At 45.0% G+C, this 72,089-nt stretch overlaps 1 protein-coding gene across 1 annotated transcript; it reads left to right on the top strand.

Moving 5' to 3' along the window:
* Positions 1–30,381: 30,381 nt before the first annotated feature.
* Positions 30,382–71,391, top strand: LOC141049571 (uncharacterized). Its single transcript, XM_073546135.1, has 5 exons — positions 30,382–30,605; positions 60,874–60,979; positions 61,121–61,227; positions 63,503–63,675; positions 70,748–71,391. The coding sequence occupies exons 1-5, from the start codon at positions 30,500–30,502 to the stop codon at positions 71,021–71,023; spliced, it is 768 nt and encodes a 255-aa protein (XP_073402236.1). The 5' UTR covers positions 30,382–30,499; the 3' UTR covers positions 71,024–71,391.
* The last annotated feature ends 698 nt before the right edge of the window (positions 71,392–72,089 follow it).

The raw sequence follows: 72,089 nt of genomic DNA, 5'->3' as shown, positions 1-72,089 counted from the left end.
TTGGATTAGTGTCCGATTGAATCATTCACAGGCTCCGCTTCCCTGCGGGTGGTATGGTGTAGTCCGAGACTTATCGATACCTATGATGTAGTTCTTCCATGACTCTTCCTTGGAAGCATGCTCCTTGGTCCGAATGTATTCATTGCGGCCGCCGTACACTTGGATAAAGTTTTTACAAATCGCATAGGCGGCCGACTCCGCTGTTTGGTCTCGGGTGGGGGTGACCACGGCGAACTTGGTGGAATGGTCCACCATAACAAGACAATATTCCTGATAGGCCAGACCTATGGTCTGATAGTCCACCGTGAGGAGCTCCAGGGGAGCTGTTGTTACAATTGTCTGCATCGGGGCTCGTTGCGCGGGAGGTTTAGCGAGCTCGCACAGGCGACAGGTTCAGGCAAACTTATTCCACAGCAGCATGCAAGCGTGGTTGTACACTATCTGTTGCAGCCATTGCAAAGTCTTTTGAGCACCAAAGTGAGCCCCCTTCTCATGGGCTTCCCGAGCCAGTTGGCTGAGATGGGTTCCGGGCACAATTACCTGCCATATTGTAGCCAACGTTGTTCGAGACACGGCTTTTCGATATAAAAGTCCCTTTTTGATGACTAGCTTTTCCCACTGGCGCAGCATCAGCAACATATCCTGGGTCAAAGTCTGTCCCTGTGAGCCAGTGGGCAACTTGCCTGTGGCCACCCATCAGCGCAGGAGTCCAATTTCTCTATCTTCCTGTTGCTGCTGAATCCATTTGTCGTGTGGCTGTTCCAGTATTCCTCCTGAGAGCTCCGGATGAGGCGCTTCTTGCGCGTTGACTGTAAGCGCAGCGGTGGTGAGGGCAAACGGCGTCTCCTCCCCCTCTAATTCGTCGTCTCGATTCCTCCCTGGGGTGGTATGTCGGATTCTGGAGAGTGCATTGGCGTGCATGTTTTCAGCTCCCCATTTGTAGATGATCTTGTAGTTGAACTTGGCCTTCCGAGCCACCCACCGCTGCTCTAGGGCCCCCTGTCTGGTCTCGGGTGGGGGTGACCACGGCAAACTTGGTGAAATGGTCCACCCTAATGAGACAATGTTCATACCCCTGATAGGCCGGACCTATGGTCAGATAGTCCACGGTGAGGAGCTCCAGGGGAGCTGATGTTACAATTGTCTGCACCGGGGCTCGTTGCGCGGGAGGTTTAGCGAGCTCGCACGGGCGACAGGTTCGGCAAACTTCTTCCACAGCAGTGTGCAAGTGTGGATGGTACACTATCTGCTGCAGCCATTGCAAAGTCTTTTGAGCACCAAAGTGAGCCCCCTTCTCATGGGCTTCCCGAGCCAGTTGGCTGAGATGGGTTCCGGGCATGATTACCTGCCATATTGTAGCCGACGTTGTTCGTGACACGGCTTTTCAATATAAAAGTCCATTTTTGATGACTAGCTTTTCCCACTGGTGCAGCATCAGCAACATATCCTGGGTCAAAGTCTCTGTGAGCCAGTGGGCAACTTGCCTGTGGCCACCCATCGGCGCAGGAGTCCAATTTCTCTATCTTCCGGTTGCTGCTGAATCCATTTGTCGCGTGGCTGTTCCAGTATTCCTCCTGAGAGCTCCAGATGAGGCGCTTCTTGCGCGTTGACTGTAAGCGCGGCGGTGGTGAGGGCAAACGGCATTTCCTCCCCCTCTAATTCGTCATCTCGATTCCTCCCTGGGGTGGTGTGTCGGATTCTGGAGAGTGCATCGGCGTGCATGTTTTCAGCTCCCCATTTGTAGATGATCTTGTAGTTGAACTTGGCCATCCGAGCCACCCACCGCTGCACTAGGGCCCCCAGTTTGGCATTCTCCAAATAGGCTAACGGGTTGTTATCTGTCCACACCATGACTTCGGAGCCCACCAGGTACTCTGCGCACCGCTCCGTCATTGCCCACACCACCGCGAGGAGCTCGAACTTAAAGGAGCTGTAATTGCCCGGGTTGCATTCGGAGTCGTGCAGCGACCGGCTACCATAGGCGATCACTTTCTCCCGGCCGTCCTGCACCTGTGACAACACAGCTCCTAGTCCCTGGAGGCTCCCGTCGGTATGCAGGATGAACGGTTGCGAGAAATCCGCATATGCCAATACCGGGGCGTCCGACAGTGCAGCTTTGAGATCTTGAAACGCATCCTCTTGCGATTGCTGCCACTGGATCTTCCGTCCATTCACCCTGGCTGGAGCCCCCTTCAGCAGGTCCTGCAGGGCTCGGGCTCGGCGTGCAAGATTCTTCACGAACCGACGATAGTAGCCGGCCAACCCCTGGAAGGCCCGCACGTATTTCACTGTCTCGGGCGTAGGCCACCCCTGGATGGCAGCAACCTTTTCCAGGGATGGTCTGACACCCTCCTCCGAGACGGTATGCCCCAGATATTCGATCTGGGTGCGGAACAGGTGGCATTTCTGGGGCTTCACCTTTAACCCGTACTTCTGCAGCCAGCCGAGCACCTGCCCCAACCGCTGCGTGGTCCTCGAAGGTGGCGGAATAGATGATAATATCGTCCAGGTATATCAACGTGGCTTCAAAGTTGAGGTCTCCTAGACACCGCTCCATCAACCGCTGGAAGGTTCGTGGGGAGTTGGCCAGCCCGAATGGCATCCGATTAAACTCGAACAGTCCCATGGGAAGGATAAATGCCATCTTGGCTCTGTCTTCCTCTGACATTGGCACCTGCCAGTACCCACTGGCCAGGTCTAGAGTTGAAAAGTACGTCGCGCTCCCCAAGGCGGACAGAGATTCTTCTATGCGGGGCAGCGGATACGAATCCTTGATGGTGCAGGCGTTCACCTTTCGATAGTCCACGCAAAAACGCAGAGTGCCATCTTTTTTACGAACCAGGACAATGGGGCTGCCCAAGGGCTCTGGCTTTCTCGTAGGACCCCCTTCCGAAGCATTTGGGCTAAGAGGGTTTTCACTTCCTGGTATAGCTGCGGTGGTATTTGCCGATATCGCTCCCAGATGGGGGCCGCTCCTGCCATTGGGATCCCATGCGTGATGGCCGTGGTACATCCGAAGTAATCCTCATGAATGGCGAAGACACTGTAATATTGTCCAAGAAGTGTCTCTACCTGAAGGAGTTGGGCTGGCGCTAGGCCGGAAAGTTCAGCCCGCATTCTCTCCAGGATGGCTCGACCTTTCTCCTGGGTTGAGGATACGGCAGTCTGTTGGGTTCGTACCGCTGCTGCCCAAGGATCTTCGGGCTGCACATTCAACTGGACCGCGGGGTCGGGCAGCATCTCTTCCAAAGGCCTCACTAGTTTGGCCATTTTGGCCCGGGGCTTCAGGGCGATATCTTGGTCTTCCAGGTTGACACAATGCACCAGGACGGTCCCCTCCTGCACTGTGGCCAGGGAGCGGGCTACCACTATGCCAGGGTGCAGGCGCTCCGAGTAACATGGTTCCACCTGCACCTCCACACCTTCCAGTGGCATTGGGGCACGGATCGGCAGGGCTACCACCGCCTGCCCTGGAGGAAGCATGAGTGGGGGGGCGCCGGCGCGATGACCTTGCCCAGCGCCTCACCCTCCTAGCACTCCTGGAGCATTCGCGCCTCCCGCACCAACCGCTGAAAGACCTGCCCTTGGGCCGTGCGAGAACCCCAGTGGCTCAGAGTCTCTTGTGTGGGCTCATTGAGGAGGAGGTTGCCGAACTCTCGTAGTATGTTCATACCCAGAGTAACCGGATGTTTGCTGTTTGTGTCTCCCTGGGTCAGGACCACTCCCCGGTGGCCGAGTGATTTGCCGCTTATCGAAATCTGCATCCAGGCTACTCTGACGACAGGAACTGGTAGCTCGTTGGTGGCTACCAACTTTATCACAGTCCCCCAATGAGGTCTCACTGCTTCGGGAAAATGCTGACGAAAATAAGTCTCTGGCATGGTCGTTACTTGCGATCCCGTATCTACTAGGCATCGAACGGCACAGCCTTCGATCTCTGCCCATACCACTGGGCACCGCGCGACCAGGTCTTCGTGCCTTCCTCCACCCTGTGTGATGGGATCCAGCTCCGGGCGGCGTCTCCACGGCTCAGGGTCCCCTGCTCTTCTTGGCCAGCGGGGCGGGTTTCCCCTGGAACGTGGGCACTCTCGGGCGGAATGTCCCAATTCTCCACAATCGTAACAGGCGAATGGTCGTGGGGACCGACTTGGGTGAGGGCCGCGATGGTTCATGCCTCCTTTACCCGGTCCCAGCCGACTCATTGTGGCCGCTTTCTTGGCTTCGGCACCTTTAATACTCTGAATCTCTTGCATCACCTCTTGTACCCAGTGGGGTTCGCTCAGGGCGCTTACGGATGCTTCGATACTCTGAGCCATCCCCACGGGGACCGTCACCTCTTGCTCCTGTTCTCGAACCCGTGCCTCCTTCCCTATTTCTGAAAAGGTCAGATGTGGGTCCACTCGCACCCGCTCCCGCAAAGCCTGTCTTGTCAGGGTGTCTCGTAACCCGTTCACTAACAGGTCACGTAATGTTACATCCACGGTTCCCACACCGACTCCATCCTTCCTTTCAATGGCTAGAAACAGTTCCTGCAAAACATTCATATACTGGGTCACTGTTTCCCCCTATTTCTGCATGCGTCTAAACATCTGGGTTCTCAGTTCCCCCACATCGGTCGGGTCCCCATAGGTCTCTTCTAAGATCTGTAACACCCTGACAAGGTGTTTTGCTGCCCCCGGGGCCTCAACATTACGGTATCCCGGGCTTCCCCGTCCAACGCCATCAGGGCCACCTCTGCCTCTAGGTCAGGGGTAAGCGGATGCATCCTAAATAACCCACGCATTCGCTCCGTCCAGTTCCACTGCATAGTATTGCTGCTGGAGAACCTGGGTAGATTGCTTAGCATAGTCCCCAAATAAATGCTGGTTGGGGGGCCCTCGTTGTCCACGCTCGGAGACTGCATCCTGCCGACTACGCCAAATGTGGTACTTGCAGGTACGCAAGATGCAGTGATGAGTCGCGAGACGGTTTGGTGCTTTTTATAATAACGTTTATAGGCCTAGAGGTAACTATCCTCAGTTACAGCCTGACCAACAAAAAGTAACAAGGGTTGCCCTCGCAGGGGCTCTATACAAGCAAACACAAATGGGGTATAACACTGGTGATTCTGTCACACTAAGGTGCGACCCGTCTTAATTGTCTGTGGCCGAATTGTACACTCACTGGCCACTTTATTAGGTACACCATGCTAGTAACGGGTTGGACCCCCTTTTGCCTTCAGAACTGCCTCAATTCTTCGTGGCAGAGATTCAACAAGGTGCTGGAAGCATTCCTCAGAGATTTTGGACCATATTGACATGATGGCATCACACAGTTGGCGCAGATTTGTCGGCTGCACATCCCTGATGCAAATCTCCCGTTCCACCACATCCCAAAGATGCTCTATTGGATTGAGATCTGGTGACTGAGGAGGCCATTTGAGTACAGTGAACTCATTGTCATGTTCAAGAAACCAATCTGAGATGATTCGAGCTTTATGACATGGCGCATTATCCTGCTGAAAGTAGCCATCAGATGCCTGTTCTTAGCTGAGAGGAGTGGTACCCAGTGTGGTCTTCTGCTGCTGTAGCCCATCTGCCTCAAAGTTCGACGCACTGTGCGTTCAGAGATGCTCTTCTGCCTACCTTGGTTGTAACGGGTGGCAATTTGAGTCACTGTTGCCTTTCTATCAGCTCGAACCAGTATGCCCATTCTCCTCTGACCTCTGGCATCAACAAGGCATTTCCGGCCACAGAACTGCCGCTCACTGGATTTTTTTTCTTTTTCGGACCATTCTCTGTAAACCCTAGAGATGGTTGTGCGTGAAAATCCCAGTAGATCAGCAGTTTCTGAAATACTCAGACCAGCCCTTCTGGCACCAACAATCTTGCCACGTTCAAAGGCACTCAAATCACCTTTCTTCCCCATACTGATGCTCGGTTTGAACTGCAGGAGATTGTCTTGACCATGTCTACATGCCTAAATGCACTGAGTTGCCGCCATGTGATTGGCTGATTAGAAATTAAGTCTTAACACACAGTTGGACAGGTGTACCTAATAAAGTGGCCAGTGAGTGTAGCTTTGGCACAAGGTATACGTATACCCGAGAAAAGAATACACAAGACAAGAGGGTATCGTGTCAGTATGATTCTTCTCCGTCTTTAATCAAACGTGTACAGCTTTTATAACAGAATTTGAGCTACATCATCAGTTACATCAAGGACATGTTTCCAGTTACTATTTGCTTTTCCCAGGTCGCTACACAATCATTATGTACATTTCTGGGTTACCGTTTACTGCTCCCATATTGCTAAACAATACTTATATACACAAGTATTGTTTTCTAGCTTGGCTTACCCTGGTCCACCCAGTTTATTCAATATTTGATGAAGCTTAGGTGAGTGATACCATACAGAGACAACTCTAAGAAAATATAAGAAAATCAGAAGTATCTTAAAGCAACATGATCCCAATATCCAGCAAAGCGTCCATATAGTGATACAGTTTTGATTCTTGTATATATTCATGTGCCATATATTCTTCCCTTAACAGTCCCTCCTTTGGAGATATGTAAAATCAAAATCCTAATCTCGTCGAACCTATCGATCTGTCCTCCCGGCCTACCTATCTCAACAATGCTGGAACCTAACTAACTAATCTTCACCGTATATACGAGACGACCCATCTCTAGTAGATGGACCCCCTCCTAACGGACTTTGCACAGGAGGAAGTCAGATCCTGGACTTTCCCTCATTGGCTTGCTTCAGACAGGCATATTCTGGAGGTGGTGATTGCATGTTTTCATACAGGGAATCTTCAAAATCGGCATGCATGGTCATCACTGTGGTTTCCATAGTTTTCATCATCATTTTCTTAAGACATGGAGCTAAGCAGCATAGAATTAAGGCTACAATAATTAGAACACATAATATGGTTATTCCAAACTTTGTAAGTGCTTTTTGCCAGCCATTCCACCACCCAAACCAGGTATCCCATTTGTCATCGGTTCCAGAGTTTCGAGCTAACTCTTCTGATAGGTCAGTAAGGCCTTTAAGTGCTCTGGATATACTTCCAGAGGGGGCGGTATTGTTCGGTATATAGGTGCAGCAACTGGAACCTATCATTTTGCAGACTCCGCCTTTTTCTGCTAGGATCATGTCTAAGGCCATCCTGTTCTGGAAGGCCATGATGGATGTGGGGCCTAATTGCTCACTGAGTCCCCGTATAGCATCTCTAGTAAAATTAACAAACCTCTGCTGATTATAGTATAAGTAATTTATCCATTTTACATTCTTATTTACCCCAATCATGGGAATAATTGACTCAAAACCAGCTGCTATCTCATTTCTGGCTTTAAACTCATTAGGTACCCCTTGTGGAAGCCCAATAGAATCTATGTAAATATGGGGGTCAAAAGAACCTTGAAGTTCCTTCTTTCCTTGGAGTTCCCTCTTTACCCTTTTTGGCAAACGCTTTTCTTGGAGTACTTGATCCCAGCCGGGTAAATCAAATATATGGAAAGGCATAAGGGCTTTTACTATGGCACACTGTCCTTTCCATGGAACAGTGAGTCTTGGCCTGATCTTCATGTCTCCACATAACCAATATACATCAGGCAATTGGTAAATTTGGCCTATTAACAAGGAGTCGTTATATAGGTTACCTTCCTGTACCTGAATGACTTGATTATTACAGTAACCAGATGGTAGGTTGTTCACTTGTCTACCAGGGGCATCTCGTTGGAAGCAGGTGTAATTACCTGGGTAGGGGGTGATCCCATGACCAGTTGGTTCGGTATTTTGATGAGGTGGGTATAGATGGGCTATGGATTGGCATTTTTGTGAATCACCTGGTTGATTATCCATGTATAGAGATAGGGTACACAGGAATCCCTTCTCATCTACCCAGGGGTTAATTGGGAAAGGTACAGTGCCTAAATGGGGTCTGGCGGTGGTGCAAGCTATGCATGAGGAGCGGTTTGCACTAGTGGCAGTATATCTCACCCATTCGAGCCAGATGTTGGAGTCAGAAAACCCTGTTTCTATGGCAAGTTCTTCCTCATATGTCAAATCACATTCTTCAACCCACATTTGTCTCTTAATTTCCCTTGAGGTTCTGTGCCATGCTTCCGCATCCCTCAATACATTCCTGTCACGTAACAAACCTTTCTTGGTAATTAACATACTTTTCCATTCTGTCTCATCAAGTCTCCCCCCTCGGGTTGTAGACCCTATAAGTTTTAGGAGGAGTTTCGCATTTTTAACATACTGTTTGCCTTCTCTTTGTGCCACTACCTCTTGAGCAGAAAAATAATTAGCCTTAGACTCACTATGACCCATGTTTATAACTTAATTTTCAACCACTGTATCTTAGCAGAATCTCATAAACTTTTATATTGCCGTAGTTGTAAATATGCCAAAAAAGGTTACTGTGTATGTGTGTATTATGAAACAACTTATTACACTCTATATAATATGATGTTATATCTTCCGGACTGATTACAGGTAATTCAGCGTGATTGTAAAACACTTTGAGCTCAGGAAATGCAGCTGAAGTAGCGGTCTAACTAGTTTTACCAGTTTTTCTCAGTATAAGAGCTGCGGACAGGCGTGTCTCATCAATATGTCAGTTCTACAAAAATTATTGCAATACAACAATCAATGTTTCTTTGTTACCAAGGCAACTAGGGCTAGGCTTTTTGTCACTTTAGGTGTAGTAAATAGTGGTAATCACTTATAAATAGGTGGTTGATATTTCAGCAGAGGGGGAAAAATTAGTAATCACCTCTTTCTTTAAAAATGTATATACCGTGTCATTCACGTCACCGGGCCCAGTTTATACCGTGGGCGTATGGCCGGACGTGAGCACCTATGTGTATATCTCCTCCTCGACCGTCTAAGGTCGGAACCAGGGTGATAACTCAGTGTGGACCCCTCCCCTTAACTCTGCTCTGTATGTTTCTAATAGCCCTAGTGCAGCATGAAATAGTTTTTAACAGATATTAGACATGCCTTTAGAATTGGTTAGATCGATCAATACACACAGACAATTAAGGAATTATATATCTGACCGGGTCCGTAGGCTCAGGACTTGCAAACGTGGTCAGTTTAGGAGGTCAGAGAAGACAGCCAACTATCTCCTCCCAGCCGGACGTGAATACAGAAGGGTAGGTAAGATGATATATTTTCTCACCTGGTCTCGAGCTGCAGCCTCGTCCTGCTGGAAAGACGTCCGTCCTGGGGGAGATTTTGGTGCGGCTGTGATCGTCTGGTATCGTCCTGAGCCCCACGTTGGGCGCCAACTGGTGATTCTGTCACACTAAGGTGCGACCCGTCTTAATTGTCTGTGGCCGAATTGTAGCTTTAGCACAAGGTATACGTATACCCGAGAAAAGAATACACAAGACAAGAGGGTATCGTGTCAGTATGATTCTTCTCCGTCTTTAATCAAACGTGTACAGCTTTTATAACAGAATTTGAGCTACATCATCAGTTACATCATGGACATGTTTCCAGTTACTATTTGCTTTTCCCAGGTCGCTACACAATCATTATGTACATTTCTGGGTTACCGTTTACTGCTCCCATATTGCTAAACAATACTTATATACACAAGTATTGTTTTCTAGCTTGGCTTACCCTGGTCCACCCAGTTTATTCAATATTTGATGAAGCTTAGGTGAGTGATACCATACAGAGACAACTCTAAGAAAATATAAGAAAATCAGAAGTATCTTAAAGCAACATGATCCCAATATCCAGCAAAGCGTCCATATAGTGACACAGTTTTGATTCTTGTATATATTCATGTGCCATATATTCTTCCCTTAACAACACGACTACGTCCCGCAATAACCGGTCACTATAGGGCCGCGGTATGACCGACTAAGGGTCCTTAATTATATAGTCAACTTAGCCATCCAGATGTCCCTCGCTGTTCGGGATGGTGGTCTTTCGGCGTAGCAGTCGCTGGGCCCAGTTGCTGAAGCGTTGACAAAGTCTTCGAGCGCTCCAGCGCTCTGATGACACTGGAGCACCACAGGCCCCAGCGAAGTCCTTGGACGGATGGGCCGCAGCAGTGATATGGGGTGGCGAGGGGCAGTCCACCTGCGCAGGTAACAGCTGCGACGGGGAATCCGCGGCAAGCAGAGGCTCGGCCCCTGCCGTGGACCGGAGCGGGACAGTGGTGGCCACCGACGGCACTGGATTTGCCGCAACCATGGGTGAGGGCAGAGCGGCTGTGGGCGGCGGGAGACAGGCCGCAGCCGCGGGCTGGAGCGAGGCGGCAGCGGCCGCTGGGGCCCGCGGGCAGGCCGCAGCCATGGGCAGGAGCGAGGCAGCAACAGCCGCTGGTGACCACGGGCAGGCCGCGGGCAGTAGCGAGGCGGCAACGGCCGCTGGTGACCGCGGGCAGGCCGCAGCCACGGGCAGGAGGAGAGTGGCGGCCGCTGGTCGTCGCGGGGCAGCGGTTCTCGGACGGTCGTCTTGGCGCTGTCCCACTGATGTCCAGGGGAAGTATCTCTCCTGTCTCTGGCCTCCTTCCTGGCTCGGGTGAGTCACTCTGGCTCTCAGTCACTCCCACGATCTCCTGCTCCTTCTGTCTCGTTCTGCTGACTCACTGTGACTCCCGTTCCCCGCCCCTTTCATATTGGCTCCTCCCCCAGTCCACCTGTCAGTCTCCACGGTCCATACCTGAACTCTTTCCCCTGGAAACAGTTTCCCCCGGAACCCAGGTGATGGTCCCCTTGGTTCTGACCCGGACACTCGATGGGGAACCTCTCTCCCACATTAGTTACGGTATAACAATGCAAAAGTTCAAAAATAACATGAGTACACAAAAGGGGGTGGGGGAGGTGACACAAAACAGTAGGAGATGAGATTAATAAATGCCAGCATATGATCACAATATGCAGGGTATACAGGTGCATCTCACAAAATTAGAATCTCATCAAAAAGTTAATTTATTTCAGTTCTTCAATACAAAAAGTGAAACTCATATATTATATAGAGTCATTACACACAGAGTGATCTATTTCAAGTGTTTATTTCTGTTAATGATTATGGCTTACAGACAATGAAAACCCAAAAGTCATAAAGTCAGTAAATTAGAATTTGTTATAACATCAGCTTGAAAATGATTTTAAAATCCAAAATGTTGGCCTACTGAAATGTATGTTCAGTAAATGCACTCAATACTTCCGGGGCTCCTTTTCCATCAATTGCTGCATTAATGCGGCGTGGCATGGAGGTGATCAGAGTGTGGCACTGCTGAGGTGTTATGGAAGCCCAGGTTGCTTTGATAGCAGCCTTCAGCTAATCTGCATTGTTGGGTCTATCCGCCATTCCCTCAAGATGGATGGTCCATCATTGTAAAAAAGCACCTGTATTTTGTGTCACCCCCATCTCATTGTAGATTGTATGCTCTTAAGAGTTCGGTCCTCATTCTTTTCACTTTAATTATTGTATTATTTTTTTAACTATGTTAAAAAGTTATGACTGTTGTATACGAACCTCTGAATTATAAAGCACTACAAAATATGTTAAACTATATAAATAAAGATCATTATTAACTACAAATCGTTTCCTATATCCATCAACAAGTTTATTACACCTCTCAACTGGAATTTAGGACCGCTCTTCTTTTGCAAACTGCTCCAGGTCTCTCATATTTGAAGTCGCCTTTTCCCAACAGCAATTTTAAGATCTCTCGACAGGTGTTCAATAGGATTTAGATCCAGACTCATTGCTGGCCACTTCAGAACTCTCCAGCGCTTTGTTTCCATCCACTTCTGGGTGCTTCTTGAAGTATGTTTGGGGTCATTGTCCTCCTGGAAGACCCATGGCCTAGGATTCAAACATAGCTTTTTCATACTGGGCACTACATTACCACTCAAAATCCTTTGGTAATCTTCAGATTTCATGATGCCTTTAACACAGTCAAGGTACCCAGTGCCAGAGGAAGCAAAACTACTCCAAAACATCTTTCAACCTTCACCATATTTGACTGTAGGCACGGTGTTCTTTTCTTTGTAGGCTTCATTCCAGTTTCTGTAAACAGTAAAAAGATGCGCTTTACCAAACAAAAATTTCTATCTTGGTCTCAGGATAGATATACAGTGGGGAAAAAAGTATTTAGCCAGCCACCAATTGTGCAGGTTCTCCCACTTAAAAAGATGAGAGAGGCCTGTAATTGACATTACTGTATAAGTAGACCACAACTATGAGAGTGAAAATGAGAAAACAAATCCAAAAAAATCACCTTGTCTGATTTGGCAAGACTTATTTTTCAAATTATGGTGGAAAATAAGTATTTGGTCATTAACAAAAGCTCATCTCAATATTTTATTTGTTGGCATTGACAGAGGTGAAACGTTTTCTGTAAGTCTTCACAAGGTTGGCACACACTGTTGGTAGTATGTTGGCCCATTCCTCCATGCAGATCTCCTGTAGAGCAGTGATGTTTTGGGCCTGTAGCTGGGCAACACGGAATTTCAAATCCCTCCAAAGGTTTTCTAAGGGTTGAGATCTGGAGATTGGCTAAGCCACTGCAGGACCTTCACATTCTTACGAAGTCACTCCTTCGTTGCCCTGCGGTGTGCTTGGGATCATTATCATGCTGAAAGACCCATTTACATTTCATCTTCAATGCCATTACTGATGGAAGGAGGTTTGCACTCAAAATCTAATGATACATGACCCCATTGATTCTTTCATGTACACGGAACAGTTGTCCTGATCCCTTTGCAGGGAAACAGCCCAAAGCATGATGTTGCCACCCCCATGCTTCACAGTAGGTATCGTGTTCTTTGGATGCAACTCAGCATTCTGTCTACCAAACAGATCTACTTTGGTTTCATCAGACCATATGACATTCTCCCAATATTCTTCTGGATAATCCAAATGCTCTCTAGCAAACTTCAGAAAAGCCCGGACATGTACTGGCAAAAGCAGGAGGACACGTCTGGCACTGCAGGATCTGAGTCCCTGGAGGCGTAGTTACTGATGGTAGCCTTTGTTACGGTGGTGCCAGCTCTATGCAGGTCATTCACTAGGTCCCCCGTGTGGTTCTGGGGTTTTTGCTCACCGTTCCTGTGATCATTTTGAACCCATGGGTTGAGATCTTGCATGGAGCCCCAGATCGAGGGAGATTATCAATGGTCTTGTAGGTCTTCCATTTTCTTATTATTGCTTCCACAGTTAATTTCATCACACCAAGCTGCTTGCCTATTGCAGATTCAGTCTTCCCAGGCTGGTGCAGGACTACAATTTTTTTTCTGCTGTCCTTCGAAAGTGCTTTGTTCTTCAACATAATGGAGTATGGAGTGTGACTGTTTGAGGTTGTGAACAGGTGTCTTTTATACTGATAACAAGTTCAAACAGGTGCCATTACTACAGGTAATGAGTGGAGGACAGAGGAGCCTCTAAACTACTTTCTGCCATCGGACGGAATAGTACATCCGATGGCATCACCCCTGCTTTTATATGGGCTCTGGCAGTGAGCCTGCATCAAAGCTGTGGGACATGTCAGCTGTTTTGAACAGCTGACATGTGCCTGCAATAGGTGCAGGTGGAATCGTGATCCATCCGCGCCTATTAACTGGTTAAATGCCGCTGTCAAACTCTGACAGCGGCATTTAACAAGCACTCCCTGCCATCCGGCCGGAAATGCGCACACATGATTGGGGGTCATCGGTGCTTCGCCATAACAACCAGAGGTCTCTCCTTGAGACCTCTGGTTGTTGATGCCAGATTGCTATGAGCGCCACCCTGTATCATTAAAAATGTCAGCTTGGCGTGCAAAAAAAGCCCTCACCAAACCCGAGATCACGAAAAATGGAGACGCTAGGGGCCTCGGAAAATGGCGCCATTTTTTTTTTTTTCAAACTTTGGAATTTTTTCACCACTTAGATAAAAAAGAACCTAGACATGTTTGGTGTCTATGAACTCGTAATACAAGCCGCGGAGACACCATCACATGTTTCTCAACGCAAGCAATGACTAGCCAGGTCTTTCCCCGGGAAGGAACAACCAAGGGAAGGGCAGTCTCCAATGAAGGAAACCACCTATGCCAAAACATGGTATCCATACACAGACAGCTGTTTCGGGGTATTACCCCTCATCAGTGTGGAGTAGGAAACTGGCCAGTAGGAGCAATGCCTAGTAGAAGACTGTGGAAAATGAGGATGAATGAACTCATGGAGATCAACATCCAACACTGCGGAGACACAATCCCACTGATGAGGGGCAATACCCCAAAACAGCTGTCTGTGGATGGATACCATGTTTTGGCATAGGTGGTTTCCTTCATTGGAGACTGCCCTTCCCTTGGTTGTTCCTTCCCAGGGAAAGACCTGGCTAGTCATTGCTTGCGTTAAGACACGTGATGGTGTCTCCACGGCTTGTGTTTTGCATGTTTTTACATATTTCCCATAAGTGATGGGGGCATTGCTCTAGAATCACTGCGTTGAGAAACATGTGATGGTGTCTCCGCAGTGTTGGATGTTGATCTCCATGAGTTCATTCATCCTCATTTTTCACAGTCTTCTACTAGGCATTGCTCCTACTGGCCAGTTTCCTACTCCATACTGATGAGGAGCAATACCCCAAAACAGCTGTCTGTGGATGGATACCATGTTTTGGCATATGTAGTTTCCTTCACTGGAGACTGCCCTTCCCTTGGTTGTTCCTTCCCGGGGAAAGACCTGGCTAGTCATTGCTTGCGTTGAGAAACATGTGATGGTGTCTCCGCGGCTTGTGTTTTGCATGTTTTTACATATTTCCCATAAGGGATGGGGGCATTGCTCTAGAATCACTGCGTTGAGAAACATGTGATAGTGTCTCCGCAGTGTTGGATGTTGATCACCATGAGTTCATTCATCCTCATTTTTCACATTATGAACTCATAATGACCTAGAGAATCATAATGGCTGGTCAGTTTTAGAATTTAGTGAACCTAGCAAAAAAAGTCCAAAAAAAAAACACATGGGATTGCACTTTTTTTTTGCAATTTCACAGCACTTGGAATTTTTTTCCCATCTTCAAGTACACGACATGCTAAAACCAATGATGTCGTTCAAAAGTACAACTCATCCTGCAAAAAATAAACTCTTACATGGCCATATTGACAGAAAAATAAAAAAGTTATGGCTCTGGGAAGAAGGGGAGCGAAAAACGAAAAAGCAAAACTGTCACCGCACGAACACTGCAGAAAAAGCCGAAGACTGCCGAGTGCAGTGAATACTGCCGGCAGTTAATGAGCGGCCCGGGAAGCAGATGCGGCGGGGAGACAGCGGGACGGGCGGATGTGTCGCTGGACAGGAAAGAATAATCAGAATGGCTCATATCTTTAACCCCTTCACCCCCAAGGGTGGTTTGCACGTTCATGACCGGGCCAATTTTTACAATTCTGACCACTGTACCTTTATGAGGTCATAACTCTGGAACGCTTCCATGGATCCCGGTGATTCTGACTTTGTTTTCTCGTGACATATTGTAATGCATGTTAGTGGTAAAATTACATTCAAATAACTTGCGTTTATTTGTGAGAAAAATGGAAATTTGGCGAAAATTTTGAAAATTTCACAATTTTCCAACTTTGAATTTTTATGCCCTTAAATCACAGAGATACAGCACACAAAAAACTTGATAACTAACATTTCCCACATGTTTACTTTCCATCAGCACAATTTTGGAACCAAAATTTTTTTTTGTTAGGAAATTATAAGGGTTAAAAGTTGACCAGCGATTTCTCATTTTTACAACACCATTTTATTTTTAGGACCACATCACATTTGAGGTCACTTTGAGGGGTCTATATAATAGAAAATACCTAAAAGTGACACCATTCTAAAAACTGCACCCCTTAAGGTGCTCAAAACCACATTCAAGAAGTTTATTAACCCTTTAGGTGCGTCACAGGAATTTTTTTGAATAAAAAAAAAAGGAACATCTAACTTTTTTTCACAAAAAAAAATACTTCAGGCTCAATTTTTTTTATTTTACCAAGGGTAACAGGAGAAATTGAACTGTTATTGTTAACAATTGTTATTGTTCAAAAGTTATTGTGCAATTTGTCCTGAGTACGCTGATACCTGATATGTGGGGGGGAACGACTGTTTCGGCGCATGGCAGAGCTCAGAATGGAAGGAGCGCTGTTTGACTTTTTCAATGCAAAATTGGCTGGAATTCAGATCGGACGCCATGTCACGTTTGGAGAGTCCCTGATGTACCTAAACAGTGGAAACCCCCTACAAGTGACCCCATTTTGGAAACTAGACCCCCCAAGAAACTTATCAAGATATGTGGTGAGAACTTTGAACCCACAAGGGCTTTACAGAAGTTTATAACGTACAGCGGTACAATTAAAAAATCATATTTTTTCCACAAAAAAGATCTTTTCACCCCAATTTTTATTTTCCCAAGGGTAACAGGACCCTAAAAGTTATTGTGCAATTTGTCCTGAGTACGCTGATACCCCACATGTGGGGGTAAACCACTATTTGGGCGCATGGCAGAGCTCGGAAGGGAAGCAGCGCCATTTGACGCTTTTGGCTGGAATTGAGATCGGACATCATGTCGCGATTGGAAAATCCCTGATGTACCAAAACAGTGGAAACCCCCACAAATGACACCATTTTGGAAAATAGACCCCCTAAGGAACTTATCTAGATGTGTGGTGAGAACTTTGAACCCCCAAGGGCTTCACAGAAGTTTATAACATAAAGCCGTACAATTAAAAAATCATATTTTTTCCACAAAAATGATCTTTTCACCCTCAATTCTTATTTTTCCAAGGGTAACAGGACCCTAAAAGTTATTGTGCAATTTGTCCTGAGTACGCTGATACCCCACATGTGGGGGTAAACCACTATTTGGGCGCATGGCAGAGCTCGGAAGGGAAGCAGCGCCATTTGACGTTTTTGGCTGGAATTGAGATCGGACACCATGTCGCGATTGGAAAACCCCTGATGTACCTAAACAGTGGAAACCCCCCACAAATGACACCATTTTGTAAACTAGACCCCCCAAGGAACTTATCTAGATGTGTGGTGAGCACTTTGAACCCCCCAGTGCTTCACAGAAGTTTATAACACCCGGGCGTGAAAATAAAAAATTCTTATTTTTTCCACAAACATGATCTTTTAGTCACCATTTTTTTTATTTTCCCAAGGGTACCAGGAGAAATTGGACCCCAAAAGTTGTTGTCCAATTTGTCCTGAGTATGCTGATACCCCATATGTGGGAGAAAACTACTGTATGGGCACACGTCGGGGCTCGGAAGGGAAGTAGTGACGTTTTGGAATGCAGACTTTGATGGAATGGTCTGCGGGTGTCATGTTGCCTTTGGAGGGCCCCTAATGTACCTAAACAGTGGAAACCCCCCACAAATGACCCCATTTTGAAAACTAGACCCCCTAAGAAACTTATCTAGATGCGAGGTGAGCACTTTGAATCCCCAAAGGCTTCACAGAAGTTTATAATGCCAGGGCATGAAAATAAAAAAATCGTATTTTTTCCACAAACATGATCAATTAGTCCCCAATTTTTTTATTTTCCCAAGGGTAACAGGAGAAATTGAACCCCAAAAGTTGTTGTCCAATTTTTCCTGAGTACGCTGACACCCCATATGTGGGAGAAAACTACTGTATGGACACACATCAGGGCTCGGAAGGGAAGTAGTGACGTTTTGGAATGCAGACTTTGATGGAATGGTCTGCGGGTGTCATGTTGCCTTTGGAGAGTCCCTAATGTACCTAAACAGTGGAAACCCCCACAAATGACCCCATTTTGGAAACGAGAGCCCCTAAGGAACTTATCTAGATGTGTGGTGAGCACTTTGAACCCCCAAGGGCTTCACAGAAGTTTATAATGCCCGGGCATGAAAATAAAAAAATCGTATTTTTTCCACAAACATGATCAATTAGTCCCCAATTTTTTTATTTTCCCAAGGGTAACAGGAGAAATTGAACCCCAAAGGTTGTTGTCCAATTTGTCCCGAGTATGCTGACGCCCCATATGTGGGAGAAAACTACTGTATGGACACACGTCGGGGCTCGGAAGGGAAGTAGTGACGTTTTGGAATGCAGACTTTGAGGGAATGTTCTGCGGGTGTCATGTTGCCTTTGGAGAGCCCCTAATGTACCTAAACAGTGGAAACCCCCACAAATGACCCCATTTTGGAAACGAGACCCCCTAAGGAACTTATCTAGATGTGTGGTGAGCACTTTGAACCCCCAAGGGCTTCACAGAAGTTTATAATGCCCGGGCATGAAAATAAAAAAATCGTATTTTTTCCACAAACATGATCAATTAGTCCCCAATTTTTTTATTTTCCCAAGGGAAACAGGAGAAATTGGACCTCAAAAGTTGTTGTCCAATTTGTCATGAGTACGCTGACACCCCATATGTGGGAGAAAACTACTGTATGGACACACGTCGGGGCTTGGAAGGGAAGCAGTGACATTTTGGAATGCAGACTTTGATGGAATGGTCTGCAGGTGTCATGTGCGTTTGGAGAGCCCCTGATGTACCTAAACTATTGAAACTCCCCACAAGTGACCCCATTTTGGACACTAGGCCCCCCATGGAACTTATCTAGATGTGTGGTGAGCACTTTGAACCCCCAAGTGCTTCACAGAAGTTTATAACGCTCGGACGTGAAAATAAAAAAATCATTTTTTTCCACAAAAATGATATTTTTGCCCCCAATTTTTTATTTTCCTAAGGGTAACAGGAGAAATTGGACCCCAAAAATTGTTTTGCAATTTGTCCTGAGTAGGCTGATACCCTATATGTGGAGGTAAAACACTGTTTGGGCGCATGGCAGAGCTTGGAAGGGAAGGAGCACCATTTGACTTTTTCAACTCAGAATTGGCTGGAATTGAGATCAGACGCCATGTTGCATTTGGAGAGCCCCTGATGTGCCCAAACAGTGGAAACCCCCAATTCTAACTCCAACCCGAACCCCAACACACCCCTAACCCTAATCTCAGCCCTAACCCTAACCCTAGCCCTAACCATAGCCCTAACCCTAGCCCTAACCCTAACTCTTATGGAAAAATGGAAATAAATACATTTTTTTTATTTTATTATTTTTCCCTAACTAAGGGGGTGATAACGGGGGGGTTTGATTTACTATTTATGGCGGTTTTTATGTTTGGCAGCTGTCACACGCTAAAAGACGCTTTTTATTGTAAAAATAGTTTTTGCATCACTACATATTGAGAGCTCTAATTTTTCCGTATTTTGACCCACCGAGTCATGTGAGGTCTTATTTTTTGCGGGACGAGTTGACGTTTTTATTGGTACCATTTTCGGGCAAGTGACATATTTTGATCGCTTTTTATTCCGATTTTTGGGACGCAGAATGAACAAAAACCAGCGTTTCATGAATTTCTTTTGCGGGGGTGCGTTTACACCGTTCCGCGTGCGATAAAATTGATAAAGCGGTTTTTTTCTTCGGGTCAGTGCTCTTACAGAGATACCTTATTTAGGTCATTTTTTTATGTTTTGTCAGTTTTATGCAATGAAAACTATTTTATATAAAAAATAATTATTTTTGCATCGCTTTATTCTGCGAGCTATAACTTTTTTATTTTTTCGCTGATGATGCTGTGTGGCAGCTCGTTTTTTGCAGGACAAGATGACGTTTTCAGCAGTACCATGGATATTTATATGCGTCTTTTTGATCGCGCGTTATTACACTTTTTGTTTGGCGGTATGATAATAAATCATTATTTTTTGCTTCGTTTTTTATTTTTATTTTTTAAGGGGTTCACTAAAGGGATTAACTAATGGGACAGTTTTATAGGGCGGGTCGTTACGGACACGGCGATACCTAATATGTGTACTTTTATTGTTTTGTTTTTTTTATTTCTAAAAAATGGATTTATTTGGGGAAATATTTTTTTTTTTTTCTAATTTATTTGGCGATTTTTTTAAATTTATTTTAACACTTTTTTTTTTTTTTTTTTTACTTTATTAAATAGTCCCAGGTGGGACATCACTGTCCTGTGACAGATCGCTGATCTGTCACATCATAGATCACTGTGACAGATCAGCGATCTGTCACAGGCACTGCAGAAGGCTTCCTCATGCCTGCGCTTTGCAGGCACTGAGGAAGCCAGCTTCCTGCAGGCCCCCGAAGGCCCCCGTCGCCATCTTGGATTCGGGGGCCTGCAGGAAAGGAGTCCCCCCGCAGCAGCACTGCACATTGCGCTGCTGTGGGGGGGCTCAGGGAAGCACGGAGGGAGCCCCCTCCCTGCCGATGCTTCCCTTTAACCCCCGGTACACCGCGATCATGTTTGATCGCGGTGTGCAAGGGGTTAACGTGTCGGGGGCGGTCCGTGACCGCCCCTGACACATTGTGCCGGGTGTCAGCTGTGATAATCAGCTGACACCCAGCCGCGATTAGCGGCGCTCACCAAGTGGGCGCCGCTGATCGCGGTAGACGTACTATCCCTTCCATGGGCATAGTGGCCCGGGTCCCATGGACGGGATAGTGCGTCTGATATCAGGAAGGGGTTAAAGTTCAAGTTTGGGGTTTGGACGCAAGTTTGTGTCATCTCCGGCCCTGAACTCGAACTTTACAAAAAACTTGGGCGAACCTGCCGATCCCAAGCATCGGGGGGTTCATCCATCACTAATTACAAGCTTTCGAGACTACTCAGGTCTCTGTGCATGGAGATTAGCTATAGTGGCATGGGCTGCTAAACTTCTTGATTATGTTGTGCACTATGGACAAATGAACATCAAGATCTTTGGAGATGGAATTGTAATCTTGAGATTGTTAACATTATTCAACAGTGTTGGTTCTCAAGTCCTCAGAAAGTTCTCTTCTCTTTCTGTTCTCCATGCTTAGTGTGGCAAAAACAGACACACAATGCAAAGACTGAATCAACGTCTTCCCTTTGTATTTGGTTTCAGGTGTGATTTTCATATTGCCCACACCTCTTAATTGCCACAGGCGAGTTTGAAACAAAGTTATTTACAATTTTGGAAAGGTGCCAATTTTGCTTGTCTCATTTTTGGCGTTTGTGTGAAATTATGTCCAATTTATCGTTTTTCATTTTTTTTGAGTTGTTCCAATATATGCAAAGGAAATAAACATGTGTATAACAAAACATGAGTAATTGCATTAATTTTCTGGTAGAAATACTTAATTTTCTGGAATAATTTCAATGGTGCCAACACTTTTGGCCATGACTATGCATGTGTGTATATGTTCTGTATATACGTGTGTCTGTGTGTGTGGTGTGTATATATATATATATATATATATATATATATCATACATTTTTTTATCACATACTGTGTATAAAATCAAAAGATATCTTAGGCACCAAATGCGCATCGGGCAGGGAGTGATCCCTGCAGCTCTGCTGCCTGCGGAGCTGCAGGGATCTGTGCTCTGCTTCCTGCCTGCGCTTCCAGTCTGACACAGCAGCGCGGCTGGATGATGTCAGCATTCAGCGGGCGGCTGTGCCAGAGAGGAAGCTGCCAGCGATGAAGATGATGCTGCTGTGGGGGAGTGTGTGTGTCTATACGTGCAGAGAGGTGAGTGGTGGTGTGTGTGTGTGTAGGCAGGCAATGTTGGGGGTGGTGGTGGAGAAGGCTATGATGGAGGTGGGGGGAGGCAATGATGGAGGTAATGGGGAGCACAATGATTGGGGTGGTGGAGAGGGCAATGATGGAGGTTGTTGGAGATGGCAATGATGGAGGTGGTGGTAGTAGAGAGGGCAATTATGAGGGTGGTGGAGAAGGCAATCATGGAAGTAGGGGAGGGGATAATGAGGGATGTGGGGGATTGGGATGGAAGGAAGAGAGACTTGAGAACAGGAGGAGGAGGAAGATAGATATGGATGTAAAATGATTCAGGTGGTGGAGGAGGGTGCTAAGCCCATGATATTGTCCTTCTCTATCTCACAATACATTGCAATGCTACTGTGGACTTAAAATTTATTGTGGGGTGGGATAGGAGGCAATAAGTTGCATAGGATGCTTCATGAATTGAAAGATGGGAGAAGACGCTGTCATGGACTTGTAATGAATTGGAAAGTGGCGGAGGAGGCTCAGTACTTTATAATGTCTTCTCCCACCTCAAAATCATTATAATGCTATCAGGTAGTTATAGTAAATCATGGGAACACAAGACAGGGACTGAGGCTATGTGTACACGTTCAGGATTTGCCAGAGTAAATTCTACTGCATGTCCTAATGCGTTGGCACAAAGAAAGTTCGTAAAATACATTTATTTTTTCCCACATTTTCCCATGCTTAACTTGTTTTCCCCCACTCCTTAATTTTGGTGAAATCAGCTGCAAAAATTGTCTTATGCAGATTTTATTCTGCTTCAAATATGCAAGGAAAAAATAAGCAGCGTGTGCATGAGACTACAGGAATCTCATTCACTTCGCTTGTACTGTAAAACCTCGCATATTTTCCATGTGCAGAGCACCTTACAGGTAAATGGGGAGAGTCACAGACTGAATAATTTATATTATTGGGCGGCAGGGATTATAGGTAATAGGGGGCACAGTGCTGCTTATTACTTTATATTTTTAATGGTGAGGTGCATATCTGTATTCAGTGGGGAGACACATGTATGTATACAATGTATGTGACCTTGTTATTTTCAGGGCTGAAACAATCATCGTGACAAGACGAGTCATGGCTGGGAGATGTCAACATGAAGGTCTGACCAGATGGAGAAGAAACTGCAGAAAAAGGCTCTAATCAGATGTCAGCAGTGTGTCTGGATGTAGATATTATAATGTATCTGCACTGTGTGACATGGAGTGATGATGTCTTCTGTAAAATCCCTTATTCTACATTCTCACATTTGTGTGAAATGTCCATGTGCTTCCAGGTTTTTTCTTTTGTATCGGATGTGTGGCGCCCTGCGTCTTTGTCGCCACAAAAGGGTTAAATATGTACTCTTTTGCATGTGTTTTGTAAGCAGTGGGAGTTATCTATCTCTGCTAGAGACCACAACACACACACACAATTTACCTCACTCCCTTATTTGTCTCAAGCTTAGAGCTTTTCAGACATACCCTAACTGGGAGGGGGAGGAGTTGACAGTTGTTGTTTTGAGTGGTGAAGAAGGAAAGATGGAGAACTCTCTTGGAAGCCATGCCATGTGCTTCCTCCAGAAGCAAAGCTAAGAAGCATCAGGGAATCAGCCCCTAGACCATCCATGCTTTCAGAGCAGGGTGGTAAGCTGAGAGACTGCGTGGGATTATACAACCAGCAGAAAGTGTTTTTCCTCAGAAATACTGCAATAACCTAGGATCAGTGAAGGAAAGTGCAAGTGGGAACTTGAGCTGCTTCACAAAGGATTCAAGCTGCAAGTTGCTGAAGGAGAAATACACCGTGAATAGAGGCAATACTGGGAAGTTCTAAACTCCGGGAAGCCTTGGTCCCAGAAGGGATTAGAATAGCAGGAAGCTTACACTGAGTCACAGCAGAGAAGGAAAGATAACTCCCATTGTCCAGAGCAGAATGTAACTTGGAGAGAGTTGTAATATATCCTCTAAACTGCACCTGAACTACAGTAAATGATAAAGTGACTTTTATGTCTCCTGCCTTATTACTCCGTGCCTTCTACTTGCATCACAATCTCTGGGGGTCTGCCACGGTTGGAGAGGGTTTAACATCTGCACTGCCATCACCATCTACTCCCCCAGGGATCATCTGCAGTGTCGACAATACTACAGTCGAACACTCCAACTGGCGTCATGAATCACTACATAAACTTTATCCCCATCCAATTCTACCCCTTTTACATGACTGTCTGGGACCACGGACTGAGTCACCGCCATTGTGACATCTATTGAAGTTAACGGGCTCGGTACCGAGTATCCCTCAGGCGCGTCAGATGCACATGGGCTCGTAGAGTTCTATAGGTCCGCTCACACGTGCGAAAATCACGGCTTTGAGAATGAGATTTGTGAGGGTCAGAGAATATCCTCTTTTGATCTGATTTTGAGTATCAGAATAGGACATGCTCAATGCGTCTGTAAAAGTGCACTGCACACCAACACTGCACACGGATACAGGAATGTAACCTTATGTATAGCACAGTCTCTTATTATATAGTGTACTCACTTGTTATGTATAGCATATTCTTTTGGTATATAGTGTACTCACTTATGTATAGTACCATCCTTAGTTACATAGTTTCCTCTTTTATTATGTATATCACCCTCCCTTATTACGCACCATCCTCTATAGCAGGGGTGGGCAATTAATTTTCTCGAGGGGACACACGAGAGGCAATGACTGTTATGGAGGGCTGAACCAATAGGCTGAAATCAATTCTACTCAATATTAGTATCAACATATTAATTATAATTATTAATAATTATATTAAGATCAATTATATCGCTTAACATTGAGCAGAATTAAGTATGCTAACATCCCCCTTTATACCATTTGAACTCGAATACAGCCGCTTTAATATATTGTCTAAGGCCCACACAGCCTCCCCATGGCCAGCATCTGAGGCCAACAAAGCCTTCCCAGGGCCAACATCTGAGGCCCACACAGCCTCCCCAGTGGCAGAATGAGGCCCACACAGTCTCTACCCATGTCCATGTTAAGACTCCCATAGCCTCCCCATGTCAAGATCCTCATAGTCTCCATATGTCCTTAAGACCAATATAGCCTCGCCAAATCCATGTAGAGCCAAACATCCCATACTTAAAAAAAACATACTCACCTTTCCCACGGCGCTCTGCTATGCTTCTGTCTCCAATGCGCTGACTCTCCACAGTAGACATGACATCACCGGATCAGCTGTTTCACAAGCTGATTGGTGGAGGAAGTGGCTGGAGGTCCCTCCTCCTCCGATGCAGTCAGCGTGGATGGCGACTGCGGGCAGGCGGGCGGAGACAACAAGCAGCGGGCACAGTGCAGACCGTGGGCCACTGTTTTCCGCCCCTCGGTTGTCTCGGTCCGCAGGCCGGACTGGAACAGCCAGAGGGCTGGATGTGGCCCACGTGCTGCACTTTGCCCAGGTCTGTTCTATAGTTATATATAATGCCATCCTTTATTATATAGCTTCCTCGGCTGTTATGTACAGTACAGTGCTGTCTCTTACATAGTTTATTCTTGTAATTTTTGTTATTCACAGCAGCCTTTTTTATTATACATATAAAATGACTGCTAATGGAGCAGCTGGTGACCAGACAAACAGTTCATCAGGTCCTCCATTAGAAAAGAAGCTTTCCCAAGCTCCATCAGCAGTCATTGAATTGTACAGTGGGTACGGAAAGTATTCAGACCCCTTTAAATTTTTCACTCTTTGTTTCATGCAGACATTTGGTAAATTCAAAGAAGTTCATTTTTTTCTCATTAATTTGTTCCTTGTATGTGCTATTATTTGGTCACTATGTTGTGGTAATATGTGATCTGGTCATGGTGTGGCAGGCAGTATTTGTTCCTTGAATGTGCTATTATTCGGTCAGTATGTGGTGGTAATACTTAGTCTGGCCATGGTGTAGCGGTTTTTGTTCCTTGTACGTGCTATTATTTGATCACTATATGATAGTGATATATGACTCGATCATGGTGCGGAAATATATGTTCCTTGTTTGTGATATTATTGGTCATTTTAAAAATTGAAAAATAAATATAAATATATCTAAAAATTGTATTGGATATTTTAACCCCTTCACCCCCAAGGGTGGTTTGCACATTCATGACTGGGCTAATTTTTTCAATTCTGACACTGTCCCTTTATGAGGTAATAACTCTTAAACGCTTCCATGGATCCCACTGATTCTGACAATGTTTTCTCATGACATATTGTACTTCATGTTAGTGGTAAAATTTCATTCAAATAACTTGCGTTTATTTGTGAAAAAAATGGAAATTTGGCAAAAATTTTGAAAACTTCCCAATTTTTCAACTTTGAATTTTTATGCCCTTAAATCACAGAGATATGGCACATAAAAAACTTAATAAGTAACATTTCCCACATGTTTACTTTACATCAGCACAATTTTGGAACCAAAATTTTTTTTTGTTAGGAAGTTATAAGGGTTAAAAGTTGACCAGAAATTTCTCATTTGTGCAACACCATTTTATTTTTACGGACCACATCACATTTGAAGTCACTTTGAGGGGTCTATATGACAGAAAATACCCAAAAGTGACACCATTCTAAAAACTGCACCCCTCAAGGTGCTCAAAATCACATTCAAGAAGTTTATTAACCCTTCAGGTGCTTCATAGGAATTTTTTGAATGTTTAAAAAAAATGAACATTTAACTTTTTTTTCACAAAAAAATTACTTCAGGTCCAATTTTTTTTATTTTACCAAGGGTAACAGGAGAAATTGGACTGCAAAAGTTATTGTGCAATTTGTCCTGAGTACGCTGATACCTGATATGTGGGGGGGAACCACTGTTTCAGCACATGGCAGAGCTCAGAATGGAAGGAGCGTTGTTTGACTTTTTCAATGCAAAATTGGCTGGAATTCAGATCGGACGCCATGTCGCGTTCGGTGAGCCCCTGATGTGCCTAAACAGTGAAAACCTCCCACAAATGACCCCATTTTGGAAACTAGACCCCCCAAGGAACTTATCTAGATATGTGGTGAGAACTTTGAACCCACAAGGGCTTCACAGAAGTTTATAACGTACAGCAGTACAATTAAAAAATCATATTTTTTCCACAAAAATGATCTTTTCACCCCCAATTTTTATTTTCCCAAGGGTAACAGGACCCTAAAAGTTATTGTGCAATTTGTCCTGAGTACGCTGATACCCCATGTGTGGGAGTAAAACACTGTTTGGGCGCATGGCAGAGCTTGGAAGGGAAGGAGCACCATTTGACTTTTTCAGCGCAGAATTGGCTGGAATTGAGATCAGACTCCATGTTGCATTTGGAGAGCCCCTGATGTGCCCAAACAGTGGAAACCCCCCAATTCAAACTCCAACCCCAACACACCCCTAACCCTAATCTCAGCCCTAACCCTAGCCCTAACCCTAATGGGAAAATGGAAATAAATACATTTTTTTTAATTTTATTATTTTTCCCTAACTAAGGGGGTGATAACGGGGGGTTTGATTTACTATTTATGGCGGTTTTTATGTTTGGCGGCTGTCATACGCTAAAAGACGCTTTTTATTGTACAAATAGTTTTTGCATCACCACATTTTGAGAGCTAGAATTTTTCCATATTTTGACCCACTGAGTCATGTGAGGTCTTATTTTTTGCGGGACGAGTTGACGTTTTTATTGTTTTATTGGTACCATTTTCGGGCATGTGACTTTTTTGATCGCTTTTTATTCCGATTTTTGGGACGCAGAATGAACAAAAACCAGCGTTTCATGAATTTCTTTTGGGGGGTGCGTTTACACCGTTCCGCGTGAGGTAAAATTGATAAGACGGTTTTATTCTTCGGGTCAGTACGGTTACAGCGATACCTCATTTATGTCGTTTTTTTATGTTTTGGCGCTTTTATGCAATGAAACAATTTTATATAAAAAATAATTATTTTTGCATCGCTTTAATCTACGAGCTATAACTTTTTAATTTTTTTGCTGATGATGCTGTGTGGCGGCTCATTTTTTGCAGGACAAGATGACGTTTTCAGCGGTACCATGGTTATTTATATCCGTCTTTTTGATCGCGTGTTATTGCACTTTTTGTTCTGCGGTATGATGATAAAGCATTATTTTTTTTTTTTGCTTTGCTTTTTATTTTTATTTTTTAAGGGGTTCGCTAAAAGGGATTAACTAATGGGACAGTTTTATAGGGTGGGTCGTTACGGACGCGGCGATACTAAATATGTGTACTTTTATTGATTTTTTTATTTCCAAAAAATAAATGGACAAAACTGTCATGTGTCAGATCGCTGAGCAGGCAGTGAGGAAGCCAGCTCCCTGCAGGCCCCTGGAGGTCCCCGCCGCCATATTGGATCTGGGGACCTGCAGGGAAGGAGGCCCCCGCAGCAGCGCTGCACAGTGCCCTGCTGCGGGGGTCTCAGGGAAGCACGGAGGGAGCCCCCTCCGTGCCGATGCTTCCCTAAACCCCCGGTACACTGCGATCGTGTTTGATCGCAGTGCCAGGGGTGGTCCGTGACTGCCTCTGACACATAGTGCCGGGTGTCAGCTGTGAAAATCAGCTGACACCCGGCCGCGATCAGCGGCGCTCACCTAGTGAGCGCCACTGATCGCTATGACTTACTTACTTATCGCTATGACCGTCCTTGGGAATTTAGTCTCAGGGCACATGGATGGGATAGTACGTCATATGTCAGAAAAGGGTTAACAAGTGTTTTAGTATGGTACAGTACAGTATGGCACGACCAATAGAGTCTACCTTGTCATGGTGGCAGATTAAAAAATCTTTAGGCCAAAACAAAAGCTGTGGACTGTTTGAGGGGCGGACTCTCAAGGGGGCTCTGAAAACTTTGCCAGTATGGGGCCCCGAAATTTCTAGTCGCAGCCCTGGTTGGATCACACTCTGTGGGGTGGTGTGGGGACATAATACTGTGTGTGGGCAGCTGTAGGAGCCATCATGCTGTGTGTGTGGGAGGATTGTGGGAACATCATACTGTGTGGGGACGGTGTTGGATCACACTATGTGAGGTGGAGGGGCCATCATACTGTGGGAGCATTGTGGGCTCCATTATCACGTGGGAGGATTGTGGGCTCTATCATGCTGTGCAAGAAGAGCTGTGGATCAAGCTACAAGGCAAGGGCTGAATAACAGAAGAAGCGGTATGATTTACTGCTTTTTATAAACTTTACATCAGCAACATATTACCTGGTGTAGATTTGCTGCTACAGGTAAGAATACATGTTAAGCCCTACTGTAACATTTGTCACCATTAGCAGTCAACATACAGACTTAATTCTGCACAACATTAAGAGTTAAATATGAATATAAAATAATATTAATGCGGAGCATAAAGTAAAAATTGGTAACAAAAAATATTTTAAAAAATGTAAAATATAGAAGTATGAATGGTCCCATTTCCAGCTCACAAATAAAAAGCATAAACCCCCCACATATTTAGCATCATTGTGGCCCTAATACATTAAACGGCAAAACTGAAAAGAAAAAAGATTGTAGCGCCAGAACTCATGTTTTCTTGGTTGCTGCACTTTCCCTGGAAAATGACAAAGAGCTACTAATGTTGCAGGCAGCCTAAAATGATAAGAAATATGGTAATGAGTCTAGTGAAATATATATATATATACTTTATATTATAAGTGACTCACAGCGTCGGGTACTATAGAATATGGCAGCGGCAGATTAAAATCAAAAATGTGATCTACTCATCTTCCGATGGCCTCCGGACTGTGTCCCTGCTCTCCACGCTCCCGGCATCTTCCGTTCCCAGTACTGCTTTGCGCCAAAGACCGCTGCTGACGTCACTGTCGCAAGAGTGCGACATCATCAGTGGTATTTCGCGCAAAGCCTTACTGGAAACGGAAGATGTCGGCAGCGTGGAGAGGAGGGACACAGTCTGGGGGCCATCGGAAGATGAGTAGATCACTATTTTTTACTTAGGCTGTGTGCGCACATTGCGGATTAGGTGCGGATTCATCCGCGCGGATTTTGTAAAATCCGCAGGTGAAACCGCAGGTCAAAAGACCTGTGGTTTTACCTGCGGATTGCTCTGCGGTTTTGCCCTCCGGTTTTTCATCTCCTCAATGGAAGAGATGGCAAACCGCAGGGGAATCTGCAGAAAGAATTGACATGTCAATTCTTTCTGCAGATTGAAAACCGCAGATAATCCGCGCGGAAAATTCCGCACCATCTGCACTGCGGTTTTTGATTCCCATAGGGAATCATGGTACTGTACACCGCAGCAGAAACTGCTGCGGGTCCGCAGCGGCCAAAACCGCTGCGGAACCGCGGCAAAATCCTCAGCGTGTGCACACAGCCTTATGGTACCGAGGGTCAGGAGTCTCTTCTCCTCCGGACCCTGGGTACCGGCTAGCGCCGGGCATCTCCGGCTGCGTTGCCGCTGACGCCTGGAGATGACCCGCAGCACGGTAGCGGTGGCGTGCGTCTTGCTAATTGCGGACTGCGCCTGCTGCTGATTGGTTGCGGTCTGGCGGCCACGACCAATCAACGCAGCGGGATTTCGGTTACAGACAGACATCATAAGGCATTTTATATATATATAGTAAATAATAAATGGGGGAATGTCGCTTATTCCCCCGCCGCCTCCCACTTGGAATTCTTTCTTCCAGGACAGGAAAATGAATGGCGCCATTCAAAATTATAACTAGTCTCACAAAAAAAAAAACAAGCCCTGGAAGAAAGGGAAGAATTTTTTTTTTTTTTTTAGTGAGAAAAGCAGGAAAAAGCCCAATCACAACGGGGTTAAAAGGTGGGCCCTTCAGGGGCGCACAGCATGGACCGTCCTAATGACAGAGAGGAGGGAACATTGGGAGACAGTAGGGCGCCCTCCAGCGGTGGTGAGGAGGAGCAGAGGTGTTACATAAGGACGGGGAGGCGCCTGCACGCGGGCGGTGCCCAGTGACCTCCTGCCATGCTGCAGCTTCTGAGCCTCCACCTGATCCTGGCACTGGGGATCCAGTGGATCCTGTGGGCGGCAGCCACTTTACTGCACACTGAGAAGTTCTATGATCTGGCAGGTAAGCTCCAGCCTCCTCCCTCGCCGGATACTGAGGCTCCCAGTGCTGCTGTCTCCCACAGATCAGCACAGCGCTGCCCTCCGCCCCATCTCCGGACTGCGCCACTGACGCTACAGATTCTGCGCACACCTTCTATACTCTATATGTACAATGGCATTACTTGCCCTGAACATTAATGGCTGCCGGAGCGTCCATCACATGACGGACGCTTTCCTGTAACCTAGCGACTGTAGGCGGAGCTTGATAACATTACATAAAGTCCAATGCGCATGTGCAGTAGGCCTTTGGCTTTTTAGAGACAGTGCCGCTGACACTGAAGGTGGGGTGTCTGCAGCATTATCGCAGCTTTAGGCGCCAACGCTTCTAATCTGCACTGGGCTTTATTCTCAGAGCTGGTTTTTTTCGTGGCAAATTGTAACATTTTAGCCCTTGTCAGTTTAATGACTGAGGGCCTGTCTGTTTGTTGTACATAGTTCTTTATTTCTTTACTTTTTTTTTGCTCTTTAAAAAAAATCCCCAAATTTAATTAACCTCTTAGTGACCAAGCCACATTGTGCGTAGCGTGTAGCGTCGGACTGGAGCCCTTGGGCCCACCCGAGAAAATCATTCTTGGGGCCCATTATGTAGCTACATAGAAATAACTACAAGACAACCAATTGTGTGGTAAAGCGCGCTAATATCAGGGTATAATATAAGGTAGTACACGTCTTAATTATGTAGCAGGGGTTGGGGGTAGCCTCCCTCATAGCGTATAACGCTGCCCCCCCTCATAGAGTATAATGCTATAGATCGATATGGGATAAATAGATAGAAGATAGATAATGGATAAATAGAGATAGATAGAAAGATATATAGATGATAGATAACAGAAAGCTAGGTATATAGATAGATCTATGGATAGAAGATAGATAATGGATAGATATTGGGATAGATAGATATGGGATAAATAGATGGATAGATAGATATATAGATAATAGAGATAGAGATATAAAAAAAGCAAACCACAATACTCACCTCTCCTCCTCGCTCCCACGCTGATTCCGGCTTCAGTGTGTGTCAGGACCAAGTGACAAACCTCGCACACCTGACAGCTTCAGCTCTGCTACATCGGTATAAGATAGATTTGTTCTGCAATCCTATGTAAAACCACATTTTGACCAGGACCCTTGCTAAGTGACGGACTTCCCCTTGCACAGCAGACAAACTCAGCTCTGCTAGAATTGTGCAGAATAGCTATTCACCAACGCTAAGATAACAGAGCAGGTTTTGCTGCAGTCCTATGTAAAAACATGGATTCCCCATTGTGATATGATCATGCAGTCCTATGTAAAACTACGGATGCCACATTGTGATGCGGTCATGAAGCACCGACCCCTGCCTCTCCACACCTGAGCGTCTCAGCTCTGCAACATCCATATGGACGAGCTCCAGAGAGGATGCAGCGATTCTGCCTGCAGTCCTATGCTAGGATCACGTGACCTGACCAACTCCGCGCCGTTCCCTCCATCCACGCCGTGTGCCCGGCCTCACCTGCAAGTGCTGCTGGCACTGCCCTGGTGCAGTGTGCCCGGCCGCCTCTGCCGTGCTACTGCCCAGACTGTCTGGATGGCATCGCCGGTCTCGGCTCCATCCACACCGTGCGATCTCACTGGTGACTGCTGCTCCTCCCGGAGTCCCGCCGCTCACTGCTCCGGGTGCCGCCTTCATGGCTGCCATGAATGTGCCCGTCCTGGTGCCCATTGCACGTCTGCCAGACACACAGCGGGTGCGAGATGAAGTGACGTCATCGTGCACCGGCTGTGAGTCAGCAGAGGGGACTGATGAGAGCTGCGCCGGCCCTGATATACGGCCGCATAGCGGCTTACTGGGCTGGGGGAATGGAGACCGTGAAATGATATTCACAGGGGCGTGGGAAGCAGTGAATATTCATTTCTCTTTAGCAGCGGGGACAGGGGCTCCTGCCAATTTCTCCTGTTACCCTTGGGAAAATAAAAAATTGGATCTAAAGTAAATTTTTTGTGAAAAAAAAGTTAAAGGTTCATTTTTTTTTTTTAAACATTCCAGAAATTCCTGTGAAGCACCTGAAGGGTTAATAAACTTCTTGAATGTGGTTTTGAGCACCTTAAGGGGTGCAGTTTTTAGAATGGTGTCACTTTTGGGTATTTTCTATCATATAGACCCCTCAAAGTGACTTCAAATGTGATGTGGTCCGTAAAAATAAAATGGTGTAAAAATGAGAAATCGCTGGTCAATTTTTAATCCTTAAAACTTCCTAACAAAAAAAAATTTTGGTTCCAAAATTGTGCTGATGTAAAGTAAACATGTGGGAAATGTTACTTATTAAGTATTTTGTGTGCCGTACCTCCATGATTTAAAGGAAATCTGTCACCTCATTTTTGGCCTATGAGCTGCAGCCACCACCATCAGGGGCTTATCTACAGCAGTCTGTAATGCTGTAGATTAGCCCCCGATGTAACCTGAAAGATAAGAAAAACACGTTAGATTATACTCATCTGGGAGTCCGGTCTGATGGGTGTCGCGGTCCGGTCTGGCGCCTCCCATCTTCTAGTGATGACGTCTTGCTACTTACTTCTGCCGCGGCTCCTGCGCAGGCATACTATATCTGCCCTATTGAGGGCAGAGCAGAGTACTGCAGTTCGCAGCCGCCGGACCTCTCTGACCTTTCCCTGCGCCTGCGCACTGCAGTACTCTGCTCTGCCCTCAATAGGGCAGATATAGTATGCCTGCGCAGGAGCCGCGGCAGAAGCAAGGAGGAGGACGTCATCGCTAGAAGATGGGGGCGCCGGACCGCGACACCCACTGCATTGGACCGCGCCCCCCGGTGAGTATAATATAACTCGTTTTTCTCCTCTTTCAGGTTACATTGGGGGTTTATCTACAGCATTACAGAATGCTGTAGATAACCCCCTGATGTAGGTGGTGGCATCTCATAGGCCAAAAATGAGGTGACAGATTCCCTTTAAGGGCATGAAAATTCAAAGTTGGAAAATTGCAAAATTTTCACCAAATTTCTGTTTTTTTCACAAATAAATGCAAGTAATATCAAATTTTACCACTATAAAGAAGTACAATATGTCATGTGCACTAAAGACAAAATACTCCAGGTTGCATCGCAGGAAGCCTCCATCCCTGTGACATGTACCTCCCATTAACCACACGACCACCAGTCACACCACAGTATACATCTCCCTGTATTTTGCATAGATTGTGCCACTTTAGGCATATGGATTGGATTTCCCAGTGTGAAAAATGTAAAATCTGGGGCTAAATCAAAATTTTGGTGGTAAAAATGTGATTATTTTTTTCTTCACAGCCCATGGTGTTTGATCACTACACCCCTAAATTAATTAATCAAGAGGTGGTTTGTAAAATGGGATCACTTATGAGGGGTCTGCTGTTTTGGCATCTTAAGAGCTCTCCCAGTGGGTCATGGCACCTGTAAACCATTACAGTAAAATCTGCACTGTAATATGGCACTTCCTTCTCCTCAGGAGAAATGTCCGTTTTTTTCGTATTGCCGCTTAGAAACATTTAAAACTTGGGGTTAAAACAATATTTTAGCAGTAAAAATGTAACTATTCTTTCTTCACCTCCCAGTGGTATAAAATTCTGTGAGGCACATGATCATTGTACCCAAGATGAATTCATTGGGGGGTGTAGTTTGTAAAAGGCGGTAATGTATGCACTGCCAATGTGACATGGTACCCACAAACCATTCCAGCAAAATCTTAACTTTCATATGGCGCTTCCTCCCTTCTGAGCTTTGCACTGTGCCTCAAAACCACAAAAGTCGTTTTCAACCACATATTTTGGGGTCCATTTTCTTCTGTTACCGTTGTGAAAATAAAGAACTATGGGGCTAATTTACAATTTTTTTTGTTTAACCCCTTAATGACCGCCAATGCGCCTTTTAACGGCGGTAGTTAAGGGCACTTAAACCACAGTGCCGTTAATTAACGGCGCTGTGGAAAGAGTGTATAGCGCCCTTTTTCCGTGGTCTCAGTTGCCGGGGGTAGCTGAGACCCCAGAGAATATGATTCGGGTCATTTTTTACCGACCCCGCTTTTGCGATTGCCGTTATTAACCGTATAACGGCGATCGCAAAAAAAAAAGTCTGATGTGCCATTTAATTTCTCCTCTGATGTGATCGCACATCCGAGGAGAGAGAAATAGGGTCCCCGGTCCCCCCCAGTGGTCCTCGGCCCAAGTTCTTCCTCTCCATGGTCGCAGCCATCTTCTTCCCGGAAGAAAATGGCGGGTGCACGTGCAATGCACCCGTCGAGATCTGCTGGCCGGCAGATTTCATTCATTCAACTTAACGTAAATAACCCTCCTTTATCACCCTCTTAGTTAGGGAAATATAATGAAATAAAGAAAATATATTTATTTTCATTTTTCCATTAGGGTTGGGATTAGGGTTAAGGTTGGAGTTAGGGTTGAGGTTGGGATTAGGGTTTGGGGTGTGTTAGGGTTGGAGCTAGAATTGAGGGGTTTCCAAACGCGACATGGCGACACCATTGATTCCAGCCAATTTTGCGTTCAAAAGGTCAAATGGTGCTTCTTCCCTTCCGAGCCCAGACGTGTGCCCAAACAGTAGTTTACCCTACATATGGGGCATCAGCATACTCAGGACAAATTGCACACCAACTTTGGGGGTCTCCTGTTACCCTTGTGAAAATAAAAAATAGTGGGCTAAAAAATCATTTTTGAAGAAAATTTTTTTTTATTTTCACGGCTCTGCGTTATAAACTTCTGTGAAGCACTTGGGCATTCAAGGTGCTCACCACACATATAGATAAGCTCCTTGGGGGGTCTAGTTTCCAAAATGGTGTCAATTGTTGGGGATTTCCACTGTTTAGGCACACAGGGGCTCTCCAAACGCAACATGGCGTTCAATCTCAATTCCAGCCAATTCTGCATTGAAAAAGTCAAACGGCGCTCCTTCCATTCCAAGCTCTGCCATGCGCCCAAACAGTGGTTTACCCCCACATATTGGGTATCGGCGTATTCAGGAGAAATTGCACAACAAATTTTGTCATTCATTTTCTCTTTTTACACTTGTGAAAAGTAAAATGTTTGTAAAAAAAAAAAGTTAAATGTTAATTGTTTCCTTCCACATTGCTTCAGTTCCTGTGAAGCACGTAAAGGGTTAATAAACTTCTTGAATGTGGTTTTGAGCACCTTGAGGGGTGCAGTTTTTAGAATGGTGTCACTTTTGGGTATTTTCTGTCATATTGACCTCTCAAAGTGACTTCAAATGTGATATGGTCCCAAAAAAAAAAAATGGTTTTGTAAATTTTGTTGTAAAAATGAGAAATGACTGGTCAACTTTTAACCCTTATAACTTCCTAACAAAAAAAATTGGTTACAAAATTGTGCTGATGTAAAGCAGACGTGTGGGAAATGTTATTTATTAATAAGTTTTTGTGACATATCTCTCTGATTTAAGGGCATAAAAAGTAAAAGTTTGAAAATTGCAAAATTTTAAAATATTTTGACATATCTCCATTTTTTTCATAAATAAACATAAGTCATATCAAAGAAATTTTACCACTAACATGAAGTAAAATATGTCATGAAAAAGAAATGTCAGAATCAGCGGTATCCGTTAAAGCGTTTCAGAGTTATAACCTCATAAAAATTGGCCCAGTCATTAAAGGGAATCTGTCACCCTTTTTTTGGCCTTTCAGCTGCCGGCATAGACATCAGGGGCTTATCTACAGTATTCTGTAATGCTGTAGATAAGCCTCCGATGTAACCTGAAAGATAAGAAAAACACGTTATATTATACTCACGGAGGTGGGCGGTCCGGTCCGATGGGTGTCGTCGTCCCGTCCGGCGCCTCCCTTCTTCATGCGATGACGTCCTCTTCTCCCGTCCTGTAATGGCTCCGGCGCAGGCGCATTGCTCTGCCCTGTTGAGGGCAGGGCAGAGTCCTGCAGTACGCAGGTGTTGGGAGAGGTCTGGCGCCTGCGCACTGCAGAATTCTGCTCTGCCCTCAACAGGGCAGAGCAATGCGCCTGCGCCGGAGCCATTTCAGGATGGGAGAAGAGGGCGTCATTGCATGAAGAAGGGAGGCGCCGGACCACAACACCCATCGGACCGGACCGCCCACCTCAGTGAGTATAGTGTAACGTGTTTTTCTTCTCTTTCAGGTTACATCGGGGGCTTATCTACCGCATTACAGAATGCTGTAGATAAGCCCCCGATGTCTATGCCAGCAGATAATAGGGCAAAAAAAGGGTGACAGATTCCCTTTAAGCTGCAAATTGGCTCAGTCATTAAGGGGTTAAAAAAGGTTGTGTTGAATTTTTTTTTTTTGTTCTTTTTTTTTTTTTTCATTGCAAAAATTCCTGGGAGGCATCTGAAGGGTTAATTATCTTCATGAATGTGGTTTTGAGCACCTAGAAGGATGAAGTTTTTAGAATGGTGTCAATTTGGGGTATTTTCTGTCATAAAGGCCCCTCAAAGCCATTTCAAATATAATGTGGTCCAGGGTTATTACCTCATAAAGGGAAACTGGTCAGAAGTGTAAAATTTGGCATGGTCAGGAAGGTGAAAACAAGCTTGGGATAAAAGGGGTTAAACCAAGCAGTTATGTCATTATGTCAAACAAAATACAGGGTGGGCCATTTATATGGATACGCCTAAATAAAATGGGAATGGTTGGTGATATCAACTTCCTGTTTGTGGCACATAGGTATATGGGAGGGGGGAACTTTTCAAGATCGGTGGTGACCATGGTGGCCATTTTGAAGTTGGCCATTTTGGATCCAACTTTATTTTTTTCAATGGGAAGAGGGTTATGTGACACATCAAACTTACTGAGAATTTCGCAGAGGTTAACACGTGAGGAGCAGATAGAAATTGTGTTGATGTCTGGTGAACGCAGTACCCAGGTCATTGCAACAGATTTCAATGCAAGACACCCAACGCAAGAAAACTGTCACCATTCCCATTTTATTTAGGTGTAGCCATATAAATGGCCCACCCAAAAACGTTTGCCTCATCACTGAACATAATCTGTGTAAACTGAGAGTCCTGTTCCAATTTTTGTTTTGCCCATACTACAAATGCAGCGCACCGATCTGGGTCACCAACCATTCCCATTTTATTTAGGTGTATCCATATAAATGGCCCACCCTGTAGTTAATAAATAACATTTCCTACATCAGGGTTGCACTGTCCACTTAAGCCCTGGGGATCCGACCAACCACTGCCGGAAGTCCCCCCAAATCACCAGACCCAAACCACAGATAACAATTGAGGAATCCATATTACCACAGATCCCCCAAAACAAATTTAGCACCGTCTTCAAGGACCCCTTCCCCCAAACACAAACCAGCCATCATAACCCGTGAAATAAAAACCTATACCCAAGCACCATTCACGAACAAAAGGGGCGGGCGGGACAAGCTGTGCATCTCCAGAGCGGGAACTGAGGTAACCGCCCCATAAGCCGCCCTTCTAATACCCCCCTCCCTTGTTTCCATACTCCACCCCCTGGGACGGTTAACCCCTTCCTCCAACCCATTGTCGTGTGGACCTCCACTTACGCCGCTGGGGGGAGTGTGCGGCTCGCTCCGGCCCCTGTCTTGACATTGGAGTTGTCGAGCTGTGGCTGGGCTACCTCCTTCAACAAATATCCCCATTAAACCACCACCCCACCTGAACCCCTAAATAACACCAGGACACCAAAATGGAATATAATGGCCACAGCAGCCTTTTATTTAACTAACATACAATAATTATAAATAATATACGTAACGTTGGGAGGGTCCTTGAAGCTCTCAAATCTGGTGACCAAACGTGAAGAATACTTTTGTGGACAAACACGTACCATAAATTACTCCCAGCCGTTTCCCCACTGACTCGGGAGCACCAATACCCCATCGGGGTTGCACTGCCCACTTAAGCCCTGGGGATCCGACCAACCACTGCCGGAAGTCCCCAAATCACCAGACCCAAACCACAGATAATAACAATTGAGGAATCCATATTACCACAGATCCCCCCCCCCCAAACAAATTTAGCACCAACTTCAAGGACCCCCTCCCCCAAACGCCACAATGAAGGCAATTGAATACATCAGTTGCCTGAGACCCCCCCACGCCGAAATGCTATGGCCCTCTCAATACCGTCCTGCAGACCCAGTGCCCACAAATCGATGCCCACATCATTCAGATGAACACCATCAGCCAGCCAGCCTTAATCCTTGCCTTATTGATCTTGACAACCGACCCTGCATGACACCAATTCCTTCTCGGGACAATTTCAGACCACACCACAGTTAACCCCTTAAATGACAACCACAAACAAAGAAGATCGTGCTTAATGTCCTTCACTAATTCACGAAACGGCCGAACACCCAAACCATTTCCCCCCCCATGAAGGACTAAAATATCGGGGTCCTTATCAAGCCTAGCGCTACTATGCACCTCCTGTTCCAACCCATACCCCTAAAACTCAACCACCTGATCACTGCCACCCTTCGAGAAAAACCCAGCTGCCTCCCTTCTTGATGCACGTCCGCACGCCGAGCGCCCCAATAAACAAAGGAATGGCCCATGATCCACACCAAAGGAGAGCAATCGGCAACGACAAAAAACCACCATTAACCAAATGCCAAGGCACAGACAAATCAACAACCCACCCCATACTCAAAGCAGCTCCGTACCCAACGCCCCCGGGCGAACATAAGACCTATAATGCTCAGAGTCCCATCTTCCAATCCGTTGCACTACCTTCAATCCCAAACCCCCAACTGCCGCCTCCGTAGCTGTCCCAATCCTGAAGGAATGAGAAGTAAACCTGGACATGTCAATACCCAATCGGGTCAAACCTTTACGAAAAACCGCCACAAACTGGAACCTTGATAAGAAGGAACCATCGGCATGACGCAGCAATGGCCCCTCACCACTCTGTTGACACGACTTGTATCCCGCAGACAACGCACCGGGCACATCAATGATCCTGGCACTGCCCCCAAAACCACTCTTTTTCCCCTACCCTCCTGATCAGTCTTAGACCTCCTGATCCAAAACTCCAATCAACCTTCTCCCACCACAACATCCATAGCTAACAAACCCCCACCTGAATACCTTCTAGGAGATACCAATTCCCCCACGCTTAATGCCCCAAAAAAGGCAAGGGAAAATGTTGCACGAAAAAGGGAACTCTCAAACCTTGATACACAAAATTCGTCCAACAAAGCCCCCAATCGTCCGAGAATGCTAATTGACTGCGGGCGCCGGCAATCCGCCCGATTAGCCCGACGTCTGAAACCCTTAATGGCCTGGCTGACTAAAAACCACTTGGTCAAATCAACTTGACCCCGCAATTTAAACCCAAAAGCTAAACCAGCCCTAACCTGAGATACCCTAGACACTGACCAACCCTCATCGGCACCAAAACCCAACCACACCAGCAACGCACCTAACTGATCCTCCACAGAGTTCCCACATGTGCAGTTGTGGCCAAAAGTATTGACACCCCTGCAATTCTGTCAGATAATACTCATTTTTTTCCTGAAAATGATTGCAAACACAAATTCTTTGGTATTATTATCTTCATTTAATTTGTCTTAAATGAAAAAACACAAAAAGAATTGTCCTAAAGCCAAATTGGATATAATTCCACACCAAACATAAAAAAGAGGGTGGACAAAAGTATTGGCACTGTTCGAAAAATCATGTGATGCTTCTCTAATTTGTGTAATTAACAGCACCTGTAACTTACCATTGGCACCTAACAGGTGTTGGCAATAACTAAATCACTCTTGCAGCCAGTTAACATGGATTAAAGTTGACTCAACCTCTGTCATGTGTCCTTGTGTGTACCACATTGAGCATGGAGAAAAGAAAGAAGACCAAAGAACTGTCTGAGGACTTGAGAAACCAAATTGTGAGGAAGCATGAGCAATCTCAAGGCTACGAGTCCATCTCCAAAGACCTTAATGTTCCTGTGTCTACCGTGCACAGTGTCATCAAGAAGTTTAAAGCCCATGGCACTGTGGCTAACCTCCCTAGATGTGGACGGAAAAGAAAAATTGACACTGGACTGCTTGACCGTGTGCATGACATTATGAAGTCTGAAGACTACCAACAAATTTTGCAGCATAATGTAGGGCCCAGTGTGAGAAAGCTGGGTCTCCCTCAGAGGTCATGGGTCTTCCAGCAGGACAATGACCCAAAACACACTTCAAAAAGCACTAGAAAATGGTTTGAGAGAAAGCACTGGAGACTTCTAAGGTGGCCAGCAATGAGTCCAGACGTGAATCCCATAGAACACCTGTGGAGAGATCTAAAAATGGCAGTTTGGAGAAGGCACCCTTCAAATATCAGGGACCTGGAGCAGTTTGCCAAAGAAGAATGGTCTAAAATTCCAGCAGAGCATTGTAAGAAACTCATTGATGGTTACCGGAAGCGGTTGGTCGCAGTTATTTTGGCTAAAGGTTGTGCAACCAAGTATTAGGCTGAGGGTGCCAATACTTTTGTCTGGCCCATTTTTGAAGTTTTGTGTGAAATGATCAATGTTTTGCTTTTTGCTTCATTCTCTTTTGTGTTTTTTCATTTAAGACAAATTAAATGAAGATAATAATACCAAAGAATTTGTGTTTGCAATCATTTTCAGGAAGAAACTGAGTATTATCTGACAGAATTGCAAAGGTGTCAATACTTTTGGCCACAACTGTATGTGCCCCCAACCAATTTTCCCAAGAACTCCACACTGACTGATAGACCAAGTACTAGAAGACAGATGCCCGTATTAAAGGTTCTGCAGCCCTGAGACCACCTTCCAAAGCCCGGCTGGACACTCCAAACCCGCTTCTTCCGCATCCGGGGCCAAGGACCGAAACGCTCCCACTGTGAACGAGATAAGAATCAGCAATGGAAGTCTTGATACCTGGCACATGATAAGCACATGAGCATTAAGCGATAAACAAGTCAAAACTAACTGCCGCAAGACTCGAATCACTGGAGGAGAGGATGCCGTCAAGCTGTTAATAGAACACGCCACTCCCATGTTGTCACAATTAAAACGGACCCTTCTGTCCCGAAACTCTTCCTTCCATAGGTTCACTGCCACCAGAATAGGAAAAATTTCCATCAACGCGATATTCCTAACAAGGCCCAGCTGAAACCACTCCTGAGGCCACGCAGCTGCGCACCACTGACCCTTAAAATATGCCCCAAAACCAACGCCACCAGACGCATCTGTGAACAAGTCCAACTCATCATTTACAACTACCTCCTCCATGAGCAAAGAACGTCCGTTGTATTTCTACAAAAACTTACCCCACACCTCCAAATCAGCCTTGTGTTCACTGGAAAGCCGAACAAAATGATGTGGAGCCCGCACTCCAGCAGTGGCGGTCGCTAACCGCCGAGAAAAGACTCTACCCATCGGAATAATGCGACAAGCAAAATTCAGTTTCCCAAGTAGCGACTGAACCTCTCTCAACGACAATTTCTTCAACCGTCTGGCCCGAGACACCTCCTCCTGCAACGCCTTTACCTTATCCTCCGGCAAATGGAACTCCCATTTTACCGAATCAATCACGATGCCCAAAAATGACAGGCACGTACAAGGCCCTTCCGTTTTACCGGGAGCAAGCGGTACACCAAAACTCTCCGCCACCCATTCCACCGCTCTAAGCAACCTCTCACAACAACCCGAATCACCCGGACCAATACACAAAAAATCATCCAGGTAATGAATCAAGGAATCAAAACCCGATACCTCCCAGATAACCCATTCGAGAAAAGAACTGAATGCCTCAAAAAAACGCACAAGACAACGAGCAACAAACTCCCCACCCTAGTAACACCCCAACAACTTAACACTGTCCGGATGAACCAGGAGCAACCGAAACGCCGACTCAATATCCGTTTTAGTCAAAAGTGCCCCCTTTCCGCATTTCCGGACCAACTTTGCCGCCTCATCAAATGACGTATAAACCACAGAGCACAGCTCTGGGTCAACTCCATCATTCACCGACGTACCACGAGGGAAAGACAAGTGATGAATGAGCCTAAATTTATTGGGCTCTTTCTTAGCCACTACACCCAGGGGCGAAACGACCAAATCCTCAAACGGAGGGTCCCCAAATGGCCCAGACATACGTCCCAACTTAACTTCCTTCCCCAATTTTTCCGACACCACTTCAGCATATTGGTCAGCTGACCTGAGATTCTTAAGCACCCGTGGTATCTCAAAAGGAGGGGTGAGAATTTTAAAACCGTCCCTGAAACCGGACAACAGTTCTGCCTTAACCCCATCCGGAAACCTACTTAGATAAGGGACCATCGTGGCCAGTTTCACCGGCGTCGCCCTCTTTGGAATTACCACTCTCTGCTTTTTCCTTTCTGCTTCCTAAAGCATCTGGAAGCACCATGCGAGGTTCCGCTGCAATGGGAGCAAAGGTGCTTGAATTTGCAGCTAGCCCCGAATTTACACTGCCCATCATTAAATTGCCAGCAGAGACCCTGTTTTTGGGTTCCAGATTGCCCTGACTGAACACCTGCCCCTTGCCCGCTGCTTTCAGCATTTGATGTACCAGCCCACCCCAGGAAAGGGATGGCCGAACTTAGTTGGCGTCATAGCCTTCAACCATAGACTTATGTCTTTCTGGTCCCACCGAATCGCCGGACGAACTGCCTTCCTCTGCCTAAACTGTTTGTCGTAACGGAGCCAAGCCTGACCCCTGTAGACCCTATAAGCCTCCCCAATCTAATCCATACAACAAAAAAGAGGAGAACAATTCTCAGGCGTCTTCTATCCAACCACGCTAGCCAAAATAGCGAAAGCCTGAAGCCAATTAGCGAATGTTTGCGGAATCAATCGCCATCTCCGTTTTTCCTCCTCCTCTTTTTTGCTATCGTCCTTCTTCCCTTTGTCCAAGTTAAACTTTTCTAAAGGAAGCAGGGAAAAAATCTCAACGTATTCGTCCTTCCAGATCTTTTCCCGCACCTCCTTCTTAAGATGAGCACCCAGCGGGCCCCCAAAGCTTACATATACCTCCCCATGCTCCCTGTCGTCTAAATGGATCCGACATTCCTTTTCCTTCTCAGTCTGCACCAAAACAGAGTCAGTTCGGCTAGCTGACACCCCAGTACCCGCCCCCGACACACTGGACCCTCGCTCCTGCGACCCCACCCAAGCAGCTAAATGCGCCAGGGCCGTTCCATCTACCTCCATCCGCGCCAACAAATCCCTCATGGAAGCCAAGATCTCACCCAGCCCCCCAAACCCTGAAGGAATTTGCTTCCCCTAACGCCACCGTCCGGCCCCCCAGCCCACTCCGAAGTGCCGGGGACCTAACTAGGGATGAGGACAAACAAGACATGGAGCTATACTCACCGGGCTGCGAGGAAGCTGTGACTCCTCCAGCCGCCAATCCCGAATCCAGCTGTACTGTATGTCCACTCCAGATCTTCCCCTCAGACCCTCTGTCCCCAAAGGTCCGCCACCATCAGAACCAGGCTCTCTTGACGACGACGCCCTCCCGGGCCACTCCGTTCCGGCCTCCTCAGTTCTCCGGCCCCCACTGAGGCCAGCAGGCTGCACAGGCACGGGGGCTTCTGCCTGCGCCCACACACTGCCTGCACCCACCACCGACTGCCTCATGTGCCAGCCAGGATGATCCACTGCCGTTGTTCCTGTCGTGGTGCCCGAGGTACTGTGGGCATAGGTGATAGCCCCGGCTGACGGGGGCTGCTGCCCGACGACACCCCCTCTAGGCCAGTCTCGCCGCTGCCCCGCACAGAAGAGGCAGACCGCCCGGCTCCATGCCGGCCTGCCGTGACATCATTGATCATCGCCGACCTGGCGCGTGCAGGCCCCGCCTCCCGCTCTGCCTGGGGAGAAGGCCCTGCAATCGCTGCTGGACCCAGCTCGGCTCGCAGATTCCTCCCAGCCCGGGGCCTGCCCACACGCTTACAAGCAGGCACCCGAGCCGGAGGGTCCCTGGAGGGGCTCCTGCACCGGGTCCTGGGAGCTGCGTCTGGGGATAAGCGCTCCGGGGGCTTTGCCCGCCGCCTTGCACGGGGAGAGTCGCCAGCGGCCGCCCTGCTGCTCCCTCCAATAATCCCCGCGAGCTGCTCCTCAAGCCAGCCAGTAGACTGCAACTCCGCTGCAGCACGCAGCCTCTCCAACACTGCTGCTATGGACTCCATTGATTCCGGATGGGGGGACAAGCTGTGCAGCTCCGGAGCGGGAACTGAGGTAATTGCCCCATAAGCTGCCCTTCTAATACCCCCCCCCCTTATTTCCATACTCCACCCCCTGGGACAGTTAACCCCCTCCCTCCAACCCACTGTCATGTGGGCCTCCACTTACGCCGCTGGGGAAGGGGGTGTGCAGCTCGCTCCGGCCTGTCTTTTTTTGTTAGGATGTTAAAAGGGTTAAGAGTTTATTAGCAATTTCTTATTCTTCCAACAAAATTTACAAAACCATTTTTTAGGGACCACATCACAAATGAAGTGACTTTGAGGGGTCTATATGACAGAAAATGGCCAAAAGTGATACAATTCTAAAAACTGCACCCCACATTCAAGAAGTTTATTAACTTTTTTCTTTTTTTCACAAACATTTTACTTTTACCCAGTTATCTTTGTAACAGGAGAAAATGGACCCCAAAATGCATTATGTAGTCTCTCCTGAGTATGCTGATACCCCATATGTGGGGGAAATCTACTGTTTGGGCGAAGGGAAAGAGCGTAATTTGCCTTTTAGAATACAAAATTGTTTGGAATAGATAGCGGGCATCATGTCGCGTTTGGAGAGCTGCTAATGCGCCTAAAGAGTGGAACCCCCCCCTCACACACACAAGTGACCCCATTTTGGAAACTACACCTCTAAAGGAACTTATCTAGAGGTGTGTGAGCACGCTGAACCCAGAAGGGCTTCACAGAATGTTGAGCAGTAAAAGTGAAAAAATACATTTTTCCAGCAAAAATGTTGCTTAAGCCCAAATTTTTTTCATTTTCACAAAGGTAGCAGGAGAAAATGGACTGTAAAATTTGTTGTGTAGTTTCTCTTGAGAACACAGATTCCCCATATATGGTAGAAAACTACTGTTTGGAAGGCGCACCATTTAACTTTCGGAGTGAAATATTGTCTGAAATAGATAGTGGACGCCATGTCCCATTTGCAGAGCCCCTGATGTGCCTAATAATAGAAACCCCCAAGTTACTTCATTTGAAAACTACACCCCTAAGGGAACTTGTCTAGGGGTGTAGCGAGCATGTTCAAACCACAGGGGCTTCACATAATTCTAATACATTGTACTGTGAAAATTAAAAAGTACTCTTTTCCTTAAAAATGTTGTTTTAGCCCCAATTTTTCAATTTTCACAAAGGAGAAAATGGACCAAAATGTGCTGTGAAATTTCTCCTGAGTACAGAGATACCCCATATGTTTGGGCATAAACTATTATTTGGGCAAACACGGCTTGCAAGGGAAGGAGCGTTTTTTGATTTTTGTAGTGCATATTGACGCCACATGTGTTTCACAAAATTTTATACTATTGAGCAGTTAAGAAACAAAATTATATTTTTACCACTAGAAGTTTGTTTTAGTCCTAAATTTTATATTTTCACATGGGGAAATAAATAAAAATGACCACATAATTTGTTACACAATTTCTTGTGAAAGTGGCAATACCGCTTATGTGGCTGTCAATTAGCCACACAGAGACAGCAGTTTTTCATAGAATAGTTTGTAGACTCCATATATAGTCCCTGAGTGCCAGAAGAGCAGGATTCCTCCTTAAGTGACCCCATTTTAGAAACTACACTCCTCTGGGATCTTATATACAGGTATAATGATGATTTTGACCCCATGAGTGTTTTCCAGAAACAAGCAGCAGTGGATGTTGCTAAATGAAAATATGTTGTTGAAGTGCCCAGTACGTTGTGCCTAGCTCATGCTTCTTGAGACATGGACCCTGTAAATTAAGCGGGCTCACATCGTTATGTTAATGCCAAGTGTGGAAGCTAAACTGAGGTTTGGGCACATTCTGGGAGTCAAGAGGATGGGGCATTTGGATTTGGGAGCGCAGATTTTCCTGGATTTCTTTTGGTGGGAGTCACATCACTTTTTCTAGAGCCTTTGTGCTACCAATAATGTGGAAGCCACCTATATTTCCGTTAACAGTCTTTTTTTGTGGGTTGAGAAGATTTTATTGGTGATAATTTAGGGTGCATAACATCTTGATTAGTTCATATTTATGCTGCACTCTACTTTAAGCACTTACATCCAGGTTTCCATCTAAAGCTACAAAATACGTGATTCAAATGAAACCCCCAAGTGATCCAGTTACTAATGAGGCAGCAGAGGTACACCATCTGGCTTCTGTTTGGCAGTGTGTGTTTTTTAAGAGGTGTAGAAAACTTTATTTTTTTGAGTCCTGTGTCATTATACAGGCAGTTCTCCTGTTACTCCCATCCTATGGCTGGCGTCACACTTGTGAGTGTGATGCGAGAAACTCGTGTGAGTGTCTCGCATCAGTACCCAGTGCTGCCACCGGCACTCGGGACTGGAGTGTACGGCTGCATAGAAATGCATACAGACGCACACTCCGGTCCCGAGTATCGGCGGCAGTGCCGGGTATTGATGCAAGAGACTCGCTCGAGTTTCTCGCATTGCACACGCAAGTGTGACCTCGAACTATGGCTGGGTCTCACAGGCCACTGTACTTGGCACACTATGAGATCATTGTTTGACCTCCAGGTGCAGGGACAACCATTGGCTCCCCGTGATTTTATCACGGAGAAGCAGATTGCTGTAAGAGAGGGAGCCCACTCCCTCTCACAACCTTCCAAATGCCACGATCGTCATTGAGGCTGAACTGTCCCTGGCTGTTACCCCAAGAGCTCTGCTGTCAGCTGAGCTGAGTTCCTGGCGGTGATCGCGCAGGGAAGTTCATGTATTTCTATGCAACTTGGGTTGGAAGAGATCCCGGCCATTACTTTGAAAAGTCATAAAATGTTATTGCAGCTCAAAATTGCTTAAGAATGTTTCGACTTTTGTCTTTTTCACAACTATTTTTCCCAGCTTCCTCAAAGTAGGTGGCGGCGTAGTGTGAGCTTGATGCCACAGTTCATCTAATTCATTACGAGCTGTGGCATTCTCTACTTCAGAAATCTCAGCCCAGTCCTGGATGGAGCAAGATTTCTGGCATTATGCACGACCCTTGTCAGGCTCTCCAAATTTATGGTGAGAAGTGCACTTTGTCATATATCAAGAACCTCTGACTCCACCATGCCCCCTCATAAATGCCAGTGAGTGAGAAAATCGCCAGTCTTGATGAACCGGGGCCTTTTACTATAGAAGGCGAATAGTGATTTTTTTTAAAAAAACAAATTCCAAAAATAATTTTTAAGTTCATGCATTTAACTAAAAACAAAAATTGTCCCAATAGGTGTATAACCCTTTTAGCCTCTCATTCAGGTGTATTTAACATAGGCTATGGTGTTCCTCTCTTGCCCCTTTTTTTTCTGCAGACGTATTTGTCTGTTAAAAAAAAAAACACAAGAGACATCCATTTTTTTTATCCAATTTGTGAACCAAAATCTCCCATTCAGGCAAATGTCTCTGTTAATAAACACTACCCAAATGTCGTCCGACTTCAATCTGTCTAATAGATAGCAGAAGCTTGCAACATTTTTTGTTTTTTATTTTATATACCATAAAAAAATTTGTGTGAATTCGGCCTTGCATGCATCTATTACCTGATTACATGAGGAACACGCTCGCTGTAAGTTCTCAACGTGTGGCCTATGTGTTCCATGTGCTCCATGCCATGTCTCTAGATGGTGCTTTTGCACTGCCTTCATGCTGCTCAGTGCGGTGTAGGATCGTAGCCTTGAGGGTTGTTATTTGAGCAGGGGTACACCGAAGCATTGAGAAATACAAGTGTAAAATATATGAACCGATGAAACTGGCAAATGTGAACCAATGCTCTTTTACAGCACATGGCCCCTGCTGACATTGGTAATAATGCAAGGGTCACAACAAGATTAGTCAAAAGACTTTGCCAAAGGTCACAAATAACTTCCAGCCTTGTTAACTTGATTGATGACAATACTCCCACCCACTTAGTTGATGTGACCATCTTATAAAGTGGAAGCTTCTATAGAATTATTTAGCCATTTCTTTCTATTTATTTATATAGCACAAACAGGTTGACGCGTTTTGCATACTGTAATTATAATGTTTCTTGTGACTTACAGTTTATTTTCCTATTTTACATACAGTGCCTACAAGTAGTATTCAACCCCCTGCAGATTTAGCAGGTTTGATAAGATGCAAATAAGTTAGAGCCTTCAAACTTCACACAAGAGTAGGATTTATTAACAGATGCATAAATCTTACAAACCAAAAAGTTATGTTGCTCAGTTAAATTTTAATAAATTTTAAACATAAAAGTGTGGGTCAATTATTATTCAACCCCTAGGTTTAATATTTTGTGGAATAACCCTTGTTTGCAATTACAGCTAATAATCGTCTTTTATAAGACCTGATCAGGCCGGCACAGGTCTCTGGAGTTATCTTGGCCCACTCCTCCATGCAGATCTTCTCCAAGTTATCTAGGTTCTTTGGGTGTCTCATGTGGACTTTAATCTTGAGCTCCTTCCACAAGTTTTCAATTGGGTTAAGGTCAGGAGACTGACTAGGCCACTCCAACACCTTGATTTTTTGCCTCTTGAACCAGGCCTTGGTTTTGTTGGCTGTGTGCTTTGGGTCGTTGTCTTGTTGGAAGATGAAATGACGACCCATCTTAAGATCCTTGATGGAGGAGCAGAGGTTCTTGGCCAAAATCTCCAGGTAGGCCGTGCTATCCATCTTTCCATGGATGCGGACCAGATGGCCAGGCCCCTTGGCTGAGAAACAGCCCCACAGCATGATGCTGCCACCACCATGCTTGACTGTAGGGATGGTATTCTTGGGGTCGTATGCAGTGCCATCCAGTCTCCAAACGTCACGTGTGTGGTTGGCACAAAAGATCTCGATCTTGGTCTCATCAGACCAGAGAACCTTGAACCAGTCTGTCTCAGAGTCCTCCAAGTGATCATGAGCAAACTGTAGACGAGCCTTGACATGACGCTTTGAAAGTAAAGGTACCTTACGGGCTCGTCTGGAACGGAGACCATTGCGGTGGAGTACGTTACTTATGGTATTGACTGAAACCAATGTCCCCACTGCCATGAGGTCTTCCCGGAGCTCCTTCCTTGTTGTCCTTGGGTTAGCCTTGACTCTTCGGACAAGCCTGGCCTCGGCACGGGAGGAAACTTTCAAAGGCTGTCCAGGCCGTGGAAGGCTAACAGTAGTTCCATAAGCCTTCCACTTCCGGATGATGCTCCCAACAGTGGAGACAGGTAGGCCCAACTCCTTGGAAAGGGTTTTGTACCCCTTGCCAGCCTTGTGACCCTCCACGATCTTGTCTCTGATGGCCTTGGAATGCTCCTTTGTCTTTCCCATGTTGACCATGTATGAGTGCTGTTCACAAGTTTGGGGAGGGTCTTAAATAGTCAGAAAAGGCTGGAAAAAGAGATAATTAATCCAAACATGTGAAGCTCATTGTTCTTTGTGCCTGAAATACTTCTTAATACTTTAGGGGAACCAAACAGAATTCTGGTGGTTTGAGGGGTTGAATAATAAATGACCCTCTGAATAAACTTTTCACAATTTAAAAAAAAATTAAACAAAGAAATAACATTCTTTTTTGCTGCAGTGCATTTCACACTTCCAGGATGATCTACAGTCCAAATGTCACAATGCCAAGTTAATTCCGAATGTGTAAACCTGCTAAATCTACAGGGGGTTGAATACTACTTGTAGGCACTGTATATACACTTTAGAGCCAGGTTCATACAATGTAGGTGTGAAAGGAAACCAAAAGACCCAAGGGATTTTGAATCTGATTCCGGGAACATATCTGTAAGTCAACTTCAGCTGGTCACTCATATGGATGTGTACCATAGGGATAAAAGTGTTGCCCAGAACCGTAGGCAGCATGAATCAGAGCCTGGCTGTGCAATTGCAGCCAAGTATGTTTTAGGCCTCATTCAGACATCCGATTTTGTCACGTACGAGAAAAATGGACCGGTTATTCAAGTCAGACTTTGATCAGTGTGTGGTCCGAGTGTCGTCTGATTTTCTCTTAGGGTAACGTTACACATAGCGATGCACCAGCGATCCCGACAAAGATATGGATCGCTGGTGCATCGCTAAGTGGTCGCTAATGAGCTGCCACACAGGCAGATCTCACCAGCGACATCGTTGGGGTCGGGGGTCGCTACTTACCTGTGAGACGAGGCGATCCTGACGTTCTCCCGCCCACGTCCATGCGTCGCTCGTCGTCACAGCAGGAAGCGCCCGACGAGAAACGGTCCAGGACCTTCTCGCGCGACCAGCGCTAACCAGCGGGGGAGCCGGTCGGAGGTAAGTATCACATGTAGCGATATCGCTAGCAATATCGCTGCTACATCACAAAATCGGTGACTTTACAGCAATATTGCTAGCGATATCGCAGTGTTTAACGGGGGCTTTATGTGGAGAAATTTTTGTAAAAATAGTCCCAACTTCTCCATTCTGACAGACTGTGAAAGATCCAATCGCACATGAATAACATCCAAATGCGGTCCGATTTTTTTCACAGACCCATTGACTTGCATTGCCAATTTTGAGCCGCCCCTCGGATCTTAATCGGGCAAGTCTCTGCGATGTGAATGGCTCCATAGATTATCACAGGCACAAGTGCTATCCGTAAAAATCACAGATAGCACTTGCATGCAAAACTCGGACGTCTGAATGAGGCCTAACTCTGAAAAGCCGCAGCATTTCAGAGAAAATATACTCTGTGAAGCCAGAATGGGATCATAGAGAGGGACCTGACCTAGCCCGTATGGTAAACAGAAAAAAAATGAATGGCCAGAATTGTCGGAGGTTTTTTTGCTTTATACATCTCCCTAAAAAAATCCAATGCAGAGCGATGAAAACCTTGTATTTGTCCCAAAAGACTATCAATAAAAAGATCAACTCCCCCACACAACAAAGAAGCCCACCCACAGAACCGTCAATAAAAATTAAAAAAAAATGTCACATATCTCAGAAAATAGCGTCACAAACCAAATTTCTTTCAATAAATTTCTGATTTTTTTTTTTATTCCAAGAGTTAAAAAATGACAGGTTTGGTATCTCCGCACTCATACTAACCTGGACAATTCTGTAGCCAGGTCATTTTGATTTTATTGCACAATTTCACGACACTTGGAATTTTATTTTCCGCTGAATTGTAAGGTAAAATTAATTGTGTCATTCAAAACTACAATTCGTTCTGCAGAAAAACAAGTCTTCATACGACTATGTGGATGGAAAAATAAAAAAATGACTCTTGGGAGAAGGGGAGGAAACAATGACAGCACAAAAATGAAAATTGACAGTGGTGAGAAGAAGTTAAAGCATGATATAACTTCTTTACTTTCCTGAAAAGAAAACTTTCTACGAAAAGAACAAGTAAAGTACCGTAGGTCCGAAATAAATGAAAAAACAATCTCATATAATCCATCCACTGATATAAATTTTAATCATGTCTACAGATTTCCTTATGGCGAGCAGAAAATGTGATTTCTGTAGATTATGGCATCTATAAGTACTGTTCACACCACTGAAATAATCAGCTTCTTGTGATGGAAATTGTGTGTTAATCTTTAACAGCTAGAAATGTAAAAATGAGGATCACATACTGTGTAAATGAAGCCAAGAACAAAAACGTCTAGGAAAATGTCCACTAAGGCAGCAAAAAATGCAGCGGGTGCGGAGTTCTGAAGTAATGCATATATTTTACAGTCCCAGAATAACTAACGATGCTGAAGTTGGTTTCTTATCCATCCAGTTTCTTATTCCTGGCTGAAGTTGGTTTCTTATTCGGCAACTTCTTTTTTTTCTGTTTTTTACAGGTTTAACGTCAAATATGTGTGGCTACTTTTAAGAGCATTCACATCAGGAACTCGATTATTAAACGGCGTAACAAGAAAAAATTAAAAACGCCAGAATTTGTTTTTTTGGTCACCGCTATATTGCAATAAAATGCAGTAATGGGCGATCAAAAAATCGTATCTACACCAAAATGGTATCAATGGCTTCACTGGCGATTACGCCGTGGTTGTACTATAACTAGCAAGCATAGAATACGACCTCTTTTAACTGCTTCACAGTTTCTGATCCCTTAAGCGGTTAAAAAAAAGTAACAAAAGACTGAACAGCAGTGTCGTTTTTCCGTTGCTTTGCATTATGTTCACTTTTTTGCAGCTTAGTGATGCTTATTACATGCGGAATCTGACTGAAAAAGTCATTATGTGCTCATAGCCTTGAAGGTAATGGTGTAATTCCCCATATCTGTGCGTAACACAGATATTTTATTCTGAACCTGCTAATAATAATGGTTATTTAACCCTTTTGTACATTAGTCAATACTCCTAATTTAGGATTTAGAATTAATCCCAGCTCCAGTACTTCTTGCCTCCTCTGATGTCTTCACTTCAGGTAAAGAAAATGAAAGGTCACATCTTGTCTCTGTCATCTGTGACCTTACTCGGTAGAAAACCTGACAGTAAATGTGTAATGAGATGAGATAACATATAGCGGTGCTACTGTGTATTCATCACACTTCTAGTTAAACATCAGATCATTTCTACCAAAAATCCATTTTGAACTGTCTTAAAGAGACTTTCTTTCCTGGATCTGAAAAGTGACTGGTGTGCACCGATTGCCTCCTGCTGCCTGCTCAAAGCTCAGTTCCTTTCCTCCTGCTTCCAAACTTTTTCTGTTCCACAGCACAGGGAAGGTGTATTTTAGATTTACCACTGCACTCCCCCTGCCTCAAGACAGCGCCGCCCTTAGGCCAGAGTCACACTAACCTGCGCAAAATACGGTCCGTAGTTTACTTGCGTAATACGGATGAATGACCACTAAATAGTGCTCCGTAGGTCATCCGTAAGCAAGGTGAGGTTGCGTATTTTGCGCATGTCTGCATCCGTATGTAATCCGTATGGCATCCGTATGCAATCCGTATGGCGAGATTTTCTCGCAGCCTTGCAAAATGGACATTTAACGGTTTTGAGGCCTGCTAACAATTTAAATCATTAGCCTGCACCCTATTTAGACACTCAGAAACAGGTGGCTGCCTACATTCTGTACATTTGTCACCTTGCTTTCACGAGGTGTGTTGGTGTTCTTTGTGCAGCATGGCAGAGGGTCTGCGATTCAATACAACAGAGCAGGTTCTCTTTACCTGGCTTTTGTCACGGCGCTTTGGGCAACCATATCCTGTGATAGTGGATCCGCGGAGGAGGAGACGCATGTGGGTCCATCCACTTTTGAGGCAACGACTCACAAGAGGTCATTTTCACCGCCTCTATTCTTCTCTGCGGGAGCATCCGGATAAATTTTACCAGTACTGTCGCATGAGCATTTCCACATTTGATCGACTCTTGGAGACAGTGCGCCCTGGGATCACCTTTCAGGACACAAGGATGCGCAAAGCCATATCTGCAGAGGAGTGACTTCTACTCACAATACGGTATGTACTACACAACCACATTCTCTATGTTCCTAATGTGTGTGCTAAATTATGTTTTTTGGCCCTCTTGGACAAAGTTTAATGCCCTCATCTTACTCCAAATATGTTTCACCTGACACAGCAGAATGTTACATCTAATATGTCCTGCATATCACTTAGTCATTGTGCCACCAAATATGTGTGTGTTCTTCTCTCTCATTTCCTGCCAAGTTTGGTCGGCATGTAACTGATTTTTTTTTACTTTAGCCATTCTAAACTTTACTATTTCTGTTGTTCTACAGCTTCCTGTCCACTGGCCTGTCTTATGCCGCCCTCCACCATGAGTTTCTCATTGGAAAGTCAACCATTTCAGGCATAGTGAGGTCTACATGTGCAGAAATCTGGACAAGACTCCATCAAGTGGTCATGCCCGAGCCCAGGATGGAAGACTGGTTAAGGATATCAAGGGACTTTGAGGAGGACTGCCAGTTTCCAAATTGTATTGGGGCCCTGGATGGCAAACATACCAGGGTGCGTAAGCCGCCGAACTCAGGCTCCCAATTCTTCAATTATAAACATTACTTTTCTGTTGTATTGTTGGCTCTGGCAGACCCTCAATACAAGTTTATAATTGTTGACATTGGGGCCTATGGAAGGACGGGAGACTCTAGAGTCTTCAATACTTCCATAATGGCTCGGCGGCTACGCACCAACCAGTTGGATCTACCACCACCACGCCAGCTACCAGGCTCCCCCCGAACAATCAGTCCCTTATGTCCTTGTGGCAGATGAGGCCTTTCGGTTATCGCGCAATGTCATGAGGCCATATCCCCGGCGCAACCTTGACCACAGGTGTAGAATTTTTAACTTGCGCCTATCACGTGCTAGGCGACTGGTGGAGTGTTCCTTTGGGATTCTTTGTGCCAAATGGCGGGTACTCCAGTCTGCCATTCAGTTGAGTGAGCAAAATGTGAATGAAGTTGTGAAAGCCTGTGTTGTTCTGCATAACTTCACCAGGATACATGATTGTTCCTCCTCTGATGGTGTTGTGCGTAGGCCGGACAATGTGCGCAGGGTGAGACCACCTATGAACCCTCAACGTAGACTGCTCTCTGGCCTAAAAGTGCGTGATATTTTCACTAATTACTTTATCTCACCTGAGGGGGCAACTTCTTGGCAAGAGCATGCTGTGTCTATGTTATAATTTGTTTCTTTAAGTGTGTCTAAATATATATTACTCAAGCCTTTATGATTCTATGAGTGTTTCATTGCATTGGTTGGTGTCTGTTAGTATGTTGTGAGGGATTGTGAAAAATCACACAGACGTTAACTAGAGTAGACAGATTTTTAGTTTTGCCTTTTTTTTTTTTTTTGTTTTGCTTAAAGGCAAACATAATATTGCCATAAGACAAATTTGGCAATGGCCAAAATGACCCTTTGTGCCTTCTTTAACTTGTTGTAAAATTAACATTACATAACAAAACAGCAACAAACATTAGGCACTAACAACATTGCTGCATGACTAGATTAAACTAGATTTGCCAACAAAAGGTGAGCTCCATCACCAAAATAAAGGCAACAAGATAACACTCACATTTCCTCATAATGTTTTCCAATCATAGAAAGATTCCACCATGACAGGCAAGGCTACCTCACAGCTTTCACACAGATATTACCTGTCTGTAGAACAGACAATATTTAAGCATGCTGTACTGGAAAGGATGAAAATACAAAACTCACTTGTTAAGACATAGAGAGAGCGTGATATTCTGAATGCTGGTCGCCTTGAATTTTTTTACTAGAGATTGCTAACAAAAAAGGTGACTACTTAACTAAGGTGAGCACGCCTTTCCTAGGCGTTAGCAAGTGAGTAGTGTATTTTCAACCTTTCATTTTACAGTATAGCGCATTTAAATATTCTCTTTTCTACACACATGTAATATCTGTCTGAAAGGCGTGAGGTAACGTTGCCTGTCATGATGGATTGTTTCATATGTTTGGAAAACATTGTTTAAAAATGTGAATGTTAAATTATGTTCTAAATGTTGGTGAAGGAGAACACCTGTTTTTTTCATTTCTATTAGGAGCACCAGTTAAATCTCACTGGACATCTCCACCCATCAGAATCATAAATCCTCATAGGTTGTGGAAGGGGAACGTGGAAGAACAGCCTGTGGATGCTGCTGGACATTGTGGCCAACATCGCCCTGTGTGGGGACATACTGTTGCCCATGATGCTGGAATTGTCCTGCCTCCTGGGACTGTTGTGGATACTGGCCAGAGTAATGATGATGGTGAGGGGCTTCTTGTTGGCTCTGGTAGGCCCGTGGCTCATACCCACCAAGATAGCCAGATCGTCCCCAACCAGGCTGGGACCAGCCTCCAACACTGGGTGGGTACAAGTGGCCATATTGGTGGGGTTGGCTTGAGGAAGACATTTGGGGCTGCGGAATAGAAGGTTGGGTAGGGGGAGGAAGGGGTTGAGGTGTTGGCCCACGTATTATGGGCTGTTCAGACCCTGCTTGAGCAAGCATCTGTGTGGATGGTCTCATGCGCATTAAATTTCGTGGTGAGAGCTGCCACCTCTCCAGAAATTCAAAAACCTCATATGGGGTATTGGGGGGGTGCTTGCATCAAGCAGGATCTGAATACATCCCCTAATACGGAGCCGGACCTCACGGGTAAGGGCACGGAGATAAAGGGTGAGGCTACGTGCATAGGCCTCCTCCCCATCATCTGTAGTTACTCTCGACAAATAATTGAGCACCCCTGTGTCCACATTGGTCCTGCTCTCTTGAATAGTGACCTGGCGCCTTCTTCTTGTTCGCTGTGATGCTAGAGCAGCCTGTGGGGAGGACCTGATCTGGGCAGTTGGGCTGCTGCTCAAGTTGCCCGGCTCTTCCAGGATGGGTGAGGTGGCAGCAGCAGACCGTCCTGGTGGTGTTGTGTGTAGGCCAGCCATTGTGTGGTCTTGTGATGCCTCATCTTCAGCCATCCTTCTTGTAGGGGGAGAAGATGGGCCAGCCACCTCATCCCCTACAGGATCTATAATGGGCTCTGCCTCTGAGGCCGTTCCTCGATCCGTAAGGTTGGATTGAGTTCTGTTATGAAATAGAACAGAGGCAAAAATACATCAATATTTTGTCCCTGTAAAGTATTTGTGTAATGTATTTGTGTAATGTGGTGTGAGGTATGTAATTACGGTCTCAGATCCAGAATTGGGGCGAGGAAGTCCAGACGGTCATAGTATATGTATTTTCTTTTCACACGTCCAGCATCCCCACTCCTGGACCGCTGCTGGCGTTCCCGGCGGAACTGGTCCCAGATGCTTCGCCAGCGTTTCATCACATCTTCCACTGCAATGTGACAGGAAATATTGTCAAAATCACATATTTGAGAGGTCACATTTTCTAACAGTAGTCTAGGCATGGGGCCTTCTGGGGTGTGCGTTATACCCATGGTGGCATATGTAATTGGGCCGATACACAGGGTCTCATTAGCTACACTTAAACTAATTTTATTGGCTAGGAGGATGAGGAGCTTGTGGCCTAACCCCTAATTATGGCTGTGTGAAGCCACGTGTCACATCCAAATGTAACGGCCTCATGAGGCTAATAAAAGTACATGCACAGGAAGGGGGGTGCTGATTGTAGATTCATTTTTAAGCGTGCGCTAAGGTTAATGATGTTTTTATGGTTGCACTTACGAATTTTATGCTGCTCATCACGTGGTCTGTCACCAAAGTCATGGTACATCTGGCGACAGATGCGCCTCCATGACGCCTCCTTTCTTGTCCGGTTAGCATAATTTGCATCGCGTGGGTCCCATATTTCGGGACGCTCCTGCACCAGCACAATTAGCATCTCAACATTAATGTATGTGGACGCCATGCTGCTGCTGTACTCCGTGGAGGCGTACTTCCTGGATGTCTGGAGCGCTTTTTGAGCTCATTTGCATGTCTAGGCTTCCTGATGATGGATTGACCCATTTCCTGTCACCAGCCAAAAGACCTGCGTATTGCTCGCAGGTCACAGGTGTGTTCTGTGTGTAATCCGTATTTTTTGCGCACCCATTGACTTGCATTGGCGTACTACGGGCGTAGTACGCTGACAATCGCAGCATGCTGCGATTGGCACGGAGCGTAGGATACGGATGAGAAATATACGCCTGGTGCGAGTGACCCATAGAAAATCATTTGTCCGTGTCTAATGCGTGCTTTTAGCGCCTCTCACTCGCCCAGTGTGACTCCGGCCTTACTCTTATTTCCACTGTGAACCTTTGCTTTCATACGGATCCACATGGTATTCCAGCAAGTAGATGGCTGCAGTCTCAACATTGCTACACCTACTGGCATAGCTCACAAGGTGGGCATGTAACTTAAATTTATTTTGTAGCAACCTTTACTACCCACAGGAGCAACTGTGTGTTATTGGGGTAGCTGGTGATCATTTAGATTGAACAAAATAATACAGGCATGGGGCATGTTTTTTGATGTGCCTGTTTTGTTTCCCTGCAATGTGATTGTTGGGTGCCAATAGTTTGCTATGACAGCCAAGGGTTTGTTAAAGTCCACCATGCCTGTCTTCACAGAGCTCCATTAAAACTAAGCCTGTGGCTGAGCTTCAAAGGAGAAGGAAGTTAAATCCTAGCTCTGCAGGGTTTGATTAGACGCGCCTGCCTAGCTATGTCGAGCCCTGTGCTCATTTTGTGTCAGACTGCTGGGGAAAGGCGAGTGGAGTGTGTTGGAGCTGGTGAGTGACCAGCAAATGTGAGCTGTATCTGGAAGAAAAGATCTCTGGTGTTAGGAGTCACAGCCAGAAGCTGAGAGGGACAGGACTGTAATCTGTTCAGGTGAGCCGGCACTGACCTATGTTCCCTGCTAAATCACATGTTTATTTGCTGTGATACCCTTCTGCCCAGAAGAGGCTGTTTTGTTTGGAAATTTTGGAAAGCAATAAAACAGCATGTTTAGACTAGACCACATTGCCTGTGTGAACGCTACCTGCTGCTGAGCGTGGATCTCTGAACTGTGGTATTTTTTCTTATTTTTGATCACCATTAAAAAATGTTGTAAGAGGCGATCAAAATGTCTTAGGTATCCTCAAATGGTATCAACAAAAAGGTTGTCTTGCCACGCAAAAAATAGACTTCCAACGTAAAAGTGACTTCTGGTTCACACGTAAACCCTAGTGTTGGAAGAAAGTTAGAATTGAAATCACGTGAGTCAGAAAAAGAACAACCATAGCGGCCCTGAGAATTTGGTGAACTTGACGTATTTTAATGTGGCTACACTATTACACATATTTAGCGAATACAATTTTTGTTGGGAGTGCTTCTTTAGTTAAAAAAAAAAAAAACCTTAAAAAAACCTCCTTTTAACTCAGATTCCTGGACCATCGTAGGTGTTGTGTGAAGGATTTTATTTGCTTAAAGCAGCATTAATTCCACAGTGCTTTACAGACCTCATCATTAGGGCAGAGTCACACTGGTGATATAAATGGTAAAAAATAGCAAAAATGCCCTTAAATATGTAGACACACAAAACATGCATAAAAACATACAAAGCCTGTATCTCTGTCCAGGAATAATATTGACAGTGGTCGGACAAATAGAGGGGCCGATAATCTCAGTCATATGTATAGCATATTTTTATTAGAACATGCAAAAATATCAGGTTCTAAGACTAATAATACAGGGTGGGCAATTTATATGAATACACCAGGGTGGGCCATTTATAAAGATGCAATCCAAAATGGCCGACTTCAAAATGGCTGCAATGGTCACTACCCATCGTGAAAAGTTTTTCCCCTCCCATATACTAATATGCCACAAACAGGAAGTTGATATCACCAACCATTCCCATTTTATTTAGGTGTAGCCATATAAATGGCCCACCCTGTATAATAGAGTTCAGTGTTTACACAAGAAAAGACCAGTAAAGGAACGGTCTCACCAATTTTTGTGGTTCAAGCAGTCCTACTAATAGCTCCTTTTGCCAGTTGAAAGAAGGTTCTGGTTATTGCCCCTGTCAGTCTCTGTTGTACAGATGGACCCTGGAACCCCAAGACTTTTTTGCTTACAAGAGCAGTTGTCCACAACTAACCCATAGTTAACCCTGGACTGATCCAGCGTGTCCCCAACGCGTTTCTTCAAAAAAATGATTCATCAGGGGAATAGCACTATGTCAACTATGTCATCAGGATCACAGAGCATAACAGCCCTCACTGGGGATGTAAGACAGGCAGTGGCACCCAAATAGTGGGTCATTAGGTTTATCGTAATGAGATATATGTGAGCAGGGCGCTCTGGTCAGTTAGACGTAGATAATATGTCGAGGTGCCGCATCTAGTAGTTAAACACCTGAAATGGGATAAAGGGAGAGAAAAGAACTACAAAAAGACTCCCGCCCCCCCCCTCACGGGCCACCCCGGAGCACGGGCATATCATTAACTTAAAACTGAAAATAAAGATTTCACAACAACCACAAGACGGATTTCACCAACCCAGGTATCATTTTAATCAGTATAATGGCGTCGACCTGACACTGTCTGTTGGTTACTGTGCACAATCCTGCTGACAAGTTCCCTTTAACAAATGGGCCACAGAATTACAGGAATGTCAGGGGATTGATCATGGGTTGTGATGCTAAATTTCTCACTCTTTGGCTAATTTTTTTAATAGGGAGCGGGACATTTATACTTCTGTCACATCTTAGCCTGAGATGGAGAGGAGCAAAGTATTTCCGACAGCAAGTCCAGACTGGTTTGGTTACAGTATGGGCAGTTCGGTAAGTACATGTAAAAAATATGGGGAGTACAAGCATACTTAAATAAGTGGCATATAGGTGGCGCTAGAGTTTCCATCTTTCTGGAGAACAATTTATTTTATTGCATATTATGTCACTAAGTTGATTTATTTCTTTTTTCAGTCTTGGTACATTTTTGTTCCTACGAATCCTCCGAGATGGGCGCGATAGGAGATTTGATAAAGTGCAAGATAATCCTGGAATGTTTTTCGTGTACTGGACAGTGCAAGGTGAGAAGTTGCAAAGAAGATATCAATGTGCTTGAAATGAATGGAATTTTGGAATCTTAGGCCCCGATTCATCAACACCAGCGATATTTCTCTCTGACCTTGATGAGGAGACAAGAGTTGGACGCTCCCGATTCATTACGTGGAACATGCCCCCTAATCAATCAGGAGCGTTTGACAAGTGTTGTTCACATCCGTGAGACCTGCCACAAATGTTATTCCATGCTAATACATGCCAATTCCTGTTCAGTCCACCGCCAAGAACTATCATACAGTATACACCATGCAGCGTCCTCACATAAATCGCACATGTCTCACTGTGTAATACTTTGAACATGACATATATACATAGACGCAAATATGAATGTACAGTGGCCACAAAGAAAATGGCCGATTCATCACAATAAAGTGCCATTTCCAATATGGCGGAATCCCCGCTTCCGCACCTGTAGTGCGTCATTATAATTGTGCATACGCAGGAGTATAGAATAACATAAAATCTCACTTCCTTGCTATTTCTTACTATAAGATGGTGCCTATATTTTGCATAGTAGTTATGCATGTACAGTATGCAGAGGGAGCGAGTACAGACATGGATGAGCAACATATATATTGTAGCTTCTACATCTGTACTCGTTCGCGTTGCTTCTGTCGCTGAGCAGTGCTGTGCCTTCGTTGCAGGTGACGAGGGGCAAGAACGCAGCAGTCCTGCTGAATATTCTTGGACTTCTGATACTGTCCAGGGAGCTTGTGGATTAATCCTTGAACATGGGTTTTATTTATTATAGGAAAAAGGATTCTTGCCGGCACGCTGAACGGGTAAAATGCAAAAAAAAAAGTGTATTAGGCCATTTTAAAATAGAAAAGGATTAAAAAAATCACCTGACGCGTTTCTGGCACAATATTTGTGCCCTTAGCCGTAGTCCTATGACCTAGGTGTTCTTTAATCTTTTTTTATTTTAAAATGGCTTAAAAGTGGTTTAGCAAACTTTTTTTTGCATTTTAACCGGTTGATGTGCTGACAAGAATCCTCTTTTTTTTTTTTTTTCCTACACCACTGTTGTGTTTACCAGAGGGACCGGCACCCACTGGGGACTTATGAACTAGAGCCTCAGTCAGATACAAGTATCATTGCCCTGACCCTCCTTCTGTTTATTGTCTTCTGTCGATCTGGAGTGGGGCTTTACGCTATATAAACCCCTTCCTCTCTGCCTCCAGTGCCAGTTATCTTTTTATCTATCTGGTTCACTCCTTCTGTTTCTCTGCTACCGCTTTGTTAGTTTGATTCCTGTTTCTGACCTTAGCCTATGGTTTTGACTACTCTTCTGTCTGACAATTATGTCCCTGTTCGTGACCTCCTTTTATTATTGATTCGACTTCCTGACCATACTTTACCACCCCGTTCCACCGGCCAGCAAACTCAGGTACCAAACTCAGGAACCCCTGTTTAAGTCCAGAACCCTATATAGGGAATAAAAAGTTGAAGACCAGGGAAACGGAACCTGGACAGTACAACTCCAATCACTATGTATTGGCCAGTCCCGGTACTGCAGCTCATTTTCTATTAAAGCAGTGGTTCCCAAACTCCAGTCCTCGCGGACCCCAACAGGTCATGTTTTCAGGATTTCCATAGTGTTACACAGGTGAGAGAATTCCTGATGCCTTGATGATACTTCCATCACCTGTGAAATACTAAGGAAATCCTGAAAACATGACATGTTGGGGGCCGTGAGGACTGGAGTTTGGGAACCACTGTATTAAAGGTAAAATATTGAAAGGATGCATAAATATATTGTTTTCCAAAAATAGCAAATGGCTGTTTCTGAATATGGCGGTTGTGGAATGATAAATTTGGTGCTCACCATTTATCCCAGTTTTGTGCTGTGGAATCGTAAAGTCATGTTGTGGATCAGACTTACCACTGCACTCCCCATACCACATCAGTAGGTATTTTGGGAGATGGAGGAGCGGAGCACCAATCTAGGGGAGAAAACAGTCACTGGCAAACAGAGGGCACAAGATAGGATAATAGATGAGAAATGTATATTGGGTGGAAAATCGCTTTAAAGGTATAGGAACTCAGTCATTATCCACTAATGTATGCAAGGTAGTTTACGATATGACACCATATTTATCTCATGTGTTATGAACTGTGTATTCCAGTGGTGATGACAAGAAGAGGGTTTTAATCAATTTCACTTATTAGTGACATCACAGTGACATATAGAGGGTTTTTTTATGCTTTTTATCCAGCATCGGTCTACTTATTCTTTCCCAGGTATATGGATATTTGTAACATTACTTCCATCCTTAATGTTAAATCTTGAGACAAGAAACAAGCCTCTGGGGCTGACGGACTACCTGGGCTGGACCTTGTGGTCACTGGGATTTCTCATACAAGCAGTTTCAGATCAGCAGAAGTGGCGTTTTAAAGCTGATCCCGATAATGCAGTAAGTGTTGTCCTGAATTTCTGGTCCCACATATTCATCACTGGGTAAACTGACCATTTATTATTAATGTGTTAGGATGGAAACTTCACCACAGAACTGTGTGTAATCCATATAATTTTCCTCCAAGTTGTAGGAAACAGTACAAATTATTTGTCACTAATTAGTGATGAGTGAGCACGCTCGTGTGCTAATACAGTGTCTTCAGCATGCTCGAATACTATGTTCGACCGCCGTGGCGGCATGTCTCATGATTTGTGTGATTTGTCTACATAACATGTTTAATAAATTTAGTTTTATTCAAAAACGCTGAAAAAAAACAAAAACAGAAAAACCTGTTTGCTGGTTTTTTGTTTTTTTTTTTTTACAATTTCTCATTGCTTTCTATGGTTGAAAAAAAAATGATCCTAAAACGCTGAAATTACATCATGCTGCAGATTTGAAAAAAGGTACCTTGCTCAGATTGTCAGGAAAAAAAAATACAGCATAGAGGATTTCTTAAAATATAACTTTAAATAATTTCAATAAAATCTCATAACATAACCCCAATCTAACACAAGATTTAACATCAACCTCATTAGATATTGGGTAGCAATAATAAGCCATCCTACGCAACAATAGCCCAATTAGCCATACTGTACAGGAGCAACCCCATGAAGTGATGTAGTGAAGCCACCAGGGGGGAGCTGGTGAGGGAAGAGAGGTTACACACTACGGGTAGCAACACTGAGCAACCGCACAGGTAACGAGAGAGAATGGTCAGACGAACCGAGTCAGAAACTATCAGGGGCAGACGTACCAGAAGCAGCAGCAATACTCGTAGCCAAAATACCAAGCCGAGGGTCAGAAAGTCAAAACATGAGCACGGGGTCCAAAAACGTGGGGTGGAATACGTGATCAGGGTACAAGCCGGGGAATCAAATACCAGAGAGGGAACATAGCAGCAGCGACAAATACCAAGAGACGGGGTCAGAGATCAGTCCGGGTCATACACGTGGATACAAGTCAAAGGCAGGAGGATCACCAAGGTACAAGGGTCAGAGGCTCTAAACTGGAAGCTTGAGCTATCACTAACACTGGTCAGCAGGCTGTAACAGACTGAAATAGCCCAGCTAGCTCCAGAACGAGGCTGAGGAGATTAATCCCCGCATGACCAGTCCAGAGTGAAGAGTGAGCCTCTGGAGAACCGCACGAAGATGACCCATGTGACTTTGTCTATCAGAAGAATATATGAGTATATCATCAAGATAAACTACTACAAAGCATCCAATAAAGTCAGAAAAGACATGGTTAATTAAGTTCTGGAATACCGCTGGTGCGTTAGTCAAACCGAACGGCATAACCAAATTTTCAAACAGACCCTCAGAGGTGAGAAACGCAGTTTTCCACTCATCCCCCTCCCGCATACGGATGAGATTGTATGCTCCCCTGTGATCCAACTTAGAGAACCACCTGGCCCCCGACAATTGATTGTACAAATCAAGTATCAGTGGGAGAGGATAAGTGTTTCTTATGGTGATCTTATTCAGTTCTCGAAAATCGAGGCATGGGCGTAAGACACCATCCTTTTTTTTTTTACAAAAAGAACCCCGCCACCACGGGAGAGACAGATGGCCATATATGCCCTTTACGGAGACTTTCAGAGATATATTCCTTCATAGCAGCCCGCTCAGGGCCAGAGAGATTGTACAGAAGGGCTTTGGGAAATTTGGCACCGGGAACAAGATCAACGGCACAATCAAATATGCGGTGTGGTGGTAGAACCTCAGCCTCCTTTTCGGAGAACACATCCTCAAAATCCTTCAGGTACTCTGGAATACCCTCCAGACTGACGGATGACATAGACACAGTAGCAAGACAATTTTCAGAACAACCAGGTCCCCATTTAACAATATCCCGGGACCCCCAGTCAATAACCGGGTTATGCCGTTGCAACCAGGGAAACCTTAACACCAGGCCAGCAGGGAGGTTATCCAAAACAAAGCATGACATGCGCTCCTGGTGTAGGGCCCCCACCCTGAGGGTGAATTCTTTAGAACTGAAATTGAGACCATCCTTAGTGAGAGGTATAGAGTCAATAGCCACTATTTTTAAGGGAGTCTCCAACCTAACTGTCCCTAATGTACAGCGGGCCACCAGCTTAGAGTCAATCAGGTTCAGGATGACCCACAGTCTACAAAAGCCGAAGTATGGAAAAAGCTGTTCTCAACACCAAGTTCCACCTTTAACAGTATCTTTGAAAATGAAGAAAAAGGTACCTGAGAGTCTGGGTGACCTCCATGATGATCACCCAGACTCAGCCGCTTGATAGTCGGTGGACAGGAGAGGCAGTCCTTTTTCCAATGTCTTGGATCTCCGCAGTAAAAACACAACTTTCCATCACGTCGCCGTTTCCTCTTTCTCCTGGGGGTTGATGGCTCCCACCTCCATAGGTTCAGACGGAAGCAAAACATCAGGGTTAGCAGGGAACAACGGAATCCCTCGCTGTGTAACACCTCTCTCCCGCAGCCTCCGATCCATACAGATAGCCTGAGTCATAGACTCCCCCAATGAGCTGGGAGGTGGATGGAGAGCCAGAGCATCCTTCAAGCAATCTGACAGTCCCTTCCTGAACAGACATCTCAGTGCGGAGTCATCCCAGGACACCTCAGTGGACCATCGACGGAATTCAGAGCTGTACCATTCGGCTGAGTGCTTCCCCTGCCCCAGACCCATAATAGTGTCCTCTGCCACCCTAACACGGTCCGGTTTGTCATAGATAAGCCCTAGGGCCTCAAAGAACCTATCTACCAACATCCGTTCAGGGGCAGTAGGGGGCAGCAAGAAAGCCCAGGATTGGGGACCCTCCCTAAGTAAGGAGATAATAATCCCTACCCTCTGAGTCTCATCCCCAGACAATCGGGGTCCAAGAGAAAACCATAATTTACAACTCTCCCTGAATATGTAAAATGTATCTTTTTCGCCAGAAAACGTGTCAGGAAGTTTAACCGAGGGTTCAGGAGGGTGCAAAATAACATCTACAGAGTCACCTGGTGGACTAACAATATGAGAGGTGTTTCCCAGCATGGTCTTAATAGTCTCAGTCAGTTCTTTCTGTAAGTGGGTATGAGACGTGACAAGGGACTGATGGTTCACAGAAAAATCCCGTGCCATCTGCGTCAAACTGGACACTTGATCCGCCAAGTTATGCAGCGGATCCATGACCAGGGAAAAAAAAATGCAAAATCCCGTTTAAATGTATAGGTTAGTGATAATGTAGTGAAACCTCCACCAGGGGGAGCTGGTGAGGGAAGAGAGGTTACACACTATGGGTTGCAACACTGAGCAACCGCACAGGTGTCACAGGTAACGAGAGAGAAAGTTTCTGGCTCGGTTCGTCTGACAGTCAGGAGCAGACGTACCAGAAGCAGCAGCAATACACGTAGTCAAAATACCAAGCCAAGGGTCAGAAAGCCAAAGCAGCACGGGGTCCAAAAACGTGGGGCGAAATACGTGGTCGGGGTAAAAGCCTGGGAATCAAATGCCAGAGAGGGAATGTAGCAGCAGAGACGAATACCAAGAGACGGGGTCAGAGATCAGTCCGGGTCATTCACGTGGATACAAGTCAAAGGCAGTAGGATCACCAAGGTACAAGGGTCAGAGGCTCTAAAACTCGAAGCTTGAGCTCTCACTAGCACTGGTCAGCAGGCTGTGACAGACTGAAATAGCCCAGCTATCTCGAGAACGAGACTGAGGAGATTAACCCCCACATGACCAGTCCAGAGTGAAGACAGCAGAAAATAAACTCCAGACTGGACCATAACAAGTGATGCACATACATGATGAGCCATATTAACCCAACAATAGCCCAATCAAGCATATATAATAAACACAAAGACCCATAACTCGGGTAAACTAAATCTACAAAAAAAACAGTAAGGCAAATGCCATATAAAGTGTCAGTGCATAAATTCTACAAAGACGTGTAGATCTCACCCATTCAAGCCATAGAGATGTCAGACTTCAAGGGTTTCTGTAGTGGTAGACTTGATTAACCGATCTACGCTGTTGTGCCTTCTGTTGACTCACTCCCACCCTAACAAGGGCAGTACCTTGTGTGGTTCTTATGCTGTTGCCCCAGAAAAAATCTCTACCAACATATTTCTTTCACTTGGGTACTGCCCTTAAGGGCTTGCTCACGTTAACGTATAAAACGTACCGCCGATGTTGCTCCTGAAAAGTTGGACGAGTGGAATCCGGATGTGTCAACTTATGTAATGCGAGTGTCATTCAAGTGTGCGTTTTTTTTCCCCTCACCTAGCCTCCGTATGCAATGTGTTTTTAACAAGAACTTTTACATACAATAATTCTCTGTCATTTCAAGCTAGTTTTCTCACTACTAAAACAATCTTATATATAGATATAGATAGATGTCAGTGATATATGTAATCCGTGCTTTGAGTGTGTAGTTTTCTATACTTGTTTTTAGCTAATAAGTAAAAGAAAAAAAGGCATGTGGTCCCCCTTGTTTTTAATAACTTTATAGTTCTGGGGCAGTTAATTATGGATCTTCCCAGCCTATTAATGTCAGCTCACAGCTGTCTGCTTAGACTTTGCTGGTTATTTAAAAATAGGGGGGGGACCCCACATCATTTTTTGGTCCCCCTTTTTTGTATTTTGATTCTTCAGTCTTATCACACTGACGGTGCACACAGATGATACACACGTACGCCACACGGATGGTGTCATGCTGACACACAAATGGCAAATGGACACAGACCACAGACCTCACCGGTACTCACATATCACTGAAAGACTGAAACAGGTTTTTTTATGAGAATATCCCTGTATTTCGCACTATCCATCCTCCCCTGGACTCTGACCATTTTCCCTGTTCCTGCTGATGAAAAATATCCCCATAGCATGATGCTGCCATCACCATGTTTCACTGTGTGGATAATGTTCTTGGGGTGATGAGCTGTGTTGATATCATGCCAGACATAGTATTTACCTTGGTGGCCAGAAAGTTCAATTTCGGTCTCATCTGACCTTCCTCCATACATTTGGAGAGTCTCCCACATGTCTTTTGGCAAACTCAGAACGAGCCTTACAAATTTTGTGTGTGAATAAAGAGTTTTTTTCTGCCCACTTTTCCATAAAGGCCAACTCTATGAACTGTACAGCTTATTGTGGTCGTATGGAGAGATACTCCAGTCTCTGCCCGCCGAACGCAAGAAAATGGAACTTGTTGCATTCGACGGGCACGTCAAAACGATACACGCGGACGCATCCACATACAACGCATGTCTCTGCGTACACAATGTTAAAGATAGGTACGCAGGACGCATGCGGAAGTAGGCGGAGCTTAAGGAAAGAAGTCCGCAGCACCACGCTGCGGACTCAAATGCTAATGTGAACCTGGCCTAAGTAAGATAAAAGCTCTAATATCAGAATAAAACGCAGATAGAAAAAAAAAAGTCAATTGCAAACTTGCTTATTTTCATTATGTCTAAAGAAATTTCATAACATGAGTATACCACTTTAAGTCCTGGCGGTACATTGAAAGCAAGCCTGATGCAATCTAAATGCCCAAAAAACATGGTGCACTTTATGTATTGCTGTATTGTTATTTACGTGCAGCTGGTGGTGAATTCTTGTATCAACAGCGTCGGACTAGTTCATGCTTTATATAGTTTATTAACTTGCCATTTTACTGCCAGTTTCTTGGCCTTTAAGCATCACTGGTGTACTTATATTCTAATTACTTTAACTGGCTCATATAGGTCACCAGTCCGGTTTATGGTATTTTTACCATTATGTATTGTATGCGATTTTTTTTTTTTTTTTTTCCTTTTTTTTTTTAACTGTAAATTTTTAGTAAAATTTTGACAGAAGAAAATAATTCAGAACAAACTTTTACAATACATAAAATAGGAAACAAGAAGAGCCACAGCGAGTCTCCGACCAAAATACAACAAATGTAACCTTAAATGTACAAACAAAAAGACAGGACACACACCACAAGGAAGGGAAGAGGAAAGGATTAACTCCGAAAGGAGGGGAGACCCAGAGTACTAGGAGTGGCCTATTCTGTCCTCTGAACCCAAAAGTAATCCCAAGGAGCCCAAACCGAATCGAAGCTCTCCACACTCGCATTTAGAATCACCGTCATATATTCCATCCTTCGGATGTCATTAACTCTATGAAGTAAGTGTAGGTGGGAAGACGGGGAGGTCTTCCTCCAGTTGAGAGCGATCAGACATTTAGCTGCTGTGAGAATGTGTAGAAGCAATTTAGCTGATTTTTTTGCCCATCCCTATAGGGGTAAGGTTTAACAGATATATGACCGGATCCAGCCCCACTTCTGCATAAAGGACCTTAGAGATCAACAATCTCACCTCACTCCAGAAACTCCCAATCCGCTGACATGACCAGAAAATATGATATAACGTCCCCCCATCAGAGTCACAGTGCCAACACGTTTGGTATTGAGGGGTTCAATCTGTGAAGGTCAGGAGTGTGATACCAGAACATAAGTATCTTATACTGGTTTTCCTTATAGAGGGGGCAAATAGAAGACTTAGCCGCCATTTCCCAGATGATATACCAGCTTTGAAGAGAGTCTTCTTTTCCCAGAATATACTCCCATGTGCACATGTAAGAGTGTTTTGACTGCCTACCCTCTAAGGCAGGGTTCCTCAACTCCAGTCCTCAAGGCCCACCAACAGATCATTGTTTCAGGATTTCCCTTGTACAGGTGATGCAATTATCACCTGGACAAGACTAAGGAAATCCTGAAAACATGACCTGTTGGTGGGCCTTGAGGACTGGACTTGGGGAACACTGCTCTAAGGGAGAACACAGAATTTGATATATTTCCGATATTAAACCTTTGGTCGACAACCCTCTCCTGCAAATCCTCTCAAATTCAGTCGGTAGGGAGACCCTTGAGTGATTTTTCATTTTAAGAAAGTGTTGAGTATTATGTACAGTGTCGTTTGTAGGTTACTACATGTAAAGTTTGCTTTGATATTTGTGTTGCTTAACAAGTAAACTAAAGCAACATGACATTTTGGTATCTGTTTAATTTCTATAGGGCAAATTTATCCAGAGTGGTCTGTGGGCATACAGTCGTCATCCAAACTACCTGGGGGAGATCCTGCAGTGGAGCGGCCTGTTTCTGTCTGCCTCATCAGTGCTAAGTGGTTACCAGTATCTGAGCCTTGTATCACCAATATTTGTATGGTTCCTACTCAATTATGTCAGCGGTATTCCCATTCTTGACGCACAAGCAAAGAAAAGATGGGGCGACGACCTAGCATATAAGAACTATGTCCATCAAACACCTGTTCTCTGGCCATTGAGATTCTAACCTCTGCCTCCAGAAGCAATGAACATCATATTGTTGGCCAGTTTGTTTGTTTTTACGCAATGACAGTATGAAAAAACATTTCTAGAAAAGTCTTCCTTCCATTATGGAATAATAGTATTATTTTCCCCATAAGTCAACAAATTGTTAAATTAAAATCTTTTGAAGAATAAGAAGTTTTGACCTTTTAGCTTAAAAACTTTATCTTGAATTGGGCGGAAGGATGACATTTGGGAAAAGAAAACATAACAGGAATGATGGAAATAAAAATGTAATCTTTCTCTAGGGGCTACCTGTTGTATAAAGCCCCTAAGTTTCAGTCGTTAGTTACAGTATGTACTTTATAATAAAATACAAGTTCTGAGGTTAAAGGTCAATTTCTTCTTCCACATATAAAGATGCACACCTATCAAAGTTTTTCTCCACTTAATATATTGCAGTCATCATATTATACAGCACTGTACACTTACAATTGCTCATTTTTCCTTTCTACCCAGATAATTCTTCTAGTTTCTCTGCTCTATGTAGAACCAGGAAATCTCTCTTTTCTCTGCATTAAACATTCCCCTATTCATATCCTGACCCAGCTGCTCCCTCCTCTCTCCTGCCAGAGACTTTTGGGGTGACTCATGACTCATACAGGGAATATTGACCTCCTGTTTCTACATAGAGCTTAGAAGGATTCAGCTAGTCCATTTTATCACGTGATATCATAGACCTATTGAAAAAAAAGAGAATGAACTTGGTAGAATGGAAAAATGAGCATTTGTAAGTACACAGTGCTGTATAATTTGATGAGTGCAATATATTAAGAGAATAAAAATGTTGTTGGTAGTACTTAATTAAGCTCTGCGGTCATGTGATGCAAAAATCTCATTCTATAAAAATGAGCAACGATAAGAAAATTCAAAGCAAATGAAATGAGCTAAGGATGAGTATCCGTGAGTATAGAAATGATTCATACAGGGGAACCATGGAAGTTCCAGGTGTTGCAGCTGCTTAAATAATGCACCCAATGGCAGCTATCTGAAAGCAGTCTAAAGTGCCAAGAGAACTTTTAAAGGGTTTT

This window comes from Dendrobates tinctorius, unplaced genomic scaffold, assembly GCF_039654945.1.
Source record: "Dendrobates tinctorius isolate UK_male_01 unplaced genomic scaffold, ASM3965494v1 ptg000145l, whole genome shotgun sequence".
Taxonomy (NCBI): domain Eukaryota; kingdom Metazoa; phylum Chordata; class Amphibia; order Anura; family Dendrobatidae; genus Dendrobates; species Dendrobates tinctorius.
The sequence above is the reverse complement of the archived record's forward strand: the minus strand, read 5'-3'. Positions and strand labels throughout refer to the sequence as shown.

Bases quoted from the DNA above. Each gene is read 5' to 3' on its own strand.
- LOC141049571 (XM_073546135.1), top strand. From the start codon at position 30,500: ATGCTGCAGCTTCTGAGCCTCCACCTGATCCTGGCACTGGGGATCCAG. The intron at 30,606-60,873 runs GTAAGCTCCAGC...TTTTTTTAATAG, and splicing joins GAAGTTCTATGATCTGGCAG to GGAGCGGGACATTTATACTT. The intron at 61,228-63,502 runs GTGAGAAGTTGC...ATTCTTTCCCAG, and splicing joins CGTGTACTGGACAGTGCAAG to GTATATGGATATTTGTAACA.